At 43.6% G+C, this 72,089-nt stretch overlaps 2 protein-coding genes across 2 annotated transcripts; one reads left to right on the forward strand and one right to left on the reverse strand.

The window, feature by feature from the left end:
* Positions 1-633: 633 nt before the first annotated feature.
* On the forward strand, positions 634-55,660 carry LOC128310745 (limbic system-associated membrane protein). The gene is made up of 10 exons (XM_053047460.1): positions 634-700; positions 27,354-27,500; positions 28,997-29,197; positions 29,635-29,756; positions 31,483-31,630; positions 39,320-39,417; positions 42,964-43,085; positions 46,607-46,787; positions 49,670-49,840; positions 55,286-55,660. Exons 1-10 carry the CDS (start codon positions 634-636, stop codon positions 55,466-55,468), a joined length of 1,440 nt encoding a protein of 479 aa, XP_052903420.1. The 3' UTR covers positions 55,469-55,660.
* LOC128310746 (proton-coupled amino acid transporter-like protein pathetic) lies at positions 31,444-36,609 on the reverse strand. The gene is made up of 7 exons (XM_053047461.1): positions 36,551-36,609; positions 34,674-34,733; positions 34,424-34,574; positions 34,133-34,254; positions 33,707-34,024; positions 32,266-32,478; positions 31,444-32,116 (listed from the first exon to the last, which is right to left on the reverse strand). Exons 1-7 carry the CDS (start codon positions 36,607-36,609, stop codon positions 31,705-31,707), a joined length of 1,335 nt encoding a protein of 444 aa, XP_052903421.1. The 3' UTR covers positions 31,444-31,704.
* Positions 55,661-72,089: the final 16,429 nt, after the last annotated feature.

Here is a 72,089-nt window from a genome sequence, read left to right on the forward strand (position 1 = left end):
GAAGGTTACCCGAAACCAAAAAAAAAAAAAAAAAAAACGGTGAAGCCTGCTGGGCAAAATAAATGAAAATCTTCAAAATTGTTGCCAAATCCCTTTCGCACATGGCGTGGCGTAGGTTGAACGGAACGGAAGAAAACATTCCCTGGCGCAATCCTACGGCGTCGGTCGACAATGAAGCGAAAACAAACACCACGGCATATTACCGCCCCGGGGGCATTATTTGGCTCATTAATTAATTACGATTCCTTACATGATTACTCCGGGCGACAGCTTAGCTTCGGTTCAGGTGGTGGCCGTGTCCGTGCTCCATGTTTTCTTACGGCCACGGAAAATGGTGCCCAGTTTTGAGCGCTCTCTGCAAAGGCTTTCCCCATTTCCGTTGGTATTTAGAGGGGCTTTTCTTTGCCTTCTTTAGGTTCGCTTCTCGTTGCCCGTGTTTTGGTACACGATGTCTTATCCGATTTTCTATCTGCAGAACTGAGTGCCTGGCCGTACAACTACTGCGTCATACCGTGTCTTGCTTACTGTATGTGTATTTTTTTTTGTTTTCCTTCCCTTCAGATACACCGTGCCGTTCGCCATTGCAGGAAAAAGGTACCAGCTTGGACGCGCACGGAAGTGAAAGCCATCGCAATGGGAGACGGCGTAAGGTCGACGGCCAGCTGGACATGGATGCTTTTCGTTTTGCTTTTAAGCTGCGGTAAGTCCATTATTAAATTGATACTATTGATAATCTATCTTCTTTCCGGTCTTCGGTGTGACGGAACGCGATGAAGATGAAGAACAGGGCCCAAAGGTATATCCTTTTCGGTTTTTTGTTTTACGATGGGAAAAAATGAAACATGCAATTGAAACTGACATTTTTATTAATTATTCAACCGGGGGAGGATTGGGAAAATTAGACCGTTTCCAGTGACCAGACGTTGGAGGTTCGTGGAGCAGGACTGTTGATGATAAATCGTTTGAAATATTTAGAAGCAATAACGGATTGCACACAACAGGTTTCGAGGCTAGGGAGCTGTAATTGAAGTTCTATTGTATACCCATACAGTATGCGTCAGACGAAAGGGCCTAAATTTAGTACCGAACAACTGCTTAAGAAGGACAGCAATAACTTCAAGCCGCATGACGCAATCGGCCAGTTCAACCATATGATAGAGATGAAATATATTTTGAAGTATTATTATTGAATATTTGAGGCAAACATTTTCAAGAAAATTAATATGAGAAGTGAGATACTGAAAATAACCCTGAGATTTTGAGTTTGAATCAATCAAAGCCCTTTCATATCCATAAGAAAATTTTATCAAACACTTCAAACAAAGCTTTTGCAATTCAATAGAAAAGATGAAGAGTTTTTTTTTAATTCTATGGCATCTCCCTGTCGTCATTTCGCTCTCGTATGTTATCCCCTGTTTCTAATTAGCTATCTTCCTGCTTTCTTTTCGCTTTTTCTTTTTCTTCCCACTCTATTTACTCTGTTCTGTGAATTGTCCATTTCCTCTTCTATTTGTTTCCTTCCTTTATGTCTTTCCGGTTTAGTTGTACTCGTTTGTTCCTGCAGTTTTCTTAATTTATTCTTTCTGTTGTAGGGTTTTGTTTTGGGGCCACTTTAAATCTAAGTTCTTTTCTTTTTATTATACCATTGTACAGCCCGCGAGGCAAACGCTTTTATGGAATAAATAATAATAATAATAATAATAATAATAATAATAATAAATTAAAAATCAAGGTACCTTATCCCTTCTAATTCTGATTTAACGGAGCGTAGAACTTCAATCATCTTTTGGTGGTTTTCCACGATGACGATGAAGAAAATAATTTAATTCATATTTGATTTGTTGATGGGTACTTTCCATTCACAGCAGTCGCAACTTGTTTTGTACATACGTTGATATTAATTACATTGTTATTTGATATTTATGACACGAGTCTGCTCTACGCCGCTTGCATGATCCCATCAAGACGATGCTTAAAATCAAATTATTATTCTTGAGCTCTTCTTAGTATTGTACCAAAGTTTTCCATCAATATCGCTACGAAATTTCAAACAGGCAATTTTTGGATGACTTTGTTCTAAAATCATCAACAGCAACTCTTAACTTGAATTGCCACATTTTTGATAAGCTATGAAAATCGACGGATTTTTTGTACATAATTAGTATAATATTAACTTCGACAGCCTCGTTCTCAGCCTACGTACTCTCATTATATTAGATATACCCCATGTTTTTAGGTTTTTCTTATTTGAAGCTTTTGGATGAAGCACCCCTGTAGCTTTTTGTGCTTTCATTTCGGCAAATGCTCACCGTAATATTGTAATCGTCTCGATGTTTCAGGGTTTCAAAAATCCCCTCATGTCTGGAATGGCTAACTATTGCCAATCCTTGTAGTTGATATCCTTTCACAACGACCGTACTGGCGATTCAACAAAATCGAACAACCAAACAGTCAATTTGCTTTCATAAATTCTCGACCTTTACATCCGAGAGAGTCGATGGTCCATTATCGAACCAATTGCCGAAGGTAGTCCGTGTTCGATAAAAAAAAAGAAAACAAAACCACCTAGGGCAAAACATTTTCGCAAAACTGTCGCAAACGGTACTGCTGTATCCGGAAGGTCCATCACACGGCACTGCTGTGCCCCGTGTAGATCGGCAACACAAAACTTCAATAGCATCGAGTGGCGCAAATGGGTATCGAGACACTTCTTGATACGGCTGCCAAAAACCATCCCAAGACTATTTGAGCGATGGAGATGAAATGAGGTGGAAAAGAAGGAAAGGATAGAGAGAAAGCGATAGCACTTCGTTCCGAACCGTTCAGATGTGCAGAGACCGGGAGCTAGTGAATGGGGATCCTTCTGCTTGTCCCCAAAAGAGAAAAAGAAACAACAAACGCCTCCTGGGGCTGGCAGACATAAAATTAAATCGAATATGTTCACAGTCGTAAGGGAAAAGTGTCCGATTTGGATAAATAAAATTGTGAAATCACCCGAGTGCCTGCTTGGCAGCCCAATTGATCCGTGTGTTTTTTTTTTGCCGGAAGAGGAAAATAAACATGAGCAAAACTAAGATGTTTCTAATGTTTTTTTGCTTCCATCTTTTCCCTCTTCCTGCCGCATGTTTTGGTTTGCTATTGGGAAGGTTTGGTGTGGAAAAATCGATTTCCCATTCCATAGCCTTCCCCCGACCCGGCTTCCCGGCTGGCAATGAATGGGTAAAAGAAAGTGAAGCGTTTGGCCCCCCTTGGGAGGCATTTTAAACGATGACACACTGGCAATGGTCCGGAGCCGGTTTTGTAATGATCGCTCCTCTTGTGTATTGAAGTGGGGGTATGAACGGTTTTAAAACCCGAGAAAACCCCATCACCGAGTGGTAGCGCTTTCTTGCCGTGTAAGTAGTAGTGGTACCGTTTTAGTGTTTCTATGTTGACACTTAAACAACCCGTGCTGAGAATTCCCTTTTTCGAGGTTTCGTATCGCTGCTGAAATATTAAGCTTTCTGCCGCAGTATGATGGGTCTTGCCGGTAAAACGTTTTCCAAATGTTCAAATGTTTGCTACCCTTTTTTTGTGTAACCAAACCACACAGATATTGAGAAATGTTGCAGCTCCCCATTGCAACTGTTCCCCAATTGACGGAAATGTCACACGCAGGCATTTGTAATGTTTCGTTGCGAAAGGTTCACGGAACACTACATCATCATTAAGCGAACGATCGCTGTTGTTGTGCTTCGCTCGGCACGCTTTAAATGAGGAATAAAGAATTGATAACAGTGAACGAGGGGGTCTCCTCCCCCTCGTGGCACCTACTGCACAAATAATAATCGTAAAAATTTATTAACTATATGTAACAGACTGAAGGCTTACCTGACTGCCGTACGGTAGTCCCTTAATGCTTCAAGAAAGGGCTTCCCATCCCCTGCCCGATGGAGGGAGCCCTACACCAGCAACAGCAAGCGAACAAAAAAACATAGGGATCTAAGTAGGTTTTGCTTCTGCATTCGATACGGTACCGCGGGGAACAACGTGTTGGCATTTATGTCCTCACTTTTTAAGGAAGTGTTCGCTTTTTCCGGAGTGGTTTTTTCCTTCACCAGTCTGTTCTGTTTCCCCTGCTGTTTCAATCGTCTGCCAAGTAAATGGGTCCCCGCTTTTCATCGACGTTAACGAACGTAAATGGCATTGCGCTGCTGTGACCTGGCTCCGGTCGAATGGCATGTCTAACGAGCGGCACCCATTTTCCCGCCGCTTGCATCGCCCGTCCCCTGAAGGGTGTGCTAATATTTATGGGCAGGTGAAAAATGAGACCGCCTTCCTACGGCCTCGGCAAAAGGCAAACGAACGCGGTGACGCTGCTAATAAAAGTGATGGCCATGCCGGGAGGGGGCGGGCGTAAGAATGTGCTACCGGAATGGATATTTCTTTTCGCTGAGTGTCTTTGGGTTTTTTTTTTCTCGTCTTAAGGGGTTCGTGTTCTACGCGTTTGGTGCAGGAACTGGATTTCAATTAGCTTTATCTATTGTCACTAATTGATGGGATTGATTTGTGGCCCTTTAAATTGATTTTCTTTCCTCGACAGAAAATGCTTCGGCATGTGGGTTATTGAACGAGTCGTTTCTTTTTCGTTAATTAAAAATATCTACTGGTAGTTTGGCTATAATAATATTTTTTTGTTCGGTTCGATAAAGCTTGACGTTACGAGCAGCAAGATATTCAAAGCCCCTTATAAGAACGATATTCTCAAATAATCTCCTGACACATTTTTCCATCCATTTACCCTCATAATGACAAGATCATTTCGGTATCGTGTTTTTTTGTTTGGGTTCCTTTTCTCGAGACGGTTGTCTCGAGCGTCATTAAACCGTCAACGTCTCGAGTGCATACCGGGCACTGAATGCAGCTTCTGATCTACATCAATCATCATCAAAACCGCTTCCCTTTGTAGCATTTGGTATTTTTTTTATGTGTGTCTATTTCACCCCAAGACACATAGCATCGCATCGTGTTCGTCGTAGACGTCGTCGGTGTCTCATTTCACTGTCAAAGATTATTTCTCACTCAAAAGAACGAAAAAGGTACCCGCTTTCAACCCTTTTAAGTCATCCGTGGCGATGTTTTTCTTTGCCTTTCCGTTTTCGACTTCCTATTTCTGCGCTCGGTTCTAGCCAAGACGTGCTCCATCAGATGTTTGGACAGTTCCGAACAAGGGGTCGACGATGGATGGGGACGAAAAGGCGTTGACATAGCTGCATAAAATGGGTGCCGGCCAAACGATACGGGTGCGGAAATCACTTTCCCCGCATAGCATAAATAAACGTCAGATTGTGAAGTTGATAGTTCTGCGTGAGCCAGGACCCGGCGGGACGATCGTTCTTGGTGGACAACATTTTTCTTACTCCCCCCCACACCCCAGTTTGCAGGCTATATTCGCTGTTGTCGTTTTTATTATCATCGGCATCATCACCATCATCATCATCATGTCGCACGGATGTTTTTATTGGAACTACTTCAGGACACTAAGGATGGCTCCTTCTGCGTGGCACGCCGAAGCCACGGTCGCACGGTAAACTCGGTCCCGCGTGAAATGAACCGAACATGCCGCCCCGCTGGGCTTCGATAATGCTGGCCGGGTGAGAGGGTGACCTTCGTGGCGCCCTATTTTGGCGTGACGTTGTCCTTCCTTCGCGTAACACTTTCAGCCGACCGAATGCGCCGTAGTGTGAAAAATAACGCCAGTGAACAATTTATCAATTTCAATTTAAATGGAGTCAAATTTATCACGAACAATGCGACCATAAACTACACTCGAAATGATTTTCAGCGGAGCGCTGCTAAGTGTGGGGCGACCGATGGTTGACAGGATTTTTCTAGATATCATTTGCCGAGGGTTATGGTTTTTTTTTCATGACCGATACAGGCATAGAATGGACGGCAATGAAGATGATGGTAATTTCAAAGTGCATCCATCAATGGGCGTAATGGGGGAAAAGAGAGAGTTGTAATAAAATGAATGTGGTATTATGGATGTAAAGCGATTGTATGACTGACTCAATTGATCGTAATGAAGTAACCCCAAGGCAGGATTTTGAAATTGCGTTTGGGATTATGGCTAATATGCACTACTATTTAAGCTTATAAATCTTGTTTGGGTATTATTTTTTCACATCAAATAGAACATTACAAAAACTAAATACATCATCAATATAAAGATATGAAATATATCTAATAACCCTATTTTATTAGCTTAAGGTACTCTGAATATAATATTATATTTTTAGTTCAGAAAAATACCTCCCACATTACTTTAGAGAAGAGATTATACGTAAAGAAAGGTTAGGAGTAGGTATATTCTAATTAATTTAAAAATCTTTTTCAAAACATTTCACTTTTCAAAAAATATATTCGAAACAGTAATGAACAATTAGAACAAAAAACATTAACTTTGTTATCTTCGCTTCTTATTGGAGTTGTATTACGCTGATGTGTGTCTCTTTCGTTGTCAGTTTCGTAAAGAAGCAACTGTTTCTTTACTTTATACAGCCTTTTTTAACATAAACTGTGCCTTTATAAATTAAGGTAAACTATAAATTGTCCAATTTGTACAAAAGATCTTTAAATTTAGTTTAAAGGCTACCAGGCGCCTCCATCGAGTACCAGGCGCTTCCATCGAGTACCAGGCGCCTCCATCGAGTAAATCTCATGTGGAGAGAGTGTGAGCGTTTAGGAGAGAGAGAGAAAGAGCGTTAGCGCTGATCAGGAGAGAGAGAATATCGGAGAAGAAGCGACGCACGTTTCTTGACGAAATCAGATTGATTTTTGAACTGGTTCGAACTAATACGCCGGATTGACTCTTCTGCAATAAGTAATAATACGAGTAATACATAGCTAGCATAAAGTAATACATACAAAAGTTCTTCCAAGGAATGTGCCGTTAGAAATTTGAGTAAACTATCAATCGTCTTATTTGTCCATGTCTTTACTCTTTCCAAAGCATTTTGAATAATTTATTTACTCTTAACAGTCAACTACCAGGCGTCTCCATCGAGTAAATCTCATGTAGAGAGGGGGGATCTCATGTAGGGTTTGGGAGAGAGAGAGCGTGAGCGCCGATCAGGAGAGAGAGTATATCGGAGCAAAGCGACGCGCGCTTCTTGACGAAATCAGTTTAATTTTTGAGCTTGATGTGGTAAAAAATAAGTCAAATATTAACGATTTAAAAATACGGCTTTTTTGAGTTCAAATCTTGACCAGATACACCGGATTGGCTATTCTGCAATTGATAACACGAGTAATGCATAGCTAGCAGTCAAGTTCTTTCAAGGAATTCTATACTTTAGCGTGATAAGCGTTAACACTTATCGTATGAATGAATCAATGTGAATTAACTTTTCAATATATTTTTGACACTGAGGAAAAAAAGAGAATCTTAACATCAAATGAAGATAATTGAAATAAAAAGGAACAAGCTACATGCTCTGGGATACGATGGAGCGTTTTGCTTTAATTTTGAAGCAGAATCAGTTTGGAAAAGAAGCCAAAGCACCACAATCAAATGTGTCTTTCAGCAGACTTCAAACAATCGTTGCGTGTAGAAATATGTTTACCGTGGATAGTGAATAATAATGTCCCTTTATCCAACGACCCAATTCACTCGCAAACCATTGGCATTGGCTCTGTCAATCGTTTCCTTTGCTTGAATTTTTTTTTGCTGTCTGTCGTCAATCAGCGGCCAAGGTGCGGCAGGAATGCCACCGATAATGTAACACGGTTTATACGCAACCCCGGAGAATCCCGCGAGGGTTGAATTGTTATTTTTCTCCCTCTCTATCACTCTGTCTCAGTTCTACTTCAATGGACGGACGAAATGAATATGAAACAATGTATAAATACGCCATTTCATTATCATGATAAAAGCCTTTTCCATTATTTGTGGTGATGTCCTTCAAACGGATCCGGCTGAATGCACCCCACGCGTCGGAAGCCTCCGTGCCGAAAGAGGAAGGGACACCCCGAAGGCGTATGTGTTGAGCCCTTTCGCGTACGAGTTTGATTCTGCCTTTTTTTTTGTTTGTTTGGTTTGCCAGCCCCAATCCAGCGGGCGTCTGAGGCGTTGGATAGTTGCAACAACAACAGGCAAGCCGATATATCCACCCACCGTTCAGCACATTTCGCTGGTGCAAAACGGGAAGACAGCAACAAAAAAAACGTGAAAGGCTAAATGAAAACAGCCCCGTGAAATTTACGGTCCGACGAAACAAACACGAAAAGGGGCGAAGGCGAAAAGCGTCATTGTGAAGGAGTTTTGTGTGTTCGGTTTTGTTGGAGCGAGTTCGCTGGAACGGAAGGAAGGTAGTCAAAGGAAGACCAAAAAAAAAAAACACGACGATTGTTGTTGGCCGGTGTTGTTGTAAGAGTAAGGCAATCCACCCTCGCACGTACCGAAGTAACGAAACCGATAAGGAAAACCTCCCGGTAGTTCTCCCGCTTTGACGGTTGATTGTTTGCCGTTCCTCTTGACATTGAAACAGTGGAGGGGAAGGGGCGTGGGGCAGGCTGGGCGGGTCGGAAAAATACATTTGTTGATCGTAAAAACGCTCCTGCTACAAATCAGTAGAACTGGGGCGGTTACCACCCACCATACAAGTTGTTGTTGGGTGTGTGTGTTTTTTTTTTCTCTCCGTTGTTCATCGTTCCGATGGAACCAGAATATTTGTTGGGAAGCACTAATGGCCAACCATTTCGGTGTACACGTAAAGTCCTGCCCAGAAATGGCGCGACACGCCACAACCACGAACAGCCTGTGATCGGTGACAAAACATTACCGCTCCCGTACGGCTTCACCCCTGTTAGTGGCCGGACTGGGTGGGTGGAACCGGTCACCACCGGTCAGCTCGAAATCTCGAATCGAATCCCCGGGATGGACGGTTTTGGTAATGGTTGGAGATTTATCGGCAGCACTAGCACTATCTTATTGGAGCTTTTTTTTCGGAGCTTTCCAACTCCTTCCGGTGTGACCTCCTTGAGTAGGCAGAAGCCTGTTGTTTACTGCGTGCTCGTGACCAACTAACCGACAAAACGACGTATCGCTTTTCGGAGGGGCGAGGGCCGGATGTGCTTCGGTCAGATTCGACCTGGATGAGGGTAGGCTACGTACGGAGCGCTTCAGCAAACGCGCCAACCGGCACATCCGATGAGTGTTAAGACGGATGAAACAACAGCAAGAGGACAGAATGTTGATGTATCGTAATTGGCATGTTTTGCTGACGGGAGTAGTTTTCCTGCCGGTACCGATTCCGAAGCATGTGCTTTGCGTGAGCTTTTGAGTGGTAAATTGAATTGTGCTTGGCAAGGGAATAACAAAACTGCAGCACCAAACACATCGGATGCCGCAAAAGGTGAACAGGCAGTAAGTTAGCCTTCCGCAAAGTGCGCCATGTGAGCTGTGGTGAGTGCTATCTATGGGTGGCCATTTTTTTGGTGTTGTTGCATCTCGTTCAACTCATCTAAACTGTGAACTAAGAGAAAACTGCACCGGAATCCCTTAAGTGCAGCTACTTTGTCGGTATCGTCGGGCATCAGCGTTTGAGCAGGAAGTGAATTTTGCAAAACCGAAAACTTACCCTGCATGGGAGCTTTTGTTTTTTCTTTGTTGCTGTTGCTAAAGGTATGGCAAGGTTGGTTAGACGTGTGTTCCCCATGATTGGAGTGGGCGAGTTTGTGTATTTTTGCAGCTTTTAATTTAATCAAGCTACAGCGTGACATGACGCTTGATGAAGCTGCCTGGAAAGTGCCTGAATTTGCGTGGGGCTAGTTTGGTCTTTCCCTTTGGGTTATAATTGTATTAGTGTAAGTTTTTAGACGTGAAAGCTCAAATAACATTTTAAGTTTCGTCGTATTGCTTACGATGTTGTTATTAATGTTTTATTGCATTATTGGATTTTACGGTATGAATGCTCTCATAAATCAATACTACAACTCTGTTAAGTTTGAAAACTGTAAAATCTGCTTCTTTTTTACCACTCACATTCTGCCATTTAAAGAATTTAATATGCTGTTCAGCATTGCGAGAATAATTGACATGAGATAATTGGAACAAATTCTCCATATATTGAAATTTTCGCGTTTCGCATTTTTGCAGCAGTCGTGAAGGTATTTATTTGTCAGCTGAACCTTTTGAACCACAATCTGGTTCTTCCCAAGCGCCAACAGCTCATTTTCGGTATCAGGATAAAGCCTGCGTTTTCATTCATGTCGAGGCTCTATGAAACTGATTCTATGTGTATTTTGTACCGGTCTTAGTAGGTCAGGATTGTTTTTCAATTTCCCACTGACAAGCAAAACTTGAAATTTTCTCACCTTCGGAATGTCCGTCGAGATTGCTTTGAACAATGAATTTGTTGTTAGAGTTTGCTAAGCGCATTATGACTCAATTAACAGAACTTATAGGCTCTGAATGAAGCAACCAACGAGAAGAAGGCTGTATTTTCCCCTATTGACATCTATTGCAACAGCAAAGTTGATTAAATTTTACGAGAATTAAGAAGGTTGATGACATAATATGAAACATGGTAGTACACTTGAGTTACATGAAAATCCGCATGAAGCGTTTAGAAAAGTAAATAAATTATTCAGACTTAACTCGTGAAGTTCGGAGACTAACTCTTTAAAGGGTTTTAAAATTATAAAAAAATATAAAATATTCTGTTGAAGGGTTCTATTTACATCAAATTCCTCATTTTCACCATCACCATAGTAACCATGTGGTTACCATGTGGCTGAGTGTAACTTTGAGAGTTTTAACCAAGGTTTGTGTAGGATAGAGGTCTAGTAATATAGAGCGATTTGACAAGTAGCCAAAAGTTCGTTACACGTGATTTGACGTTTGGACGCCCTTTTCCATTCAAATGTTTTGTGTGTAGTTGTGTTGATTAATCGGGCCGGTCATAGCAACAAGATTTTGATTGTTTTAGATTTGATTGGAAATTTGTGTCGCTGTTTTTCGATTATAGTCCGGAATAAGATCTGCAGATCTTATTGGCGATTGGTGTTAGGTATGATTGTTGTTCAAGGCAGGTAAGAGGCAGAGAATTGGATTTTGTAAAGCGATCATTTGGCAACGAGGATGTGAGGCTTTTCACATATGAGGAAGAGGATGAAGCTCATCATATCTCCCGATTCACAGTACGGCGTGAAAGTCTGGTATCGTGTGATCAACTCTTGGTTCAGAACACTAATAGGTGATGAACACACACCACTTTATAAAACCATCAACAGTTTACTGTTTTAACTAAAGGCATTAAAAACGAAAAAAAACTTTAACGACCAAGCTAATTGTGAAGCATTGCGATATAGTAAACAAGTAGGCTTGACGCAAGGAAAAAGTGTCACTAATACCACGATAAGAAAGTGTGAGTGAACATATTGTGCATCTTACACGGGCGACCAAACGTCAAATGAAATCCAAAATGGCGAACCTCTGTCATGGCTTAATAGTTTTGCCCTCTATCCTATACAGACCTTGGTTTTAACGTTTTTCTTTGATGGATACTTGTCAAAGATCTGGAATATTTTTTAATATTTTGTTGGAGTTTGTACTACAGAATAGAGATGCAAAATGCATGCATGAGCTATGAACAATTTTGAGTATCCAAAAACATCAATTTGATTAAGTGTGCTAGAAGTGAAGTGTGCTAGGCGAAATGACCGACTTTAGACAGTCAGATGTTAATACGTAAAGATTCCAACTGGACTACTGAAGATAAGTGCAGGGAAATATTTCTAGGAAATTGGGAACTTAGATACTTCCATGACTTATTAGCAATACCCACACGCGATACCTCTTGTCTTCATTAAACACCAATCGCTTGGGTTATCCATTCACACTCTTCTTTTGATCACACCCATTTTGCATTCATAATGTGTCCCTTGCTTTGTGCCAGAACGTGTACAGGAAAATAATTTCCCTCTGCAGCATTTGGTGCACATCATTCGGAAAATGGAATCTTGGATCGTACGCTAACCGCTACGAACCATTCGAGTACCACTTAATTTGCAATTATAATCATTATTCAACCCGTCCACCATCGGCTGCCATCCGATTGGTAATCATTTTCCAATCACAGACACACAGTTGTTCCGCGCTGTAAGTGGAAATTGATTTCAAAACGAGGTGCCGCGCATCGTTACCCGCAGGAAGGCTGTGGCGATTGGGATAATTGAGTTGTAACGCGTCATGTTTCGTCATGGCTCTTGACCTTCGTTTCGCAGTGCTGATTAGATTCTGCTGCAACCGTACCACGGGACCGGGGACGGTGTCTATTATTAGCTGCATCAAAGGATTGTGATAAAATATTCCGCCCGCCCGTGCGACCAGGTGTTCGGTCGGTTCTTTTGTTAACAGCCCATCGTGATCGTTACGAGTCACCGATCGCCGAGTTCAATCGAATGATGCGTGGGATCAAAGCAGTTGGTCCTTGCCCGACATCAAGCACCAATAAATGGAATCACGACCGTCACGAACAGCGGCGACAATGGTGTGCGCTGTTTGCTGGATTCGATTCAAAGTGCGCCCGAAGTGCGAAGAAAAAGGAACCATTTTCGGCAAACAAGAAATCTATCGCACCAACGAATCTACAAGTGGTTGGAGAGCGTGGTTTCATCGATCGACCCATAAAAGATCCTGCGATGGGGGAGAGGCCGGGAAAGCGAACGGTAATTTCCTTACCGGCCCCAAACCGAAGCCCGTTCCCGATGTTTTTTTTTGGGGGGCAGCTGCCCCCATCGGGCGTTCGCCGGCGTTGAGCATTCAATTATGGGCCGCGCGATGCGGCAGCAAAATGGACATGAACGCCGCACCATCAAAAGGAAGTCATCATCGGTGAAAGCGGTGAGAGCGATAGCGTGCCCGAGCATAATCGCGAAATCAACGAAGTACTTTGTTGAGCGAATTAAACACTTGACTTCACTTGGCGCGGTGGTGTTCGGGCGCTACCCGGTCCACCACCATCCCGTCCCTATCTGTCACGGTGAAAAGGTCACACTGGGTCGAAGTTTTTCCCCCGCTTCCACCAAGGGTGGAGACCGAGGAGAGAACCGAAACCCGGCCGAAGCCACTTGAAGTGGTGCGCTCGTGGGAAACCATGACTTGGCAACAAAAATTATGAATTATGATCGTGGGAAATGAAGGAGAACGAACTGTTGGGGCGGTGTGTTATGGGTTGGATCCGAGGAAGGACCAGACACGGGGGACAAGGGGAAACGGGAGGGTGAAGCTGGTGGCAAGTCTTCTGCTGTTTTTTTTTGTTTGCCGGTGTGGTTTTCGGATTTTCACCATCGCGTTCGTGTGTTGCAGTGCGTTTGTTTGCTCATTTTCCATCCTCCGAATCGTAATGGTGTGTCTTCGCGAATGGTCGATGCTGACGCTAATGTAGCAAAAGTTCAGCAAAGTGTAATAAGAGCGATAAGATAACGGGGCGATTGTGGTTTTCGCTTTGCTGTGGGGTAAACACAGCCACCCATAACTTGTTGCGTGCCCTTACAGCCTTATTTACCTCGTCGGGGAAAAAAAACCATGAAATTGTTGTGTAAGGTTGAACAGTGCGTAACTTTATTAAAGGGCGACAAGTTTTAATGTTAATAATAAAAAAATGAAAAAAAAAATTAAATAAAAAAAAATAAAAAAAGCTAAAAAAATGAATTGGCTAGATAAACAACATAATTAATACTTAAAGACATCCAAAAACTTTCACATACTGTTGAACATTGTCTAAATGTCAGTTCATTAATGCAATTATGAAGATCTAAAACTGAAAATTGATGTTTGGTTTTTCTATTATCATCTTTTTCTTTTTAAACTTTATTATATTATTTATTATAATTATAATTATAATTATTATAATGTTATTATAATTATTATTATTTTATTTTTATTTATTTAATTTATATTATGACGGCAATGCCGTATTTTCATAATTATTATTATAATTATTATAATTAGTTTTTTTTTCGTTAGAACGGCCTGGCCGTATCGACTTATTTTACCACGTAGCCGGATAGTCAGTCCTTGCTACGGGGGATTGGTTAATAAAATTATTATAATAAATAATAATTAATATAATCATAATTATAATTTTATTTAATTATTTATTAAAGTGATAGCTTCTGTTTAGTGCAAATAAGATGATAAATAGGTAATATAATACCTACAAAAGGTACGGAAACATAACAAGCGTACAACAATTGCGTCGGGAAATTTGAAAATTGATTGTACAAATCTATTAGTTTCTGCCGTTTTCTTGATCCTAGAGAGTCTAGAAGATTTAAATTGTCTAGATTTGTTGAAATTTTAAAGTAATCGTTGTAAACCATTGTCCATCTATCGCTCCCGCTAGATCCGAGCAGGTCAACTGTCAAATCAAAATGGTTGTTGATATTCATCCACATCTAATGGCCATATAGTTATGTTACGCACTGTAAAACTGGCCCTATAAGTGGGACATCGTTGATTAGGGATTTAGAAAAATATTACTGATGGGATTCATGTTCGTTAAATTGTCATTTAGCTTAAAACTATTCTGTACATAGCAAAACAGTCGTTTATTAAAATCTTGAGCTTGCTTGCACTGCAAAACTTTCCCGATTGCTGTGCAGCAAAAGAAAGACAGTTTTACTTTCGTTACTCTATATTGTATGTTTATTAGCAATAAACAGGCTGTTGGTCTTTTTTAAAAAATCATAGAACGTTCAAATGAACGCCGCTGGTTTCTTCCACTCATTCCCATTTATCGGTTCCGCCAGCCAGATTCTTCAAAGCTCGCGCAGCCCGGTGAAGTAACCACTCGGCGCGAATAAAGTTGTTTTGAATTAAATTAAATCACTTGTACCTTTTGGAGAAGAAACAATCATAACCAGATCCTCGCTGGAGGGCGCAGACAGCGGGTAGTAAAGCAGGAAGAAAAAGTCCTTTTGAAATTAGATTTTCTTCCCGCCCTACTCTCCGAGACGGTGGAAAACGCACGCAGGAGGATGGAAAATTCAATCCAAACAAGAGAGAGAGCGACAGAGATGTAGCAATCGTGTCGCGAAAATGAACAAAAGTGGGAGAAAGAAAAAAACGAAAAAGATAGGGCCACCAAGGTAGAAGCTTGACGCCGAAAGCCGTCGAAAGCTAAGTACAATGAAATCCATATTTTGCCATCATCAAACCGGAAGGAAAATTGGGAAAGAAACACCATGTACTTTCGTACATTTGCCGGTGTGCGATCTGCTGGTGGGTGAATTTTTCCGTTGTACGAACGGTCGGTCGCATTTTCCCGTGCAGACGAGCGTACATAATTCTATTGCCTTTTTTAATTTTGGGCTGTCTGCCCGTTGGTTCGTACCTGGAGCGTTTTGTACCGAAAAATCCTGCCGAAGTGGATGAAGGCAAAAAACAGAATACAATGGGGGTTCCCCCCGGCAATGGCATTGTGTCGTGTGTTTCTTACGATATTTTGGTTTGGTGTTTCTTTTTGTTCCCTCTATAAACCACACTTTGCGCTCGAAGAAAATTGAAATGTAACAGTCACTCGGCGGAAAATGTGGCATCGTTTTTTTTTCGTCCGCTATTTCAGGTGTCGGGATGGAAAACCGAGCGTATTTTTTGTCGTACCGCCCCCCGGCATGTGCGGGATGAGCAATTCGTTGAATGTAGAAAAATTCGTACTAAAACCATCACCAATGGTTGCGTTCGTTTTAAGCTGATGAGCAGGAAAAAGTTCATCTAGTTTCGGCAAAATGGAACGGTTATTTTTAAGGGAATAATTTCCCGTTTTAAATCACTGCACAGTGCACGAGCTTTAAAGCATTGCAAATTGGATTCGTTTAGGAGAGCTGGAATAGAATAATACTGCACGTAATTAAGCACTTTTTCTGAATGTTTTTGGAGATTTAAAAGATTAAATGACATTGTGTTGGCACTTTAGGAAAGCAGCAAACTATGCATAAACGTTTCTGGAGTGTACATTGATTTAAATGTGTATTTCTTTGAATACAACTTAAGGTTCAATGAATTAAATACCACACAAAATCTCACACGAAAAGAAGGTAATAAACAATTCACCTTTTAAAACCAACAACCAATAAAAGGACGAGAAAGAACTGGTCTTCCAGATAGATTTGTTGAGTGAAAAAAAAAACATATTTTCATATAATTTTTTTTCGCATAAAGTTTTCTTTATTATAAGTAATGAGATATATAATTTCATTTATACGAAAAGGCTGTTTGTTGGTGGTATTGGTTGAATTTTAATAATTTTATTTGTTTATTAGAAGGAATCACACTAATTAACCGCTCTAAATCACAAGTGGTCCGGCACAGTCATCTCAATTTGGGTCTACCACCTTTCGTCGATCTGCTGGAACGACTTGAAGAGACTTTAAAGGAGAGAATCTAATTCACAATGAGCTCGCCGTAAAGCTCGTCGAGTTCGTTGTGGTAGCGGCTCCTTCATTGCTCTTCCACACAATACTGGGCCAAAGTTCCTTCTGAACATCTTCCTCTTGAACGCGACCAAGAAGGTGTCGTCAGTTTTGGCCAAAGGGCTATGTGAGTATTGGCACTATATAAGTTGTTAATAGTTGTAAATAGGGAAATATTTACGTTAACAGATGCGACTTGCAGTTATCAGACGTTAAGGATGCTGAAATATGCTTGATAGATATTTGAGTATTTAATTAAATAATTATGCCCCACTGTTTATAGGTTGTATAAAAATACTACCAGTATGAATATTACAAATATTCTCCCGCATGTGTATCCACGGCTCATTGTGGATTAAATTGCAAAAAGACAACGGTTAGCGTATTTTTAAACATCTCCACAATTTACTGCATCGTTTAAAAAGAATTAGTTGTGTATTTTACGCCGTTGTGTACGCAAATGTGTTAATTAATTTTGATATTTGCACACGGATGTTTATAACGTAATCAACACTTTACCGCCTATATACTCACAATTATGGCAATGTGTAACGAAAAAAGAAACAAAACGCGATTAATGAAGAAGCATGAAATTAACTGAACATAATAAAGTAAATGATGATTTTCCGTACTAAATTAGACCTTCACCCATTCATCCCCACGGGAAACCCTACGCACCCACATCCGTGCATGTGGGGTTGCTTTTGGGGGGGATGGGGGGTATTCATATAAAAACATGTCGCTCGTAAAAAAAGCCACCACCTTACCCATTAATCAACGTAATGCATCTGGGGCCCGTTTTTCTTGATAATTTCTTTTAATAACATTTTTGCCATCCTTTTATTCCATTTTTTGGAGAGGTGGCTAGAAGGAGGAACATAAGTCTTCGGTGGCACAGTGTGTGAACAGTAGTAAATAAAGTTCATTTTTCAATCAACCCCATCCGTCGTGGGGTTGGGCATGTAATGATCAGCAAGCGTTTGTCGTTCCATTCAAACTCATAAAAAAGTGCATTAAGCCCTTATGGACTAATATAACGCTGCGAGCAGTAGACGTGTTAGGTATCCGGGTACACGTATGCACTTTACCTTGTTCGTTTTGTTTTTTTTTGTTGTACTCTCCTCCTCGATACTGGCGAGTGGCGAGTAGTAAACAAAAAGTTTTTCGGGTGATGGGTTTTCGGTTCGTAAAGTTAAGAGTTACGGTTCGTGCGGCTGAAGCCGCTAGAGACACACCGCTGTGGTCTCCGTTTGCCGGTGAGTGATAACAGAAAATATAACTAGGAAGAGAACATAAAACGAATAAAGAAAGAAAACAAAAAACCTCCACAAGCCAATCAGCACAGAGTAAAGAAGAATCGTTCACCCGGGAGTGGAATATATTAACCGTAACATTTCACTTCCATCCCCAACAACAACAACAACAACAACAACAACAAAATCCCCCCTCCCCCACCAAAGACAGTCAACAGGGGAATACGAATCTATCGCAAATATTTGACAGGATTGGTTTGTACGGCTTGCTTCGATCGGGCTACAAATCTAGGCTCTCGCGTAGCAGGCTGGTTTTTGCTGTTGGAGCAACCTCGATAGCGCAACACACGGTGTGTGTGTGTGCTGAAGCGATGCGTAGAAAGCAAACGGAGGCCCCAAAATAAAAAAAAAAACGGCTGAAATGTCAAGGTACAGGGCGGCACATTACCGTAGGGCAAAAGCGTTAAACATCAAAACTCGGCGTAGAAGTCGTTGTACTTGTCACAAAGTAAAACAAACGTCTGATGGCGCCCCCCTCCCCTTTCTCCTCCATCGCCTACTTGATGCCCGGCGGTGACTTGGTGCCTTGTAAAAACTTGTCTATCCGACTTGTCGTTCCTGCCTAAAGCGTAAAGGCACCGGACGGGAAATGTGTGTGAGTGTGTGAGGGGGAGAAATCATAAACTGTAAAAAATACGACCATACCACCGAAGATGGAAGCGAAAGGCAGTAATCATATTCGCTGCTGCTGCTGCTGTGCGACTTTGTGCCAGGCCGAGCGGTAAGATTGGGTCCTTTAAGAGCATTTTCTGTGTGCAGTTTGTTGTATTTGTATTCTTCTTCTTCCGGGGTGTGTGTTCGTTGTCCTCTGCCTGTTTCGAGGCACCGAGCCGTGGTTCGCTTGGCCCCTGTTTGGTGACTTGTTTATCGATAAGTAGATTTTTTCGTCATGTTTTGTTAAGCGTATCTGCGTCGGTTTGATGGTAGGCTGACAGGTTCTTTATTTCTCTTGGGAGTACACCCAAGAGGGGGGAGGGGGTGGTGGGGGAAACACACACACACACACACACACACACACACACAGGTCAAATAACAAACATGAATTTCAATGTAGGAGAATAGGAAATCATGTTAGGACGCACTAGATAATACTAATAGCGATGTTTACATGGTTTCGTGCTTTATATGTTTCCAGCCACCCCGAACAAGTGACATGCGAGAAATGGAATAATAAAAAAAAAACCCACACAATTGCTTATCAGCGTGTAGAATTTATATTTTGTACGATTTGTTTGCACATAATCTTAACTGGTTTTACACCGCAAAACGGACGCGGTGTGTGTTGGTGTGGGTTTTGTGTGCCGGTGGGGAAGGTTTTTGCATGACCATTGTAAAACATTACCGAGCAGCGGAAAGGGGGAAGTCCTTAATAAGGCCAGACCCGAGTTCCACTTTACACCTTGCTTGCTCGAAATGCAAAATGCAACGATGCAAATGCTGGCTTTTACATGCACGGTACATGAGCTGCTACAATCGTCGGTTTGGGTGGTTGGTAGTGTGTTAAGAACGTCGTCAGTACCATTAGCGCCGGGGTGCTCTGGGCGCCAGTGCACAAAAAAGCACTTCCACTTCGGGTGCGCATATTAATGGTTTGCTTCCTTCTTCTAACTCCCTGCACACATGTGATGCATGTGCCGGGTGGGGGACAAGGAGGTTGGTGACTTCTATTCTAGAGGGCACACACATTGGGCTAGCGTTGCGCGTTGGGCCGGCACCCGTGGCCATTCCGTGTAAGGTGAAATTGTGAAGGACTCGCAGGCACCGGGCTTTTATTGCTTCACCGTTGTATGCCGTTTTTATTAGGTTTTTGAGTTTAATTAAAATTCATGCTACCTTGCTACCAGGTAGGTAACCTGGCCGGCCGGTACAGTACAGCAAAACGGCACTTGTGAGGGCGAGGTTTTTCCCGGGTAACTCCTAACATTACGCTCCTTCTGTTGGCCATTTGCACTGGGCACGATATTAGTTTCCAGCCCGGTGCTTTAGTGATTTTTAGTGTGCGCTAGTGTGTGAGCATCAGTGTGTGTGCGCCGTACAATGGCGTGCCTGTTCGGTTCGGTATGTTAGATTATTCAATATGAGTGAGTGAAATTGATGGAAAAATTGATTCGCATATGGCGAAACCAGGGCCGAACAAAACAAGCACGTGCAACACGTGTGATGAGCGATTTTGAAAATTATGCCTTTTTGTTATACAAATCTTGTCAAAGTTTAATATTTGTACATACTTTTAATCGTTGTTCACGGTATCGTGCGATATTGTGTTTTATTTTTCAAGAATTCAGTTAAAAATATGAATGATTGTATTCGTTTCAAATGCAGAAAATATCAATTAAACATACTATTTCTTAACATATGCTCAATGTTGCTTTCCTGATTCATTTTAGTGCCTGTGTATGATGTTTTTCTGTACGAAAAAGGGTCTCATCAACAGATTTTTCTATTAAGAAAATGTTACATTTTTCGTATCGTAAAACAAATGATGTATTTTTTCACGTTTTGCCACAATCACAGCTGGGTGAAGAGTGCTTAAATACTGTAAAACCATAAATACTCCTGATCAGCTATGCCTTTCTATAATGAATCTTGCGTTTTTTGCTAATAAAAGCAGTTTTGAAGAGGTTGGACAGTGTAATTAAATTGAGAAGTTAAAGCATAAGCTTGATTTGTTATTAAACTTAATCCGTATTAGCTCGTTAATAGTATTACTGTCGTTCGTATCACGGGAGACCGAAAGGTTTGGCTGTCACCCAAATAATGGGTGACATTGGATGACATGACAGTCAACGTGTTATTTGAGTTGATAAGTTCCTATAATAAATATCACTCATTCCCTAGCAATGTTATAAGTAGTATAATAAACCTCTTAGGGGAAAAATAAACTAACTGGAGTTCATGCATAGTAATTAGACGCACGAGCAAGTGTTTGAATAACTTGTGTTTCTGGTAGGAACTAATAATGTTGCGACTTATTGCACCATGTTCATAATTCTTTGAAAAGAAACGAAAAGTTCCTATGAGCTTTAGTATAAATTTCTCAACAATTCAATCAACCAGCTGAGGAAGTAATGCAAAAGTGTCACTCTGTGGCGAGCAGTGTATAAGAGGATCCGCGCGACTTTAATTTTAATTCCGAACGAATGTTTCTGCCATCCCGTTAATGTTCGGCAAGAATTATTAACTGACAAGCCCAATACAATGCATCATTGCTGCCTGGGAGCATCTCCAAAAAACGCCAAGTGCTAATGATGACTGTACGGAAGAATAATGGCCACCAATTCAAGAGCAGCTTTCGCGCGGCGGAATGTTCCGTGCCCCACGTGAACGGCTCGACGGCGCTGCTTCACCGATAATTGCGGCACTTTGCCACCCTACGTCGAGTTTCGTCGAGCGCCGAGCGATAAATTCAATCATTAATTCTAATCCACCACCTTGCCGGAAGTGCTCCCGGGGGAATAATTTCCAAACCCCCCCACCCCTCGGCGTAGCGGGGCCGGTTGGGTTGGACGCGCTAACCTGCTAATTTCGACCAGAGAGCAATTTATTGGTCTAATATTTACGCACTCGGTTGGCTGTGGGTGGTCGCTTTTCCTGTCCGGGTGTTTCCTTCCTTCGTGCGTGCTGCCGAACGTTTGCTGGCCGTTGTAGCGAATAAACATTTGCCAGTGGAGTGATAAAGATTTTTCGGTCTCGGTTCTCGCCACGGCCACAAACGCCAGACAGAATCCCTTTTTCGGCGAACGCGTCTGCGTCACACGGACACGCTGGAGGGGGGGGGGGGGGGGGGAAGGCGCTTCCGGAAGCGGAATTTCGTGCGAATTTGTATTCACCGATGCGTGGCGGAATCCCGTACACAATACGCACCAATAAACTTACCACGATGGGTTTTGCGAAATATGGCGGACCGGTTGGTATGGGTGACGTACCCGGCACTACACTCTGGGAGATTGGAATTGAGGGTGGGAATCGTCGTGGGTTTCGATAGTGAGATATGGTTTGTTGAAGTTGGGGTTTTACGTTGGATTAAAGCGTGTAGCGGAAGCTGGCAATTGGGTCTGGGCGAAGTGTAGTACGTTCGGCGCTAATCTTAGCACGGAAGGCTTAGCAGTTTTCGGAGCCGCCGAGAAGCACACACAGGCGAGCTTGTGCGAGACTTAATAGCATTAAACCGAGAACTAATGTACCACCAGTCCAATCCGTCTGTGTACGTGCCGACCTGAAGGACGTTCTATTTCCGAGCATTCATTCCGCATCGGTGGTTTGTGTTTTGCTTAGACTTATTTTCTTTTTCTCTTCCTCAAACCACGCCAAACGGAATGCATCTAAGTGTACGGAAAATACATCACAAATTTCCATATTTACACTGCAGATCCTTCACCGGGTGGCCGGGCGAATACGCCAAGACAAACAAGCGCTTTTCGGGGGCAGGGGTGTGTGGGTTGTGCCACACCGTTGGACACCAATAAACGCCACATTTATATACAGATAGCGTGTCATAAATAATAATTTGCTATGTTTGAGAGTATTTTGCACGCTACGCTCCCGTTAAGGGGTGGATTTTGTCCTTGTCCGAACCGGTCCGAACCGGTCCAAATACTCCGATTCGCCATGTACGCTAGTGCACGCCAACGCACGGACCAGCGCGTTCCCGTTCGAGCTGCAGCGGTCCGTGCCAGCCGGTGCCACTCTTCACGATATGAATTTAATAAATAAAAAAAAAAGCTGAAACGAAGTACACTCCAACCCGACTGCAGCCGGATGCAGTCGCTAAGCTAGTTCCGGCCCACGACTACACGGACGACCGGGCGTCTCCATCGGTTGTGCCGCACGCGGAGTTTATGGTTCGCGTGCCCCGGATCCGGACGGCAAACGCGAATGAAATAAAGATAGCATTATAATTGAAAAGGAAATAAATTCAAACCGAACTGTGAATCACATGCGAAACCGGGCGGGCGGTTAGTGCATGCACCCGCGCGGTGCATTAGGGCAGAAGTTTATGGTTGAATAATGAAGGAAGTTATCATTCGAGAGCTTTTCCGGGTTAAATAAACCCGGGATCGGGCCGACGATTCCCGGGAGGGAGGAGGAGGAGGAAAAAAGCGTTGCCACCGAGCTGGAATCGCACTTCAGGCTTTGCGTTTATGAACGTTAATGCAAAACGCGTTAATTATTTGCATTTGCTTGCGAAAAACAAATGGGAACCATCGGGGGATCGGGGTTTGGTTGGTTTGCAGTAATGCGAAGGTTGAGCAAGTTTTCTAACGAGGGATAATTAATTTAAAAGATAAATTACATAAGCTAGATTGCAGACAGGAATGAATCGAGTGGCGTTTTGATGTCAGATTTCGATACGGGTTTGGCAACACTGCCATTTGTTACCTTTAGGCTTTCTTCTCCACGACCTGATCGACGTACTTGTTGCAGTATGTACAAGATAAGTTCTTTGAGCTCTAAAAATCGCAGCTTTTGCATCGATCATTGTTAATTTGGCACAGATTATACTTCAATTATGTATTCATTGTTCTCAGTAAATGGCTTTCGTAATTGCTTTTTTAGTGGAACAATTTCTTCTGTAGAGGAAACATTTAAGAAGTATGAGTCATGGTTTTAGAGAAGTTAAAATAAGGTAGCTAAAGTTTAAAATTGACTAACACAGAAAATGTTTAATAAATATACTGTAAAAACACTAGAAGAACTCTCAGAGATATGTGAAACAATTTTCCTATGGTGAGAACCAAACATCGAATCGTTTAAATCGTTTGAAAATAGTGCCAAACGATGGAAATTATTTCAATGTGTGATTAAAACAGCAATTGCTCATAAAAAGCGATAATTTATTTATACTCCTTACATATAAAAGGCTACATAACAAAACAATTTATCGCAGTGGTAAAAAGCACTATATCATCTCAGTGGAATCAGTTTCAATAAGCACAGCAAACAAAATATGGCGATCGTGTTGAAGCGCTGCTCTATCCACAGCTTAGCTACAAATTCCCGGCCAAATCTTCCCGGTTTTCATCCTGTCACGTTTCTCCCCCCCCGATCCCCACCCACCATCCAATCTGCCACCTCCTGTTCCGGTTCCAAAAAATGTTGTCGTGTTGTTGTCGATGATCAACCGGAGCGGCCTCGCTAATGACTGACATTCGAGCTGTCTGGCAGCGGGCCATGGAAAGGCCTCATTTTTCCGATATTTATCGCCACGCGGTCGCCGTACAATAAATAATTCTACACCCGGCAAAGAAAGAAAGCAAAAAAGGAAGGACGAAAAAAACAACATAATGTGTTTCTGCCGACCAACCGACCACCACCGAGCGCTTCAGCACGATTCCATTCAGTGTGCGTTTTTTCTATTTGTTGCCCCCTATTTTTGTACGCTCCTTTCAAATAATAACTCCGTGTGGCCGTTTTGTTTTCGGGCCACCCCCGTACGCGGGTGCCACAAGATGGACCGGGAGTGATTATTTCTGGGCCCCCGTTTTATCTGAGGACGCCATCTAATAACCCCGTGTGGTGGGAATGGATACCCAGAACGCCGGGCTCGGTCGTAAATTTCGTCATTTATTAAAACGATTGGGAACGCTGGCATCAAATGGGGATGAAATTGATGATTTTCACCACCCGTGTACCCGTAAAGCGGAAACGGAAACATATAATGAGAAGGAGTGGAAAGAAAGCAAAGAAAAAAAAACCCTTTTTCGGAGGCTTCGGTTCGGCCTGTTCGGGCGAGAAAGGAAAAAAGAAAACCGGAGCACGATTTGGAGGACATTGTTTTCCAAAAGTTTTACGAACGGATGAAGCACCGGTGGACAATGCAACGGGGGGGTTACATAATCACAAATGGCCGACGGTTTGGTCTATTCTGACACCAATGGGTGTGTGTGTGTTAGCCACCATTACCACAACGTTACAATGGCCCGATTGCTTGGATGGAAAAATAATCAACCATTATATCCTGAAAATGGTGATTAATTCATACACAAATTGAATCCAATCACGCAACTAATCAATTATATTTCCATCCTCACCTGGTATATGGTGATCCGAACCCATGCCGCGCCAACTAGGGGTGCATTTTGGAATGCTTATTAGCACCCCCTAAAAGCGGTGCGCCTTTGCGTGTGTGTGTGTGTGGAGTCAACAAAAAAGCCTCTAACAATGAGCTGGCGTCGGACGTGTTGGTGCATGGTTGTGAGCCGTTTGGGGCGCTAGAAACGCTACTGCAGTCTCGAAGGTTCGATGCGTCTTGGGCATGTGCATGTGTGGAACCCCGTGGGCCTCCACTCGTGTTGATGCCGCGCTTGGTACGCTCGTTGTCCGGTTTGCGAAAAACCGGAACGCGTGCACCACGTACCAGCGTTGCGTCAAAAACTTCCACCAACAGCCGTTCAACAGCCGTTTCTTCGGCGGAAAGAAGCGTACAGGGCGGATGTACGGAACAATCATGGCTGGCACGCACCGTCATCGTGTGACGTACACGACAAAGCGTCCCTCCCCGCCCGCCCGACGTAACACCTTTCTGACAGGCTCCATGGGTGTGTGTGTGAGGGGCCATCAGCCATTGTTTGCTGTCGGAATCGTGCAAAAGTTTTATTAAACTAGTTGAAGGGTGTACGTGGATTGCAATTATAAAAAGTGTCACTTTTGGTAAAGAGTTATGCTGTGTTATGCGGCGCGATTTGTGCCGGGTTGCGAGCATGCGAAGGGTGCATGCACACGACCACTTTTGGGGGGCACTGGTTGAATGAGGGTTATGGGTCAACCCTTCCCTTTCTAATATCATTCCTGGGGCGTACAATGGCGCTACATAGTTGGTTGTTTGTGGGGTGAACTATTTTCACACTCAAACCCTTACAGGGGGGTTAAATAAACTTTTTTACTAATAAATATAAACACTAGTTCAGTCCGTACGCCTTTTTATGCGTTTTGGCATTAAAGGATTGTTTAAAAAGTTTAAAATTTGTTTTATAAAACTCAGCTGTTAATTTAAGAGTGTTTTTTTATATGGAAAATTACAATAATACAATTTTGAACTTGATAGAGTGATAAAAATGTATATTAACACTAGAACTACACACTGGTACATTTCAATAATAATTACTTCCTAAGGTTATACAATGAATGTACACATCCAAAGGAATGTAAATTTCATGTATTACAAAATAAAACGATCAGTTTAATATTGAAAATAAATTACGTAATGGGAATTTCTAGCGGGACAAGTCATTTTGACTGGTACTGTATTCGAATGATAAGCAGCGTGTTTCTGAGAAAAATACTAATAAAAAGTGTGCCTATAAAAGTGTGTTTTTCAAAAATAGCTTCGGTATCTACTTTTACTTCTTTTACTCCATAATAAGAGAAGAAATAAAAATAAGAAAGCGTCAACATGGGTTCGAGACACGCTCGCGCTCAGGTGACGATTGGAATGCTCCTTTATGGACTTTGACAGGACTGCTTCTGGAGAATCTTATATGATAAAGCATCTCTTGGAGAGTACTGGAAAGTAGTCGATCAGATCAGTTGTTTTTCAGACCATTGGCTATACGAACAGGATATCATAGAGGTTATGATACACCGGAATCCTGGATGCTGTTGTTATTTGCTAAGTAAACTATTATGCTAAATGTATAACAAATTATATTTTCATTGTGAACAATCCATGAAGTGATCGTTAATCAAAGCCTAAAACCTTACAAAACGAAAAAGTAAAACAATAGGCAGATTTTAAAAACTACTGACTATAGAATCATCAGTCATTTTAACTGGTCGTGGTTAAGTTGCAAGCGTCAAAATCGCGGAAGTTCTAGTTTTAAATAGTTCCATTATTTTCTTAGCTTATGAAATTTGACTGTGCGTTTGAAGTTTTGGTAAATATGGCCTAAATTCCTAGCTTAGCAACTAGCTTGAGGTATTGGAAAGCCTTCCATATACAATGGATAAATATGATAATCAAATCTTACCACGGAAATCGTAACACAGAAAGATTTGTTTAATATAAGTGAAGTATAATAGACTTTTCAAACATATTTTGTCCAGAACGATCAAGAAACATCAGAACGTCATCAGAATACGTAAAACGAGTTACATTACCACCTAAAGTTGAAAATCATTTTCGACTTGACGAAAAACTATGTAAAATTAAGTGCAAAAATAAGCAAAACTCAACTTTTCTGACTTTGTAGAACTCATACTTATCTACCTCAACTCAACTTTATGTTTTATTCACTCAAACTAAGTGCCCATATGATTATGGCATGCAGTGTAAAGCTTCCAGCTGGAACGCGCATTTTAATACATAAGCATCTTTCAATACAAACAAATCAGTCACTTCTTTTAATAGAAGCTTTCAAATGCATCCCCAAACAGGCCCCAAAAGAACGTTCTTCATCGCTCGCAAGAATTTATCATGTGATTAAGTTTGCTTCATATCCACTAACCGTACTTCTTGGTAAATTTTCTTTCCAACCGCTACCTCGCTCCTTTCGCAACGATATCATTCATAAATGGATACGGTGGACCGTGTCGACTCATCCCCCCGACCACGATTCTACCCCGTTTGTGGACCGATAATAGGATTAAGCCACAGCTTCCCGGAGCCATTTATTTCAACAATTGATACTGACGCACCAACCGTCGCACCGAAATTTATGACTCGAGGGCATCTCTACAAGGCTATCATCGGCGACTCGATCGAGCTGCCGTGCAAAGTAAAGGATCTGGGTAAGTATTGTGTGTTGTACGGTGCACCATCCGGGTATTCTTTCCCTCCACCATCTTCCACTTCCCTGTTCCGCTGTAAAACCCATCCAATGGGGAGTTTTGTAAACGTGTGTGCGTGTGGGTACGGGCACGTAAATAAGGTTTTGGGGCCCCTGAAGCTGAAGTCCGCTTTTTGTGTCCGCATCGGAACCACAAGCGTCTGTTTATCGGGTGCAGCACTGTTACGACCGTTGCGAGCCGGACGGCCGGACAATGTGCATCCGTTCCCAGGCGACGGCAACACTGCAGATGGACGGTGTTCCAGTGTTGCGCGGTGGTTTTGCTGGCAATTCTTGCCTGAATCTTTGCCATGGACCGTGGCACCATAATCTAGATATGCAAACAAGCACGGCAGACCATCCAGGTTGGAATGAAGCGGGTCTTATTTTAACCCTTCAATTCGTGCTTTAATTCTCTACCCAGCGCACACAGAGGTGTTGCTAGTTATTAGGACGGGAAGCTGTGAATTAGACAATGGCCGGCCATTCTTGGTGCTTTTCAGGTGAAGGCGTCTGCTGTTGGTGTATTCTTTGGTGTAATAAATGTATCAAGATTTATATTACCTAACCGAGATCTGATTTTAAAGTCGTGTATTTGTAATTGATTTCTCACAGAGAGGAATTGTTTTAAAAGATTAATTTTGATCCTTCACCAATGAATTGCGTCAAACGCAGAAGGAGGAGACATAAAATTAAAAAGCAATTAAGTTAGATCCACTTCAAGCAAAACAAAACCCCTTCCACATTAGCACAGCGCAGCCTAACGAGAACATAATCATTTAAGGGTAGTAAAGAGTGTGTGCTCCCGCAACCGATTCATCAAGCAGAAGGGTGCTGCACCGATAAGTACTCAATAGCAGACGGTACTGCCACACATCGTATCGTATCAAACCGCACACACACACTAGAACTCCCCGTTTCGAACCCCGTTGCCGAGGACGAAGCTGATGGTCTTTTGCGTATTTGCATGCGCTTAATATTTGTGCTGTACTTTGTGTTTTTAATAATCTACCTTCAATTGGCCCCACTAGACCGGAGTGCTAGACCGGACCGACTGGGGCCAGTTCGGGACACATTTCCGGGTTGCCGTACGGTACGGCCGTACGGTTGCATGCTAATGGTCCTTCGTTTGCTTCCGATTTTCCGATAGCGTTCGAGCCTCGCTGTCATTATTGTTATTATAATGCCCTCTCGCGTCATGTTCCCTTCCCGTCCTGCGACCCTATTATGTGGACCAGAGTATGCTCGGAAAACCCCCCCCGTAAGCTCTCTATTTCGTCATGCATGAAACAGGTGGTGGGTGGGAGGCGGTCATCCCCCCTGGGGGTGGTTTTGGCACTGCGGTTTTCCACGCCAGCAGATGGCCAACGAACAGCACCAACCGACCGACACCGACTCTGCGACTGCTGGTTTCGTTCATGTGCATGTCACTACTCACTCCCTTTTTTCTTCTCGCAGGCTCCTACGTGCTGCTGTGGCGCCGGGGGACGTCCGTGCTTACGGCAGCTAATTTAATGGTGACACGTGATCCAAGATTCAAGCTGGTCGAGGGCTACAACCTGCAGATAGCGAACGTGAAAATCCAGGACGCCGGTGATTATATTTGTCAGATCGGTGATAACGAAAGCCGGGATCAGGTCCACACGCTGGAAATATTGGGTAAGTAGCGTGAAATGAGCGCGCGACCCGGCTGGCAATCGATTAGCGAAAGAAGAAAAGCAATCGCTGTGCGATGCTGCGTGCGTACGAAAACAAAGCACGGCCTGCTGCTGTTGCTGTTTTACTGTCCCACCAAACCACAGCCATCTTAGTGGATGCATTTGAACGCAACAAACAAGCAAGCCCTCGAACGGCGTCACGTTCTGCACTATCGCTGACAGCTTTGTTCGCAGTCGGTATCAAATAAACCATCCAGCCAGTGTGTCATGTTTTCCTGGCAGCTGAAAGCGATACCGGTTTTGCCAACATCGTTTTGCACTGACGTTTGACAGTCGAAGCACGCCAATCATCGTCTGTCCAGTGTCCGGTTGCTGCTGCTGCTGCTGCTGCTGTTTGTTGATGCTTGAAACATACTAATCGAATAATGATATTTTCAGTACCTCCAACAATACGGGTGGTGCCACAGAATCGACAAATCACGGCCCGTAAGGGTAGCACCGTCACGCTGGAATGCAAGGCATCCGGTAACCCGGTGCCGGCCATCTACTGGCACAAGAAGGTAAGTTTACGTTCAGGTCAAGATGTTTCCTTCTAGCAAATCTTGCGGTTTATGTGTGTGTGTTCGTATGTGTGACTCGCACATGGCTTTCTCTGCTAGAACTTACTGAGGCCCCCGTAGGCGATCGAAAACAAACGAGCTGCCTGTGTAAATATTGTGCATTGGAGTATATTATCGAGATCCGGTTTTGCCCGGGCCCGGTACTGCTGTAAATTATGCTGCACACAGTCTAGTAGGTAAGGAGGCTAAAAACTTACTCCATCGCATCGCTTTTCTTATCGATATCGTATTGAGTTTCCTTCCGGCGTAACTAATGCACTGACATGAATAGATTTAGTAGGCAGCGCCTGCTTGCACACAGTGCTTCAGATGCAAATCGATACATTTAGCAATTAAATAATTAGTTGTGTCTTTTGGACTATTTTAATAGTTCAAAGATGTACCTTTGCAAATTATGAAGTCGCAGAGTTGTTTTACAGGGTTTTCGAGGATTTTTTTTCACAAGTTCAGCGAGATGTTGTTTTGTTCGAGCATATCATTGACTTTTTCGTCAAGTTATTGAATTGTGCAGAAGATGGCTTTGATGTGTGCGGTAAAACTATTGAACAATCGTCGAATGATGTTGCTGGCAACACTGCTGCACTGGCCAAGTGCACAGCGAATAGCAACGCAGCTACTATCAACTCCATAGCAACCGCGTTGCCAGCAATATCATTCTACCATCACTCAATAGTACGGTCGAACTTGTCAACGCCATCTACTGTGCATTTCAATAACTTGCCAAACAAACAAACAAACAAACAAAACAAAAACTACATCTCACTGAACTTGTCAAAATTATCCCCGAAAACCCTGTAATTCCGAAGGTTACCGAAAGATGTTTTAATATGGTTTAGATGATTGGTTTTCATTCCATGATACGATGAGAACGAAATAGTGTTGTGTTTAATGAATCTTTGGAGAGGAATCATAAAATGAAATTTAATGTAGAATCATTAAAATCAGAAATCGATTCTTAAAAGATTCATGAATCCTTCGATCCGGGGGGATTCTTTGGAAAAAGTTCTAAGAGAAAAGTTAATGTAGTAACCGATGGTGAACGAGCTCTTTGGAAGTCATTTATCTTGGATGATTCTTTGATCGATGATTCATGAATCCTTGGAATAGAGATTCAAGGATTCATTCACTCAGTTCAAGGAGTTATTCTGATTCATAAGTGGATCATTCTATGAAACAGACGATGCGAAATGTTACATTAATCTAAAAGCCCCCTAAAAATCTACTCATGGCATAGAAGCAGGATTATTATAAAATTAGCTCTAATTTTTGTAGCTAGCAATGTTTTGTAATCGTTCTACAATTCATACAATGTCAATGGTTACTACGACGAGTTATTGGATGAGCAAAAAGGTAAAGAAAATTTGTATAAAGGCAACCATAAATATTCATTCCTGAAAAGTAAAAAAATAGCTGTCGAGAACAATAACCAACAATTTAAATTTCCTGGCGGAAGAATTTGTGCTTGGTGGACTGTACACGTCCACTCTCTGTACATTGAAGCTCTATTACCTTCGTTATCTTACTGAGAGGGATTGCTATTGAAGGATATAATTGGATTAAATCCTAACAATCAAGCTAAACCATTCTACCCTAGGTGTGATAAATTTGCTCAGAATTTGCCTACGAAATAGTAAATTCGATTTTATTTGTTTCATTACACGAACAGGACACTTTCAGCGGATCGTCCCATCTCTCGGAAAGTCCTACACTGCTGCTGGAACGCGTCGATCGGCATCATGCCGGGGTGTACCAATGCACGGCGGATAATGGCGTCCGGGAGGCCGTCCACGTCGATATCGAAGTTACGGTGCTGTGTAAGTATTGCCTTTATCTGATAATTGTCAGAAGCACGCTGGTGGCCACGCTGGTAGTTGTTTGCCGTCATCGTTCACTGGTACAATTGAATAATGTTCCTTACGCTCGAAATGGTACCGGTTACGAGCAGGAACAGTCCGAAGCAGCAGAGTGCCACATTTTTCAGTAGACGCCACCGTAGCCGGCCGAAATCGTTCGGCCAACGGTACACCGTATCGACAATTATCGGTATCCAGAGGGCCAGAATGGGATTCAGCACTGCCCCGAGCAGTCCCATGAACGTACCGAGGTGGGGGATACCGCATGCGGCGGCAATGTTCACCAGCAGCATCGCAAGCCGTAGGCCACTCTGGGCGAGTCCGGTCCACTGCTTCGGCACTTTCGTGTGCAATTTCTTCCAGGCAATCTCCGTGGGCACGTAAAAAATCAACCCAATGGAAAACAGGACCGCAACAGCGGAAAGCACTTGTATGCACGAAACGAGCCTGTTGGGTGAATATGGAAACAAACGGTAAAGTAGGGAAGATATTATCCGAGAGCAAAGCGAGGGAAAGAAATGAAAAACCGAGCCGTGGTGATAAGACGGCGATCAAATGCAGACACCAGTTTTCCCCTGGGGCCGGGAGTTGCTTACACGTTTTCGGTGGGAAAGTTGAGTATGATGGAGCTTTCGACGTCATCGCCGTACCGGATGTAGCCCACGGCACCGAAGAAGCTGTACAGGATGGCCAGACAGATGTAGTTCAGGTTGACGATGCCGGGACAGCCGAGGTAGTGCTGCGGGTGACGCATCTGATTTTCCAATGGAAATATGAGACACGTTGCGTCCAGCGCGAAGTAGACAATGCTGAAATTTTGGGCAATCAAAAACAGACCACGGTTAGGGCTCATTCAATTATTACGTAACGCTGATGAGGGTAGTGGAGGGGGGGGTTAAACTTTTTGTTACGTAACATACAATAAGATTACACTTAGTTTCCCGTTTCATGGTCTATGTATGAAAAATTAACTTATTTAAGGGATTTTTATACAAATTCCATATTAACTATGACTGTTGATTGTTTAAAGGTCAAGTTTCTTGATTTCTTCTGCTACCCACTCATTGAGAACTTCTGGTGTCCACTTAGATGGTGATTTTTAATTTCGAAGTGTAGTAGTGGATCCAGTTTAGATCGTCGACTCATAAAACTTACAATTAACTTGAGCTCTAACCAGTCTCAAAATGATGCATCGAAGTAATCCACTATCTTAAAGAACTTCACGCAATCATTAATTATGCATCAACATCATTTAGTGCTAGTACGCTTATTCACGGTACAATGATCAACTGTCAACTAACTGTCACTAGAATGATAAACACAATTAGAACGTGTGGCATCGTGATCGGTGTGGTTGCCGTGTTTGAAGTCAGCATACCAGCTAAAAATAGTTGATTTTAATGGTGCTGATTTTTAAGAAGCTTATCGATTCAATTTAACCGTTTTTTTCCCAACCAAATGCCAACCACCATAACTTAATGCCTAACCATATAACAATTATTGACATTTTAAATTTCTGATGTTCTATTGGGTGTTAAGCTAGAGCTATATAAGTTATGCATCATCACCAAGTTAATATGTAATGTAAACTTCCAAATGAGCTTCTTAAGCTTTTTTCAGTGGACGATTAGCGAATGAATCCTTCGTTTGGGATCTGTGGTGTTGAAGACTTGTACACGAAGCGTCTTCCGGAAATTGATATCTTTTTCCAGAACCTATCTAACCTTGTCATTTGTCGAAATACGTTGAAATTACTTAGATAATTTAAGAAAATTTCATATTTTTTTAAACAAGGGGGGGGGGGGGGTCAACAAAATGTTACGTAATTGATGGAGGGTGGTTGCGTCCAGTGTTACGTTTTGCTAAAAATAGGGGCGAAAGGTCGAAGACAGACAATTTTTGCGTTACGTAATAATTGGATGATCCCTCAGTAGGGCTGCACGTTTTTATTCTCCAACTCCCCCTCAGCAGAAAAAAAACAGGGGACTCCTTCTGCTTTGGACAGATGTTGTCTTAACGCGCAGGTTGTTACTTTACCCCATGTATGGTGCGACCGTTGCGGCGGTCGGGAACATGCGTCGGTTTTCCAGCGACAGCGGCTCTTGAAAGATGAAGATCAGCGAGATGACGATGTTGGCGAGGATAAGAAAGCCGGCGATGGCCGAAAACGGTACCAGATACTTGATCTCGCGTATCTGCGTGATGAACAGGATCGGTACGCCGACGAGCAGTATGTACGTGCGTTCGCTCCAGTCCCAGCCGGTCCGGTAGTTGACCACCTCCCGGAGCGTGGTGCCAACGAACACGATGAACACGACGACCGTTGTCAGCATCAGATACCAATCGATGATGTTCCTTTGCAAAAGTAAAAAATACCAAGCGAGCGTGAACATGTACGTGAACTATCGAGCAAACAAATCGCCAACGCCAACGGCGGACGACTGCTGCCGTAGAGCTACTGACCGTAGGGCTGTGCCGAGCGCGCGTACACTTGCCGAACCGTTGGCGCACGCTTTTTCCACCGTTTCGGCAAATCCGAGCACCGGTATGCGGTCCTTTTTGCAAATCTTGTACGACGTGCTGACCTGAAACACAGGAACAAACGGAGAGATTGCAGGAATTTGGCGCTTGCCTGTGGTGTGATTCGTGTTTTTCCCTCGCTTATATTGGCATTGTGTTTGGTGAGTGTTCAATTATACTGCCACTGCCATGGTGAGGCACGCGGCAAGGGTAAGGAGCGTTGTATCAACATACCAGAATGTGCGCACTGTGTGAGCAGAGCATCGCGAAGAAGAACGCACCGAACACGCCAAACACGAGACCACCGTTCCGGAACGCGTACGGCACCGAAAGGATGCCGATGCCGAGGGCCGACTTCATGACGTGCACGAACGTGCCCAGCGTGCTGCGGGTTCGAAAAGGGAATGATGTGATCGCTTGAGCAAGGGCGCGCGAAAAACGACCGTGAAGGTGTGATGAAGTGTGTGAAGAAAGCTTTACTTACGAGGTTGGATTCGGTACATCTCTGTGCTTGTGGGGATCGTACGCGGAGGGTGCGATTGGACTGCAATGGAGGAATGAACGGATTGAAATTAGGTTGGCTGGCGAGATGGACTTGTTTGTTCGCAATGCATCCGGGCGTAAAAATGCTTATGAAAAGCTAATTCAAGCTCCCATGTAGCGGAGTGTTTTATTGAATGTTTAACAGGGGTTCTGTATTACAAGGAATCCGCTGGATTAATCTTGAAATCCACTGTAATATCACTAGAACAATGATTAAATCTTCGATATTTCACGTTTTTTCTGTGTAAGTAAAGGTCTCATTACTTGAACTTTCAGAAATGGAGGAATTTAATTATATTGCTCAAGGCGTGCGTTAATATAACTTTAATAGCAACTCTCTGGAATAGGAGGATATCTGGAGTAGAATGAATCTTAATAGAGGTGGAATACTTTCCTAATACTTTCTGAAATACTTTTGAAAAAAGAATATTTTCGAAGCATTCTCTGCTCTGATTAGAAAACAACTCAAATCCGCTTTAAAAAATTTTATTAGTATAGGCAGTGCCCGAGATACGCGGTTCCTCATATACGCGGATTCTGAGATACGTGGGTTTTGGAAATTTGAAAACTGAGTTAGTTTAAAGCACAAAATCTATTTCGAAAGGTTACAAATTACCTTTTTTACCTTTTTCGACTTATGAAACATTTGTTTTTAACTTATTTTAATGTAATCTTTCAAAAAATCGACTAAATTGCAGAATAAATTATGTGAAAAAAAGGAAGTCGACTCTGTGACGTTGAAGTATAAACGACATCGCACCAGGATTCGACTTACGTGGATTTTTCTCGGATAATAGCGGGTTTGGGGACTACCTGTAACGCTGATATTGATAACGATTCCGGAGTCTCATATCGAAAGTCCGTTCGTCTTATACAGTCTAGTGGTCAGTTAACTTCTGACCGAGCAAGGATCTCATAGCAAATAAATAATAAAAATACACATAAAATGATTTAAAAAGTGCCAAAACGTCAAATTTGGTACATAAATGTTAATTTTCTGCAGCAAACATTACAGCAGTACATTGTATGCAATAATGTTCACTTAATTTGTTTTCTAATCTACAAGTCCTCTTTGTTCGTTGGGGTCCCATTGGAGTTAGGAAAATGTAGAGCAATGTCTCTAAATTATGCGAATATTCTCGCGAATCATTCTTAAAGCTAAAATGCAGCTACATTTCTTGTGTGATCTTTTAGAGATCCTTGGATAGGATGAGTCATTTCGCATCGAAGAGCCACAGTGAAAATCTGTACACGAGTCGTATTTGGTTTAGTATATTGTTGATCGTAGTGTGGATCTCATTTAACATGGTCTGAACCTTAGTTATTTTTCTTCAATTCGTCTGTTTACTCACTGACATTTAAATAGAAATTCAGTTTTACAGCAAAATATCCGAATTCTAGTGAGAAATTTGGAACTATTTCTAGACACTTTTCAAGTTGAAAAGTTCAAGGTAAAAGTTAATTATTTGTTTCTATTTCGAGCTGTTGCAGACTGACAACGACACCATTATTTTTCTTCTAAAATTTGCACTTTTTGCAAAAATTGTCGGTTTTTTTTAGTCGTGAAAGATTTGAATTAGTTTCAAATTGAACAATATTCTAAAAATGGGATAACTTTTATATTGCAAACTTGAACTCGATCCTTGTAAACGAAAAGCATGGCCTACTAGGTAGTTCGAGAAAGTAGAGGAAAAAAACATCTTGCCCTTCAAAAGTTTGTTGTAGACATTCATTTATATTTAATCTCTCTTCGCACTCCAAACTTGCTGTTGACACTTAATTTATGTTGAAGGAACTTTTCGCTTCAAATTGGTTTACCTTCCGTCCAATTTCACCGGCAACAGCTCAACACCTTCCGGGACTGGTTCTTTCTCCATGTTTTTCGTTGTAACGCAGCTTTTCACAGCTTTTCACGTTCTTCACGTTCAAACACCACGTTCGGCTCACCTTGAAACAACACTTGAAAGAAAGCCACTGAAGGGAGAACTCCACGCACACACACACACTGCCAATTTTGGAATTCGGAAAATAACACCAAGAATAGAGCTCCAGAACGTTGAAGCTTCAACGTCGCACTTCAACGCACTTCGAGCGATGGAATCAGATTTAGCTCAATTGATGTTCTGTTCGCCAGCACTAATTGATTTGACGTTCGCCCGTGGCCCGTGGTACGCGCGACATAAACAACGGCAACAGTCACACAGCTCAGCAAAACAACGCCCTTTAGCGTCACGGTTGCTTCGCCACCTTTAATTGCTCCCCCCCGATTTTTTGTTTTGTTTTGTGTTTTGGGAAACTGTGGTTTTTGCTAGCACGCACTCGACATTTTGCGGCACGGGTCAAGGTGAGTCGCTGAGAGTGTCACCTATACGCTACGGTGCACCTGGCATGCGTCCATCACCACGTCAACCTTGAAACATGGTCACAAAAATGGGAGACAAAACGAAACAAAACGAAGAGCTCCCCGAGAAACCCCGAACTTTGGGCCACCAAAGCTGGCAAACGACTGGACCGATTCGCGATCGCACCGTAACTGATCGGCGTTAAGGGATGTCTCTGGACGGTGCCGCGAAGCTTCCCTTTCCGATTCCGAATGGGGGATTGAACTTGAAAGCGGTTCGAACAGGTTCCGAACATGGGCGCGCTAAACAAATAAACACACGCGAAAAAAAAATCGAGAAGCTCGTGCGATCGGCCGTGCTGCGTGTCTTATGCAATGAAAACAATAAGATTCATCATGCACGGCAAGATCGTTCTTTAGCAGTTGATGTGTTTTTTTTCTTCTTCTCTTCAGTGAAGGGGTAAAAAGATTGTTAACGCCCCGGTTTTGTTGCCAGCTTTTTTCCGTTTCTCCAAGCGGCTTCCGCCTCGTTCCTACTTTGACTTATTGCGGAATTTTAAATCATTTCTACCAGCGCACACGTTTATGATCGGTTGGTCTGTAGCAATTACAGCTCCGGACCGTGGGTCTCTGGAGCAGCTTCATTCGGGTCAAGGTTGATGGCAAATGCTTCGCAAAGAGGTTCGCTAATTATGAAGCACTGTTCGTATGTGAGATGTGGAGTATGAATGAAGTATGAATTAAAGATTGGACGGAAAAGAATGTTGCCCACTTGTCGTCACCCCGTGATCATGCTGTCCGACCATTGTCGTATTGAGTTTGATTCATCGGCGATCATTATGGATGATGTGCTACTGGGCTGCCACGAGGGACAGATAGCGCATTCTCTCGGTGTTAAATATTCACATACCAATTTAAGATGAACTCGCACCGGCAAGATGCTCGCCCGTTGATTGGAACAACTTTAAATCGTATCAATAATGCCACGAGAGTGGCATGCGCACCATTGAATCGGTCTAATTGGATATTGATTTCTTCTGACCAAGCAATGCCATCAAGCAGGTTTGATTTCTCTTACACGTGGTATCGTGCTGTTTGCTGTGTGCAAGTTATTTGATTTCAATGCATCATGCAAAAGAGGATCATTATGCGATCGAACCATTCTCCAACCCGTACATATTGCACCGTGGGTTTAAGGTTTCCGGGGGCGTTAAATTCCTTTCCTGCCCGAAACCGATGCGAACCGATGCCCTCGATTGTGCAGCGAATTTGGAAAATGATAAATTTTCCATATTGTTATTTGCTATAAAGCGGCCAAAATTGAATGCACAAGCGAGCATTGCGAGATGCGCCGGCCGATGAATAAGGAAAACGGGAAGACATGCTTACCCGGCAAAGAACCGGAACCGGTACCCCGTGATCGCACCGATGCCAATAATATTTGACTCCCCGTTCGGGTGTACCATTTGCCCGAAAAAAGCGGAATACGAGGCGTCTACCGTCGAAGTCACAGGGGGAAAAGTGTTTACCTTTATTCAAATTTCAATGCATTGCCGCATTCCTCAATTTGTTGCATAGAAAACTGTGTGACGGAGATGCGCGCGGTTGCATCCCGGGGTGCGGGGGGCAGAGCTAACGACGGACTCATTCGGCAAATCTTGCTACGTGCCTTTGCACGTGCACGTGTTTCCACGAAGGGCGCCCGTAACGAGCCTGATCGTTTCGAAAAAAAAACCCACCCACGGAGACTCAAACGGTTGGATGTTTAGCGCAAAGAATGGGATCACGAAAATTGCATAAACACTTAGCCCGTGCATGTTTTGTATGGATTCCTTTTTTTATTGCCTTCAAAAGCAGTGGAAAGCCGGCAGGGTTGGCAAGGAAATCCCCAAGAATAAATATGCATTTCTGTTCAAGCATTCGTACGGTTTTTTTAAAAATGTTTTATTTGTGGGAAATTTCGCATTTCGCGAAGAATGTGTCTTTCGTGGGGTTGGATCAGCGGTGAAAAGCGTCTTCCAACAATGGCCCACTTTGTGGGATGTATGCAAGTATGCAAAAGCATTGAATACAGTATGCGGACAACTTCAGCTCACAATACACATTCTGTGCGAGTTCTTTCAAAGATATAAAACACCTCCAATTATTTGCTTTACTTATACTTTTGATAATACTGTACAGCATCTTCTAATTGATTACATCTACTAAACCACCCTCATTATGCTCTGCGTCTTCTTCTTCCACAGCACCGCCCGATATAACCGTCGAGAAGACATGGGTTCATGCCAGCGAGGGCTTCGACATCGATCTCGTATGCATCGTGCACGGTGACGTGAACTCGGAGGTAAGCGCACTCATTAAAACTTCCCAACATCCCGGGCACACCGTTTTACACCTGCACCTGCCCGTGCACAGTGCGAAACTTCGCAAGCTTCGCTGGTGGCAAAGTGAAAAGTAAACTCGGAAAAATGTTTCCACTAATTGTTAGGATTTCTGACAGTGTTCGCAAAGACATGGACAAACTTTGTCGTGTCGGGGTTTTCTGATTGCACCGTTGCAGCCATTCCCCGTGAGTGAAATATGCTGCAAAACCTCCCCCGTGAAGCGCAACATAAGTTTTAACCGTCGCGGGACGATGATTCCATCCGAATGTAAAGTCAAAATAATGCGAACCGAATCAACATTGCAGTGCTGCGCTTTGAAATTGCCCTCCACCGGGATGGATCACGTTACAGCAGCCGTTTAAAATGCAGCACCCATCGAGGAACTCGCCACCCTCCCTGGCGAAGGGGCGGCCAAAATGGGAAGGAGTCACCGGAGCAACTGCTCGTGCTGTCGGTGCTATTTGCGCAACAATTTCTTTCTTGGTCGCTCGGGACAAGACATTTTACCGACGGCGTACATGTGATACTTTCCGGTTTTAACTCTCTTTAGACCCCCCTCCCCCACCCAGACCAGGTGGGCACCAGGTCGGTCGGCACATTGCCGAAAACTGGTGCGCCACAAATAGTGGCTGGAATGGCGCGTTGCACGCAGTGACAACTTTTCCGTCAAACTTTGTAATTCATTTGCGATCAACTTTTGGCACCGTACCCGGGGCACGATGTAAATCAACGTCCGAAGTTGTTTAAGTGGAATGCTAACGATTTATTTACATTGCAATGGAAACGTTAATTGTAAACGATGGTTTTGTTTTGTTCTTGCTGTTGTCGTTGTTTGCTGCAAATTTTGTGTTTTAAAACTCGCAAACTGGTTGATTCGTTGATGGAACGTTTTAAAAATAGTTATGATAGAGTGGTGGAATAGTTTGATTGAATTTAGTTTGAATGAAATTTAACCAGCGCGTTTTTTTTGTTCGGTGTTTTTCTTTATTCTTAATGATTTTGTAGCAAATTGTAGTTGGTTTTGAACAAAATAAATGAATTAAATTGCTACAGGGTTTTCGAGGATTTCATTGAAATGTTCAGCGAGATGTTGGTGTAGTTCGAGTAGATCGAGATTGTTCGATCAAGTAGCCGGTGTTGACATATTGAACAATGCTGCTAAGCTACGGCCGAATGTTGTTGCTGGCAACACTGCAACTAGCATACAGTCGTTGCCGCTAAATTTTGTGTCGTAGTCATAATTTTTTGACAAAGAGCATCAAGTTTTGACTTGATCAAGCATAGTCATGATTTTAATGTTATGTTTAATGGCAGTTTAATTTAATGATAAGAAATTGTGAATAAAAATGATAAATTTATTGTGAATAACGTATAAAATTTTATGAATCTATGTAAAAACAGTGAGTTTATTGGTAATTTTGCGATTGTGAATAAGCCTTTCAATCATTTGTTTTTCAATTTAGCAAGTGAGAATCAATTTAAAATTAAAATGAATTTATTTATGCTGAATTAAACATAAAATTAACGGTAATTGATTTTATATGTTTTGTTTATATATTTTTTATTTTACCTAATTCCATCAAACTTTCTTCCTTCGTGGAGTACTTCACAATTTGAGACAACTACGACATTTGGGAACTACGGAACAAAAATATATGCCCACTGTCAAAAATTGGTGATCACGAGACAAAAATTGATACCTTCTGTCGTATAATTGGTGAATACGAGACAAAAAATCATGCGTTAGCGACGAAATTAAGCGGCAACGAATGTAAAGTACAGCGACGTTACTTCTGTCCACACATAGCAACCGCGTTGGTAGCAACAATTTTTGACAGTTGCTTATTAGTTCTGTTGAACAAGTCTGTACAATTCATTCGTGAAACACTCAATTGTATGCACGAACAAAACAAACACTCGGAGAACATGTTAATATAATGCTCGAAAACCCTGTAATCGCTTCATAAAAATAAATTTAAAATTTTTATTCTCATCTAGCAAAGTGCCTGTAAAGCTTCCTTCCACGAGTGAAGCACTACCGCTGCAAAGTCTTATCTAGTTAATTAACAAACTATAACCCCTGAAATCCCTTTAACTCATTTTCACATCGATAAATTAATTTCACATTAGCTTCTTCGCTCTTTTCGGTGCTCCATCTTTGGCGCCCTTATAAAGCAAGGCATCAAGCAAAAATCGATTTTTTTTGCGAACCTGTTCTTTCACGCTAACACTAATGAACAATTTTGCATGGTGGCAGAGTCAAATGAAAAAAAAAAAAACAACCCAACCAAAGTCAAAAGAAAAGCGTTGAAAAGCGGTTCTTTTGCACTTCGTGCCGCTTGGTTTGAGGATAGTTGCAAGGGAAATATCCAATGGAGAGAAAGATGGCAACAAGAAAAAAAGGATTCTAAAATAGATCAGTCTCAGCTTGAGAGCTTCGCTTTTAATTGTCTTTTAATCCTTCCGTTTTTCGCGGAGTGTGAGTACAATGAGAGAAAGGAAAAAAGAATCACACACACACAAAATGGCGAAAGACATCTTGTCGTTTTTTTTGCGCCATCTTCTTCTTTGAACCACAAAACTAGCCAAGCCGATGACAGGTCGGAGTGTAGAAGCTTTCCACCACCATCTTCTTTGCATCTTTGCATTGAGCAGGAATGGAAAATGGCCGGATAAGGGATAGAAAAAAAAACCCGGAAGCTCTCCTGCGTTGCTGGAGATAGTATTAGTTCTTAAAATAATGCTACCCCCTTTGAAACAAAGCGCACCGGGTGCTGGTTGATGGAATGGCACCTAGAGGGAACGCAGCAAAAGAATGGAAGTAAAACTGAGAATGGAAGTAGAAAGGAAGAGGGATCAGGAATGAATGGGAAGAACAAAAAAAAAAACAAACGGGCTACACCTCGCTTATCCTAACGCACGATAAGCGAGCGCACCGAGTCTTGAAGCAGTCCGGAAGCACTCGGGAACAGGAAATACCGGCAGTGTATTCCCGTGCTGTGCCGTATTAGTTTGAAACTTTCATAGATTAATTAAAACTTTCAGCCAGGCAGTTCATTTTTTTCTTCTGCCCGCTAACCCCCCTCCTCCCCAACCCTTGCAATGGTGCGGAAAGACTCCTTCCCCTAACGGATGGATGGGGTATTATGATGACAATGTTCATCGGTCCCATGCGCCAGCGCCACCCTTGCAGGAGGTGTGCGATAAAGTTCCACACTGCGCTTGGTGTTGTTTTTGCTTCGCTCGTTGCAGTTTAAAATTAAACGTGAAGTAGTATGTGGAAGCCCGGAAAGTATCGCGTTGATTGTTGGAATAAAATTAATAACAAGTAATGAATATGTTATCTCTCTGCGGGGTTTAAATTAATGCAACCCGTTCGGGAAGCTCTTGGGGGCGCGCGCCCTTAGAAATGAACGATTCATTCGAGATTGCAGATGGTTTTTGCTACAGTTTGGTGTGTTTAATGCGTAACATTCTTTTTCTACCTTTCCTCGACTCAATTCCAGATGCTTTGGTACCAGAACTCCTTCCTGCTCGATCCGACCGATCGCCGCTCGATGTACTCCCGGGGTGACAAGTACACGCTGAACATTAGAAACTTTCAGCAATCCGATTTCGGCAACTACAGGTAAGGCATCTTCCATTCCAAGGCACCCGTATGTAACTGTCCCAATCCCACCGGGCACCCTGGAAACATTTTAAATGCCGTTACGTTAAAAACCCCGTCCCGATGCTGCTGGAAATGCGGCGAACGTTTGCCCATGAAACCAAATTATGTACCGATTAGCTATCGAAAAAGACGGGTGGAAAGTTTTCACATTTCGCCCGGAAAATAATCACGCAAAAACCACTCCGCCAAAAGCATTCCGAAGCGTGCGAACTGAACCGTGAAAAGGCTCCCGGTACAGACGCTCGTTAACAATTAACCGAATGACTTCATCTTTCATCTGTTGCCGCAGCGTTGGTTGGTCGATAAGACATCAAACACAAAGTCCTTCAAGTGAACAGGACGGAGGGAGAATGGCCCGAGTTGTTGTGGATGTGATTTGGGTGAAAGTTTTGTGGCGGGTGCTCCACGGTGATCGTTATCCTGTCAACCGGGCGAACCAACCGTCAAACCCCCGCTGGTTTGAGCTTCAGCCTCACGGGACGTTTTTCTGGGCGGACGGGGAAGGACAGGGACGCACTAATTTCCCCCCAAAGTATCCCCAGCATGCAAACAGTTCTTGCCCTCCCCTTCCCTCCCACATACCCTCAAAAACCGCAAAACCTTCGTCGTACCGCTCAGCAAATAATCAAAGTTTTAAGCTTTTATGCCTATTCCCGGGCAGTTTGCCGACCGAAAACCACGTCCATAAATGACTTTTGGCCCCCGGTTTTGGTAGCCAGATGATCCATTCGGTTGGAAAAACGGGGCACCGCTCCGCACGCAACCACCAACGGCGCGGAAAAACCTTCCGTACCCGTGAAGGTTGCACAACCTTTTCACCTTCCGAGGCCATAAAGAGCGTTTAAAAATTCAAATCTAAATCATTTTAATCATCCTTCACATCGGTTGAGTTCGGTAAAGCTTGGCTGCGCTGCTGCCGTTTGGACATCACTATGTCAGAGTGGCTAACTTTCTGTGCCGATGGCTTTGCCTCCCTCTGGCCCACGCTGCTTTCTTCGTGAAGTTAAACCATTTTCCAAACTTTGCCAACGATTTTGCCTCGTCCTCGTCCTTCTCGGAACACCGAACCGACCAACCTTGAGGTTCGTCTATTTACGCGCGCAAAGATGCGGATGCGGTTGAAGTAAGTTTCGGCCCGGTCCGGCATGTGTTTTCGGGCGTTGTGGATGGGGACGGGAGGGACAACATTCATTTTGAATTTCCGCTTTTGAACGATGGGCCATAACGATAATACTAATGTCTTTTAAGGCATTCGGTTGCGTGTTTCTGGATCTGGTTGAAGCAGCTGGATTTATTATGTGGTGATGTGCCGTGGAACGCAAAGATTGATGCAAAGCGCTTGATTGAATGATCCGATTGGCGCTGATGAATCGTTTGGGAGATTGAAGGTGATGCACTATTGTTGACATAAGCCTCCTTCCCAGCCTGTTATATCGTTATATCTTAATGTGTATCATATTTTATATGGGAGAACCGTCAAGAACTACATTAAAACGAATTGAGTAATGATTCCGAAACTCCCTTCCCTAATGGGGACACATGCAATGTTGTTGACTCTTTGGATTACAGTGGAACTTTGAGTTGATCCCGCCTTTATCGCTGAGTATGTTTTATGTAAAGCAATTATGGCAAAGTAGAGGACCAAACAAGCGGTCCTATAGATACAGTTTTTGTACTTCGGATTCTTCGGAAAGATCTTTGCTGCTGAGACGCTCGCTCGCTTAATGATGATCTCTTAAAATGTCGATAAAATCCATTATGAAGTTGGACCCCTCCGGGACTGCTCCCACTAGAGAACCTTTTCCCCCAAAACCATCTTCTTCCGACAGGGCTAGCTATATTAACAAACAATTTCGGAACAACTCCACCAAACCATTCCGACGACCTTTTCTGATGTACTTTCAATTTCGTCCCAAGCAAAACAAAACCCACACACCGCTGGAACATGACACGTTTCATCGTACGATTTAACAGCAACCGATACAGCAACCGTTATTGCAGTCGAGATTTTTGGGGTAGAACGTTATCTCGGGTTCGTATAAGCCGGTCAGAGAGAGAGTGAGAGATAGAAGAAAAAATCCCTCACCCCCCCTGCTTGAAAACCCAATTTCCGTGCCGTGGCGAAAATTGTGCATGACCGCTCCGGTGTGAGCCTTTCGGGTTTTTGAGCCCGTTTTAGGAAATGAGCAAGGCCATTTATTCTCGGGACGGCCCCTGTTCGATGCGGCCAGCAAGACGAAGCTGGTTCGGTTGCGTCTTTTCGAAATCGAAACTAATTTCCTCCCTGCCCGCTAAGCACTGGCAGCGACTGGCACCACCTGGGCCGTACACGCCGTGTACGCGTCCCGATGCGCACAGACGGATGTGAAAAATTGCACTCCTCTCCCAGGCAGGAGGTCGGGAAAACTAATTGAACCGAGTATAGCCTCAAATTGTGAGCAATCCGGTTCGGTTGTATTGTGAAGCGAAAGAACAAAAAAGTGTCCTTTTTTTGTGTGTTGTTGTGGGGGACTGAACTTGCAAAAAGCAATTGGGATCTGACTCTTATAATAGGATTAATTAGGCTCGAAAATTGGTTCGTGACAAATTCATACCTCCCCTTTCCCATTTGGACGATTCTGTCCTCGGCGTTCTGGTTTTCTCACCCGACCTGGGTGTTTCCGGGGGCTTAATGTCACGGCTCGGAACGGTGGATAAGCTATCCGCGGAAGCGGAACAAAAAACTCATCTGAAAACAATGAAAATTTGATTTAGTGCCTTACCCGGAATATTGGAAGGTTATAACTTTGGAGTCCTTAATACCAAACTCCCGGTGGGTTAAGACATTCGATCCCACCGAAATATGATGCCAATACTGGTGGATATAAGTAAAAGAGTAAGGAAAAATGCCAAAATCGCATAAGAAAACCGCTAAAAATTTGGCAAAATTATTCTCACCCACCTCTACGCCTACTCGCGTGCCGATTTCAGCTCCTAAATCTGGTACCGGGCATCCGGATGAGTCCCGTTTACACCCTACGACAGACAGTTACACCAGCTCGTAGATAATAAATCTCGTCTTAATTTTATGATTTACGGTCATGAAAATTGCAGGAAGTCTTCAGACGAGTTTCACTCGGTCGGGCGCGTCGTCCGCGAAGTGGGTTGCCGTGCCATGCCTGGTATCACTAAAAAAGTGTGTGGGGGTGGAGGATTGGAATTAAAGACACCCACAAACGCCCCACGAAACCTCGGGTTGCGTACAAACCGCAACAACTCGTGGCTCGTGTTAATGACGCCTTCAGGGTTTTAGGTACACGAGCACTCCTCCCTTGTGCGCCCCCCTTTTTCTCTTATTCCCCCACCCATTTCGAGCCTTTATCCATCCTTAACTCCACCGACGGGTAAAGTTGCGCAAAAGTTACTCATCGCTGATGATCGTTCCGTTTTTTTATTCGTCTCTTTACCATTTTTTTCCTCCCTCTTTTCTACTTTTGCAGCTGCGTTGCCGACAATGCCTTGGGCAGGACGAAAAAGTACATCGAAGTTTCCGGCCGACCCGGCCCGGCTGCGTTCCTGTCGCCGGCGTACAGCAACTATCTGGACCGGTACAATCTCACCTACACGATAGAGTCTATCCCACCGCTGGACGAGATCAAGCTACTTTATCGAAAGTTGATGGTGGGTAACGGTGGTGCCATTTGAGTTGCTTTTCTCTTTGTTCGCTGATGCACATTAACACTCGTTTTTTTTGTTTTTATTGCTATTAATTATTGTTTGTGGAGGTATAAATTGAGCAGGAAGAATGCACTTTGTCAGACTACTTATGGGGTGCGGATCCATCCATTAACCGTACCTGAGAATTTGCAAGTCCGTTTTGGAATATCATTTCAACTCTTGAGATTCTTCATCTAAATAACGTTTTTTTATCTATGAATCAGTTGGGTAATTCGGATTCAGATTCATGAATCTGAATGAATCTTTGAATTGAATGAATATGAATCTGAATCTTTATTTCGGAGATTCATGAATCCTCGAGAGGTATGAATCCTCAGATGTTCATAAATCCTCAAAATTTCGGCGTGAGAATCTACTCTTGATTTGAAACACTCCTCGTTAAAGATTCATATGATTGACTCTTCAAAAAAGATTCATTAAGCACAACACACAGAAAGCTTACTAAAACCTAATAAAAATACTTCGTAGGCAGATCAAATTAATATAAATTTGACAATATCTTCCGGAGAGTATTTCCAACGATGACAACCATGTTCGATATAAGAAGTAGCAGTCATTACATCCGTTTACGCCCTAAGTAGTAGTCGTTAATAAATGTTGGTCTTTTCCGAGATTATTAGCACTTCCAGGGCACTGATGTGCATCAGTTGTGGTAAGATGCCACATATTTTGAGTACGAAATCCTGAAGATCTTGATCTCGTCACACGAGAAACTCGTCTACTCATCAATTATTTGGTTGCGATCGCAATAAAAAGCCACACTATTTGACTAACAGCAGTATTCCTGGGAAGCTTAAGAAATGAACTGTGTGGAATTCGGACTAGTATCTCTGGTATCTTTGGATTTCGCCCGGAGATTTTTTAATAATGATTTTCTAATAATAATATCTAAAAACTAGTTTGATCAATTGGCATCGACTGCACATGTTCCTATTGTTGAACGTCTCTACTTGAGGAACGAACGTAAGAACTATTAGTACGAAGTGGCAGGACTCTCCTTTTTGAGGTATTATGGGAAGATTCACCGCCTTCATTCATATATCACCGCCTAGTATTCGAGTATTTCCAATGCGAACAGCTTGATCTTTATAATATGCCATGTAAATTATATTTGTCTATTTGGAAGTACGATAACACATAGTTACAATCTGCACATACTCTAGTGCAACGTAAAGAAAATAAGTATCCTTGCAAAGATGATCTAGGAAGGGCGACTTAGAGTCTTTCGGTGAACTAAATATTGATGGATGCAAACAGGGTTTACAACTTCGCTAGAATTATATATTTTCTCTTGAAACGTCACACAACTATTGTCCAATACCTCAAAAATAAAAACAACAATCAAACCCAATACGAATTAGTAGCTCCACACACAAAACCATATTTGTGATCCTCAATTTTTGTCTAAGTTTTACTCTATCCGGTGATAACATTCCAATTCCAAACTCCATCTACAAATCGGCTTATTTTGTTCGATACAGGAGCAGCCCTGCCTAGGCGGCTTCGTAGTAAATTCTATTCCACCTAGTTCCCATAGTCGCCTAGTGGTAGCTGATTGTCATGGCGGGCAGCCCTTCCGAAGCTTAAAACGACAGACGAACATAATCGCATTGCCGTTGATTACGCTAAAGCTTTCTCTGTTCGTGTGCATGTGTGGAAGGGTTTTAGTGTGTTGGGACCGTCCAGTAGAAACGAAAAGATACATTAGTTTATCAATTTTTAACGATTTTCATCCCTCACAGTTGTGTACTGGCGAGGAAGGGTAGTAGTGTTTCCACTTCAATTCGTCACCATCGTTGCGGGGCTCGATGAAAGCCGCACCACGACACAACACTACTACTGCATGGCTATACATTTTTAATGCAAGTGACATTTTAAAAGCTGCCCTTTCCCTGCAAGTGCAAAATATGTGAACGATAAGTGTTTATTATTGATTCAAATTGAAAGGTCTTTAAGTTTGTGAGCAATGTTTTAATGATTCTTTTTCGCCACTTTTGGAGCAACACGCTGTTTTGAATTTAATAATCTTTTGTAAACAATTATCATTTGTTTGCAAAAAATAAATCTCTCTTCCTCACATGAAGCTTTATCGCTTATAATAAATATAAAATTATCGTTATATGTTTACATATACAAACATAATACACCTGCTGGCATATTTATGTCCAGCATTATGTTGATCTGCGTCAGTACTCAGAGCAACAACGAAAAAAAAAGGCACTGAAATTAAATTTCCCACTTCCATTATCACATCTTACACACACACACGACGGGGGGGGCTTTTTGCCACACGCTTAACGGTGTCTCGTTTTCTTGTTCCATTTGCACTTCAATTTTCACTCCATGCTCCATGGATGCTGTCCGACCAAACCATCACGGGCCATCATTTATCATCGGTCAACACAAACGGGCCACGGTTGCGGAACTCGCAACCTCGCCGGACAATGTTTGGACGGATCATCACGCAAATCTCAACCGCTGCTGCCTCGCTCCGTGAAACCACCGCAACGACCGTCATCCTTTCGTGGCTCGGTTTGGGGGGAACGTGATGTGGAACCTGTGGCCTGTGTTTTTTGTCTTATTTGGACCTGCCGTTCATTTACTCGGTGGTGTTGATGCTCGAATGATGATCATGATGTGACGACTACCGACTCTGGCGTCAATGATGATGGTACGCGCGCGCACGGGACATACTGATGACATGTGTGTGCTTTTTATGTGGCAACAATGCACGTACAACACCGCTAACAAACGACTGCATCCCGAAAAAAATCGCCCTCCTCACAACTCTGTCTGCCCCTGGCTCTGGGTACGCGGTGCTGCAGATGAACGAAACATATCAACATCCGGGCAGCTGGGAGGACACCATTTTAGTGCCAACATTAACCAGATCCGATCCTACACATTTTATTATGTCGCATGTGATAAGGGGGCTTTCGCCGAACTCCGTCTACGAGGTAATGATCCAGGCGCGGAACGTGCACGGCTGGAACGAGGTAAGTGTTTCGCTTTTGTCAATGTAAAATGTTTCGTGTCCTTTTTACGTTCTCGTTTTTGGGGGGCAGGGTGTGTTTTTCCCCCTTTCTCGCTTTGATCCGTTATTTCAAACCATTACAAACTGGCGCGTTGCCAGTCGCGCTGTGGCACTGCACGTGAAAACGCAACCACCCGAACAGTGATGGCACTCTTCCTGAGCGCGGCCTGTTGTTGTTCGTCCGCTTCCTACATATAGGTGTAGCTACAATACTTTTTTCATTCATTCTCTCTGTCTCTCTGCTCCGTTTCGTCCTTTCGTCCGGAATCTCGGTTTGCGATTTACGACTCGAGCTGAAAGCCTCATCCTTCCGGTTGGTTTTGATGAATTGTTTCATTACACGTTCCCTTCCATCCAGGTCCTTGCCGTTGGGTACCGCTTCCGACCACCGGCTTACAGATATGTCACATTCTGCTCCATAATCTTCATGTTGACTGTAGGAAGATAAAACAGCTTCACGGGTGGTGTTGGTGGTGGGATATAAATACTGGGTAGCGCAACGCCACAAAAGACAGGAAAGCATCTCCGCTCGTGCGGTGGAAGAGTGTGTGAGTGGGTGGTTAAATTAAGGCATTGAAGTCTGAAGGCTAAAAAGCTTTTCTGTGGTTTCTAATAGTTGAGGTAGCTTCCTGTTTGGAAGCTGAGTAATATCCTTTTTCTTTCTGCTGGAACTTCATCAACCTGGGAAGTAAATTGTTACACTCCGGCGCCGTGCAAGCAACTAACATGTGCCAGAAATGTGTTTGATTGCACGAGCATGAGCAACCGCTGTCTCGACACTCTCGGTGGAAGCTTTAAAGATTTTAATTTAAAACACTATGTGTCGAAGAATTCCATCAAAGTATCGCTAAAACCAGCAGTCATGGGCGGTTCTGCGTCAAATAGGACGAGTACAGAAAGATCTGTCGTACCTGTCCGGCATTGATCAGGGAAAATAATTCGAATACTTTGTATAGTACATCGAGTTATTCTTTGAATGATGCTATATGACTTATAAATGATAGCATGAAACACTGCAAATAGTCTAACTTCAGGCGCAACGTGTATCGTTTCGATTGTCTAACTTTAGGCGCAAAGATCGTACAACGTAATGAACGGCCCAAATAGTTACTATGTTCAGTAATGTATTTTTCATAAAACTAAATAGAAGTTTCAGGGCGGTCCGGTCGCAGGCCTTAACACGAGCGGACCGGACCAATCCTCTGTAGCAAGAATTCACTATCCTGCTACGTGGTAAAGTAAGTCAATATGGCCAGGCCGTTCTAACGAATCAAAATAGAAGTTTCGGGGCTGGGCTGGTGGCGAATTGATTCCGGCAGGACCGGACCGAAAATCCCATCCGGACCAACCCCCTGTACGCAGGACTGACGATCTCACTACCGGTAAATAAAATCTAAAGAAAACCAGAAATGGCAAATCTAGACCTTTTGAGGTTGTTAGATCGGTAGGGAAGAAAGTAGAAGTTTCCCTCAGTTCTAAGATTTCAGTTGTACAAGGCATGTCCTATTTATAATAGAGAACTAATGCAACAGTGCAATGGGACTCTACTGGGAAATTTCTCATCAATATTATTACATCGCTCGTCTCGTCTTGGTTAATGAACTAACCTAAAGTCCATACGTTCATAACCATTTCTTCAAATTGATAGAATTAGACAAGAGTAAAAAGTAGGTTAGGGAAACAAAGCGACATCCCCAGGATCGAAAAAGTGAGCCATTGGCTGTACTTAAAAATCGAAGTTTTTCCAAGATATATGAACGAATGTAATTCGATCATGACTTTCCAAAATAAATAAAAAATGTAAAGTGAGGTGCTTGATATCAACTCTCTTCCTCACGAAAATTATATTAGTTATTGGCAGGAATTTAGGCAATTGCCAGAAATTGTGATCTTGGACGAGAGCATTTGTTGTGATCAATTGCTATATCGACAAAACGATTCTGGGTACTTAATTGCATAGTTCCCACAATGTACTTAGTACATCATTGTCATCTTTTGTGAAGATCTAACCTATCGTAACCATTTTTGGGTGCTTTAGAAAGGTGATTTCGAACCTTGAAGTTAGTTGATGTTTAAATTAAAGATGGATGTCTGTGGAACCTTGAAGTTATAGCCACTAAGCACTGAGATATCTGAATGTATTTTAGAAAATTACCAAATCTAGAGAACGTTGACACTTCATCAGTTCTCAAGACAATGCCTTTCCCATTACTCAACGTAAGTAATAAAAGTCGAGGCTCACCGGTGTAACGCTTGCATTGCATTCCTTTTTCCCAGTACTCTGCCCCAGCTACCTCAGTGTCTCAGATCAGGGGTGGTGATGCATTTGGCAAATTAGTTTTTAATGCACATCAAATCAAACGCACCCCAGCCCGCGCCTTATATTTCATTCATCAGCCGGCTTCATTTGTCAGCAGCCATTATACAAAGCGGGACAGCAGTAAAGTCAGTGCCGGACTCGGCGCAAGATATAAATTATATTCCTGCCAGTGCTGGCGGGCACGAGCGAAATGGGGCCAGTAATTCCGCACGGTCATTTGTTGCTCATTTCTCTGCCGCAGGAGCGAATTTTGCGACCAGTTTCTTCCACAGATTTGTAGCGAGCGAGGTGGCCGGCCGGCCGGCCGGCGTGATTTATAAGAATGATTTTCACAATTCTTTCCCCCCGTGATGGTCGATAAATCTTGCACGCGGTACGATTATCCTTTTACTTGTTATCGGTATCAGCAAACGGACTGTTGCTGTGTCTGTGTTGATTTGCCACATTCGCTCGGTGTGATCCGTTCGGTAGAAATTGAATCGAAATTACGTTTGTCTGGTGTCATTCAAACATAAATGGATTACATTAATGAATTTTACCCCCAAAAAGTATAAAAAAAGAAGCCCGGCAAGCCGGTTCGACACGAAGGAGCTTGTTTATTGGAATACAAATAATTTAAGCATCCGTAAGGATGCCGCCCATCGGAACAGCTTGTTTTCACATCACTTCAATCGAAGAAAGGGACACGAAATGTGAACCGAGGGAGGGACACGGTCAGCGTAGCTGCTGGCTGCTAATGCTTATTATCATAATAAACATTCCCTTCGATTGATACAACCACAAGCACCATCGCCAACCCGGTGTGGACGGTGTCAAAGTTCGGAAACAACCCTCCCTCAGCCAGGGCTTAAGAAGTTCCGCCCGGCCGCCCAACAAGTTTTCGCGCGCGCATGGCCCGAAACAACACAAAAACAATCCCATTTTGCGAACGGTCGAATGCGTTGTGCGTTGTCCGCCAACAGCAAGTTTCATTAATTTTCACTGTTACACACAAAATTCAAATTTCGCATTCCCCGGTTTTTCGGCATCGACATCGACAGCGCGCCCCAGTTAGACGTCGATGAAGCGCAGCTGAGCGGAATACCAAAACAGCGCCGAAACCATTCGGAGCATTTGCCGGCATAATGCTGTACGTGTCTGGGCATGGGGAAAAACGGGACGAAATATAAATAAAAACAAGATATTTCCATCTAAATATAGCTTCAGTAATGTGCAGAATAATGAACAGGACAACATTTTCAGCGCTCCCTTGTGCGCCTAGTGTGGGCCTGCGCTGGTTGGGATAGAGATTCCCAACCTAATGGATTAATGCGTCAATGCAGGAATGGCGCTCCGGGGCAACAAAAGGCATGACAATTTAAGTTTTGTCAGTCATTGAATAAAGTCTCGCAACTCGCAAGGCTTTGGAAAGCTAATTATAGAGCGGTTTGCTGCTGTTGCTGCCACTACTGCTTCAAAGCAGCCCGATAATCTTTAGCGTTATGAATGAAATATAAGATAAGCAAGCATATATGCTATCCCCCCACCCGGACGGGGTGGGTCCCCTTGAAAGCTTCTTGATCTTGAGCTTTCCGCGTAAGCATCGCCCAATAATAGATAATCCATAATGCATTTTCACCCGCAAACTATATACGCAAAGTTTTACGCACGTTTCGCACAATGGGTAAAACTCTGCGCCCTTATCGCAAGACACCATTTTGCCCCGGTGGGCCCGACAATGGACTCAATTTTGCGGGGCCTGATCATTAATTTCAACTTGTTCCATCATCACAATAGATTAAATCGTATTGTTCACTGCTAAACAACTATTAAACCGATTATCATTAGGCCGGGGCCCGATTCGACCAACCTTTTGTCGGCGCGAGTTGCGAGCACAAAATTCGGGCACAGGGTACGCCGTTTGCCGTTCCGGACCGAAACTTCCAAAACGAACCGCCCGCCGATGTGGCCGTTGATGCCGCGGGGCCAGAAGCAACCGGGCCGGAATGTTGGAAATAGTATCCTCTTGAATTAATTATTTCTGTTCATCACCATCGGAGTAGGCCATGGCTGGCATTAATCCAAAGCGTGATGGTGCAGTGGGGAGGGGGTGGGCGCAAACGGGGGATCCCTTCCGGCAGGCGAGAACACGCCGGCCTCCACGACGGCGGCACAGTGCCGATGATGCTCGTGGGAAGAAGCGTAATGGTTTCTCAGACAGGCGTGAAATATCTATTATAAACGATATGTATATTGGATTGATTAATTCGATTCCGCCTCCGACGTGCCACTAGAGCGAGCGACAATCGGATTTGCAGTGCGGTGCTTCCCCACGTGCCGGGCATGCGTGGGATCCGGGCCGGGCGTTAGTGATCCACTTCGCGCTTAATCGAATCTTTAACTCGTTGATTCATTGGCCATCGTTTGGGCCCCATTAGTCGCTTGATTACGTATGACTTTAACGGATGAGCGTGCAGGGGTAAGCGTATGTCGCATTTTGTCGTGCCACTGGTGTGTTCCTCCATTTATGTGCATCAGTCAATAAGATGCGTTTAAGACTTGCCGACTTCTAGCTCATTTGTCATCCTTTTAGGTTTCGTTTTAATTAAATCTCATATCGAAGCGGTTGTCATTGGAAACCGTCCACTATACGGACGCGATTTTGATTGCATAAATCTAGGGGTATAAATTGTGTTAGGGTTCGCAATCGCCATTGATACAATTTCCTGTGAAAGGCCGTTCCACTTCTTTAGTTTTGAGTTTGTTATTACTTTTAGACTTTGGTCAGAATTTTTTCATTATTTAAAATCGATATTTTTAGAAACTATTTATATTTGATATTTAACATTTATTTTATTCCGTAAACCTTTTAAATTATACTGAATATTGTTTAAGATTGATACATGTTTTTTTTTATTACATAAGGTCTTTCTTTTAACAATCAATTGAATATTGTGAAAAGAGCAACAAAACTGATTAAAATCCGGTTTGAAACTACGGTTAAACCTTGGCACATATTATGCGCCTGCATGTATGCAATTTCATTATTAAGCGGTTTCATTTAATACTAATCAATGGCAACACTTTAAACCCATTTCTTTCTTTCAGATTAGTGACATTCATCAGTTCTACACGCGTAACTTTGAGCTCACTCCGAACGAGCTGGAGTTCGTCATGAGCTCGATCTCCAACAGCGGCCACCGGAAACCATTCTCCCGGGCTTCAAGTTTCCAGATGCTGCTCGCTTGTCTTACGTTTGGGCTGCTCAGTCTGCCGGCGGTAAGATGGTAAGCTGGTTGGTGCGCGGGTAGCAATATAAAACGAAACAAGAAAGAAAAAAAAACCAAATGCTTAGCAATTTATAATAATTTCCCATTCCCGTAAGCTTCACAACAAGTGTAAAATAGATTTCAACGTAAGTGTGTAAAGAATGTGTCACTAGCGCCACAGGTTAGAATTCGATTGCCATTTTGAGTAAAAAGGGAAAACTCTCCAAATGTGAGCTAATGTTTCAGCTATCATTGGAAAACTGTCGTTCGAGGAAGGAATAAAGAGAAAGAGGGAGAGAAAAAAACACAAGGTGATATAGTCGATAGGAAGCTATAGTATCAGTGGTTTAAGTTGGTTGTTTTTTGGAAATCCCTCACCCGCCAGCTAGTGAATAATGATCCCGAGTAAATGGCTTACATTGGTAACCTTCATATAAATATTACTCGCCCAGAAGTAGGATGAACTGTATACAATGGTAAGAATCGTGTTTTATGTGCGTAAATGTGACAGAGAGTGTCGTGCTGCGGTGGTTCAGCAACCGGTGGCACCGAAACCGAAAACCGAATTCCTTTCCCGAATTGAATAATTAACGTAATCCTTAGGCAAACAAGCAAACCAAAAAAAACCGTCTTTGTGAATTAATATACTAAGCGAATGTCTATAGCAAGTGAGGAAGTGGTGTTTTTTTTTGTTTCAAAACAAAATACAAAGGTGATCCTTAGCACTTAGCACAGAACTGGAGGTAGTGCGTGAGCAGAATGAAGTGTTTCCGTAGCTGTACATATAGAACTCATTTCACCGTGTCCCCGTCTCTCAATCCTGCAACTCCCGTCTCCTTCCGTAATTTAGAAGTTCCGCGATCGTGGACCGTAAATGTATCGCTCCAATGTAAAGCGATAGAATTAGCAGCAAATAATCGCGATAGATATTGCGGGGTGAGCATCAGTGGCCTGCCCCACTGCTGGTTCCATTAGTGGTTCTGCTATTACGCCTTTGCCTTTTGTCCGGGCACGAAAACACCCGGTCCCGCAGCGTCCATGACTTTCCCGGACTTTTCTTAATGGACTTTGATGGATAGGAGTCACGGAGCCCGTGCGGTAGCCAGCGTGCATCCTCCAACCAGTGCCCGTAATGGATCGTTGCCAAGGTGTCCCCGAGGTGTAGGTAAATTTTTAATTCATCATGAAAATCCCAACCGGAAGCTTTTATTACGGTGGACGGTGCCTGTAACCCTTCACGTTCGCCGGCTTCAAGTTGACGTACGGTAGGGCACTAGCAGGGCAGGAGATGCCAACCCCCAACAAAAAAAACAAAACGAAAACCACCCAAAACTCTCCCACAAACCCCGAAAACAAAAGTTCCACAAAACCGACCGGGTCGGGTCGAAGATGTTCAATACCATTCCGGTGATGGGACCGGGGTGTGGTTGATCATCAGGTGCGTGGGTTCCTGGGAGGTTCGTGAGCGCACAATCCGAGTGAAACTTCTTCTCGCAAACCGGATGATGGATTTCCCCGTTTTTCACCTGGCCCGGGCCGGTAAGACATTGTGCAGAAAAGTGAAAGACGGGACCGGAAATACCCGACCCGATGCTCGGTGAACGGCTTTTTCGGGGAAAGTTTTTCGCTTTGGAAGGCTTTTAAAAATGAGGCTACCCAACCGTAGAGGGGTTCGATCGAGGTTTTTTGCAGGCTGACTTCGAGCACCGGAACCCGGTTGCTTGGATGTGGTTTAGGGGGCATTAAAGGAAAATGGCAGAATTGTAAGACCGCGATCTAGTAAGAGAGGGATAAGTGAATGGGTGTTAATGTTCGCTAAAGTGTTAGAACACCCGTACCCAACCCTGCTCCATCGTGCGAGACCCATGTGGCCTCACGTCAAATCTTAAAATCCATCCAAGTTTTTTTTTTCTTTGGCTTTGCTCCGTTCTGTTTTCCACCCGCAAGCAAGAAGAAGTGGAAAAGCAAAGGAAGACTCCCGTGGGCCAATCCGCTTGCTCGGCCGGCACCAAACCGGAGACAAAAGTTTATTTCTCGGAGAAAATGATGAATCTTTGATTAAAAAACACTAAAGTGCCTTATCTACGAATAGACCGAGAATGCTTTTGTCGCCCACCCCCCGAAAACGGGGGGGGGGGGGGATTGCGTGCGGGAACTCATGTGGAGAACTTGATGGAGAAAGTGTTTTTTTTATGGTGAAGATAAAAATCATTTTTCACGGCTTGGGTGTTAGTGACTGGGATGCTTTCGAGCACTTTAGCTTTCGTGCTTTGTTGTTTTTAGTTACTTAAAACAGCTATTTTAAAACGATAGCAACACAATAAAATGCTTGCTGATTGGTTTGATAATGCCCGCTCCCGCTTCAACGACCATCAGGCAGTTTGTATCGTTTTAGTGCTGCGCAAAGGAACCCACATTTTCCGACCCATTTATCAACCATAAGCTAGTAGACTCATCCGGGCGTCATAAGCCGTAAATCAAACATTTGGCTGCATTTGCTAGTGCGGAACTCATCTCCTCGCCCCCACTCCAAAAAAAAAAACCCCACCCTCCCCGAGTCCAGCTGGCCACGATTCATCGATAGGAAACAGTGGACAACATTTAATTGCGTCAACATTTGAACACATTTGTGTCCGGTAGACTCGCTCTGTACATAGGAAAACGAACAAATATCGTAAAACTGTCCCCATTCTTCATCGTTCACAAGTACGTAAGGCACCAGCAGGTTTTTTGTCCACCCGAATCGGAGGTCCCCATTTCAGCACACTAGGAAACATACGCCGTAAGTAGCCGTCTCTCGTAGCCGTAGCGTATTGCAACCGTGATCCATCCCGATCGAATGGTGGTAGATTGTAAATATTGATTGTAGCGCTAGGCGCCATTGAGAACGTTCGATGGGGAGCAAGAGCGCAAAAGAAAAAAAAAACAGAAACTGAAGCAGATAGATCATGCAAAGTAGAAGTGGAAGAAGAGAACGAAACAAAACAAAAAAAAAACACATGCAAATCGAATCTTAACTAAGCGAAATTGCAAGGAGATAAAAGTCTTATACATAGTGCGAAGGAACGCCCCGTCTAGCCGGTGTAAACGTAAACTTGTGTAAAATGTAACAGCCAATAGAAATAAATGAAGATACTAACGATTGGGTTTTGTGATGTACGGGATGATGGTGACACAGCACTGACGAGAATATCACTTCCTCCGTGGGGAAAGAGAGTTGGTAAGTGTGTTAAATGATTAAGTCTCTCTCTCTTCTTGGCGTAACGATCTACTATGTAACACAGGGTGTTCGGGATTTTATATTGACAAGTTGACTTGTTTGACATGTTATTGAAATGCACAGTAGAAGGCGTTGACAAGTTCGGCAGAACTGTTGAGTGACGGTAGAATGTTGTTGCTGGCAACGCGGTTGCTATGGATTTGACAGTAGCTGCGTTGCTATTCGCTGTGCACTTTGCCAGCGCAGCAGTGTTGCCAGCAACATCATTCGACGATTGCTCAAAAGTTCTACCGCACATGCCAACACCATCTTCTGCACAATTCAATAACTTCACGAACAAGTCAATGATATACTCGAACAAAACAAAATCTCGCTGAACTCGTTATTATAATCCCCGAAAACCCTGTAGTGCCTACCATTTCTGGCTTACTAGATTTAATTTTACCACGTAGCCGAATAGTCAGTGGGGATTGGTTCGGCCTTTATGCCACCGGACCGCCCCAAATGATGAAGTGAGTGTGTTAATTTTACATTTGAGAAACATCAGATGATTAATCTTAATTTCTAATGCATATGACAGAACATGCCAAACATATTTGTTCTCATGCGTTTTACTTAAAAATTAGTTTGTTAATTAGTTTTTTAACATTTAAATGCTTTTAACAATTATATTAGTTTTAATACGCCGGAAGAGTTGTTTTTGAGATATTCGGTAACTAGTAACTAGTCTGTTTACTAGTTTTAGAGAAAAAAAACTTCTATTGTACATTTATAAAGTTTTGATTTATTTGAATAATAATAGCTATTCAATACTAACCTACATTATGTGACTCAAACATCGAGAGTTGTACCAGAATTGAGGACCTTCAAAAATATTTTCCCCCGGAGTCCTTTATAGACGAATGTTTGGTTCCTTTGCCTCCTTTGCCGCCTAATTATACTCATACATATTGCATACTTTTAGGCGTGTGCGCATGTATAATAATGCTCGTTTAGTTATGCGTTTGGGAGTAATTTTACATTTTACGGTTTAATTAATGAATTATTTAAAAGAATCATTTAATGATTTGCTATATTGTCTATTAAATTCATACGTCGAAAGTTTGTGTCAAAAATTTATATTTTGCACCGACCCGAAACCGCTCCCCAATGCATAAATAATTACTCCCGCAAGGAGCGGAAAACATATTTAACTTCATATTCTAGAACGTGAGCAGATTTTCCATCCGATCACCATGTTTTACCATTTTTATTACGATCTTACCGCCGCGAATTTGCCTCCGATGAAATAAAACGCGGGTTTGACACGGGAAAAAAAGAGTTCCTTTTTTTTTTTTGGTGTGTGATGTACCGCGTAAGGTTTCCACGGTGGAGCAATACGGTCATCATCTATCGACACGTTCTGTGCCGGGTGCCGGTCTGCCATCGATCGAAAGTGCTCCGATTACGAGCGTCGGTGCGCTGTGCGGTGGGCTTTTCGAAAAACTTCCTAATGACATTCATTTCGTGTGTCGGGAAAACGAGGCACCATGGCCCATAAAATGGGATGTATCTATTAAATCCTCTCGGTGCCCGTATCCAGTCGGGGCCATTCATCGGCTTCGGGGGCTATGACGATGATGGAGGTAATTTTGATGCCGTTCTGCCCACCCACGTTCCGCCCACCCGTGCAAATCGTACAGCTCTAGTGCTGGTTCCGGGGTTGGGTTGATTAGCCCATTGGCTAACCGGTCAACCGCGCACGATGGCGAAGGATCTGCATGGCAAATAAACCCCTCCAGACCACCCGATACTGGGGAGCAAAAACAAAAAAAACGAGAAAAACCCATGCAGATTATCCTGCAGCCTATAATTTATGGTTTGCAAATTACGTCCCGTGTAATTAAAGCTCTGGGCCGTGGGCAGGCGCTACCGGTGCCACCGTTGCACACGCTAATAGGTATGGAAAATGAGGCAAATAAAGCACAGCTTCTAACACCTCGAAACCTGGTGATTTGCCTGTTTTTTTTTTATTTAAACGAGTTTTGGGTTGGGTTTTGTGGGGTACACGGCGAGAACCTAAACGGTTGAGATGAGATTTTTGATGGCGTGCTCAACGGTACGCTAGGAGAAAGCAACCCCAGATGCATCATCTAAGGTTTTTGGGCAATGTTCCATTATTTCCTGCTTCCGGGTGGGAGAACCGGCCAGCAAAACGGGAGGCAGAACATCACCGCAGCTTGTCGGGGCAAGGCAGCGGCAGCGAGCAAGTGCAATGATTGTACTTGGTTTTATTCACATAATAAAACCAACTCCACGGGCACAGCCGGTGGTCCGGTATGCAGGGAAGCGTAAGATTACCGGTGATAAAATGAATTTTATGTACGCTAATAACTGTAAATAAATACTTCTCCCCCCGCACCGAGCGGAACACTGGAGCTCACGATGCGCCGGAACACGGCCGGAGGAACCGACCGGTGTGTTCCTGTAAAATTTTACATAAAATTGCATCAACAGTAAAAAAAAAAACCCCGCCACATCGATGGTCGTGATCGCGCACCTGATCGTGGTACTGGCACGGAAGTAGTACCGATACCGCGCACTCAGTAGCTCAGTGTTCAATAATTAGATAAATTATGCCAATAAAAATTAATAATTGATTGTCCGTTGCGAGTGGCGACAACAGTGGCCCCCCGAAAAAAAAAACGGTAGCAACAATTTATGCAACCGGATATCGGGCAATCCCCGAAAACAACCGAACAACCAATCCAATGCCTACTGCGCCCCCTTATACACTGCGTTCCCCGTTTCATCTCAGCAGGCACAAAGGCCGATTGCTTTTGGTTAATCAGAAATAATTTCAATTGATGTAATGGCAATAATTAAAGAACGAGCTTTTGCCGTTTTCGCCGTGGATTTGCTGTGTTTGCTTGTACCTTTTAACCTCCATTGACCCCTTTTCCCGGCCCGGTGGGGCCTTTTCGGTGTGCGATTTCATATTATCGAAACGTTTGTATCGCTCGTTGTTTGTTGTGTTTTCGTGCAACACATTTACCCGCCTGTTGTTTGTGACCGGTTTGGTGAGGGGGAGGAATTGTGTTGTAAATATTTGATGCACATTTCAGCGACCACATTATCGCTTTTTGATCCTTGTGAGCCGCCGAGGGGATTTTTCCCCATTCCCCAAAATGAATTAACAATTATTGCCAATGATCGATAAAATCGACTGCCGAAACGACTGTTTTGTAGCAAAGTTGCACAACCTACAATGGATTGGCGTATTTTCGGTGTAAGTGATTACGCGTTCGCAGTGTTTCGAGTGGCTAAATAATCGATACGAATGTTTTCATTTCAATAGTTTGTGTGTGAAAAATTGCCCATCAATCAATTAATTCATGCGAATAAAAAGCTATTCTTTTTAATATTTCATCGAAAACTCTCTTGTTGAACCGCTTTTGGAAACGACCGTATGTTGCAGGAAGCAGTTAACCGATTATCCTGAAACCATATATTCCACATTAATCTCTCACTGGTCGACACCAGCATATATGGTTGCATATCTCAATGGCAGCTTCGGCTTTATGGATTGTGTTTATCATCTCTGGTTATTGAGGCTTAAATGAATTTGACGTAGTTAATCACTCAGTATCTTTTTTATCACAACACATGAACATGCTTTAAAGGTTCACGATGGGGTCATACATCTGCAAATACAAATTCGGACATCTTCAAGTATCAAAGTTGCCGTATTATTGAACTCGGCCCGTATTTTTTTTCAGTTCATATGGTATAATAAACTGATATGGATATTTTTTATTAAAGTGGATTATTCAAACCGATCCTTCATTAGGTCAAGTGACAAAATCAGCTTGTCATCTGCGAAAAACCACTTTACCGTTGCCGCGCACACAATTGTACTCTTGACAAAGTTAATTTATAAGAATATTTACATGATCGAAGCAGCTTTCGACAGTTCTTACCAAAAAAAACTTAATTCATATTTTAATCTTTTGTGTAAATTTTAGGAGATTTGAGGAATAATGATAAAATATAAGTTATAGTTCACTCAAAAATCAAGCTTATATACTTTTCATGCAAAATAAAATATAATTTTCTGATAAAAAAAATAATATTTACATAATGTCTTAATTAGCAAGCTGTACAAAATTTTGTTAGCATTTTGCCAGCATTTTATTAACTTTTTGTTGTGGATTTTCTACAAAGTGAAGTTTGACAAAAGCTCACAAATAATGACAAAAGCTCGGTTTTGCCAAATTTGTCAGCATTTTGTCAGATGAAGCGCAGTGTAATCACAATTGATTTTGTGTTTCGATCAAACATTGTGAGGATCAACATAAATTTAAGAAAATTTTTATACTTCTAATTACAAAAATGTCAGGATTGAGTAAGGAGTGCGAAGAGTCAGTAAAATTACAATGTGCATTCCATTATTTACGAGAAGCATAGTACAGGCAGTCTGCGAGATATTTGTTTTATGTGGATTCGAAGACATATGGTCTTTAATGTGACAGAAGATTAACAAAGATAAGCACAAGCATAAAGAGCTTAAGCTCAAGATCAAATTATGCTTAACCTTTTCATGATTATAGTGATCCGCTAAATCAGTATTTCCGAGGACAGCCAGTACGAAAGATTATCGCGTTGCTTTAACTATCGCGTATTTAAATGTTTAGAAATTGTACAACGCTATATTGAATGGTAAAAATACTAGCAGAATCCTCCAAATCTCTTTCTCTTTCCTTCTCTTAATAAAAGAGAAAATCACAAACCATAAGTTTGATGTCGTTCGTATGGTTTCCATTTGGTCAAATGGTTGGAAAATTCTTAAAACATGCTGCTGATTAGAAGTGTTCGGTTTTCGTTGTTTTTCAACAGGCGTTAAAACACACTAATAATTGACACATCAAAATGTGGACAGTGTAAATAATACATCACAACAAAACATATTTAGTACAAATGATGATAATGAACACATGGATGATTTCAGTTTATTAGTTGCCACTCAATAATCTTCATTCAAGACTCGTCAATTTCAGGATACCCTAGGATAGCGTTTGCTGTTTCAGTTTCTAAGACATGTATGACAATTAATGTTCTAGAAATTTAATTAAGTTCAACACACATTTTGTTCTGCATTTCCACACAATACTCTTGTGATTGTTTGTCAGTACGATATCAGTACGATTTCATTTGCTATCGGTGTTCTGTGTTTTACGTTTCACAAGAAATTCACATAAATTCTTTCATGACAGGGAAAATGCATGGCATCAAGCTTACCAGAAGTACCTAATTCATTCCGGATGTTCATCGGACGAGCTTCACCCATGAACCGGGCCGGTTCCGGAAAAGGCCGCTACGACACACGGTTGCTTATCGCTGAGAGTCACGGGAATGCACGCAATCGCTCAGGAAACCCGGCAGGGGTTTGATAAACCAAACCGAATCCCTCGAATTCCCCGTGGACACTCCCAAAGAAACGGAACCACGCGGCTGAAATGATTGTTTTATGAAATTTTACGATGTTTATCTTCCGTACCATCCGTTACCGTGTCCCGCTGGCCAGGTCCAAAATTCCACCGAAGTTACGCGAGGCTTTCTCCAACCGTTCCGCTGGACGGTTTCACCTTTTCCGCCCCCTGTTGCTTTCCTCTCCCAGCAGACCGCCGGAGGGCAAAAGGATGATGGGCGGCGGTGTCGGCGGGTCCCCAGTTTTAACCTTTCTAACCGTTGTAAAAGTCAACGGAAAATCAACGGAAAACAAGCGGGTCGTCGCCTTGTAACGCTTCAGCGGAAACTCAATTTTTCCGACCTACGAGCGGAATAACAAGCGGACCAAGCCATAAAACAACAAACCGAACCCTATGGTGCGCCCAGCAAAACACCAATATCCGTCGTAAGGCTTTCGAGCTTCAAGATGGGCGCTTATCGGCGGGCATGATACGGCTAGCCGACGGAGCTGGCGAGCGAAGGAAAGAGAGAGAGAGCGAGCGAGAGAAGGTGAGTGGGCGAAAGCATTTTCTCCAATGGGAATCGAAAAGGATGGTGGCGTTCTGGGTGTATGTTATGTACTCCATCCAGTCTTTAAGTATGGGAAATGGTTTTTCGTGCTTCACGGACGCCTTCGGTGGGTATGGGTGAAAAATTTTACCACCCATAAATCATACCGGGTCCCCCGTTTATGAAGTCGTGTAGGATGACAGCGGGAAAAGTTGAGCACCTTTATCATCATCCCGATCGTAGCAAGCGTGTACCGGTACCTCAATCACATCGCCTACTCTTTCGGTGGAGCACCAGCCGACCCATTATTCAAATTCTGCTGTTTTATTGAAGGACATCTTTGAAAGACACAGTTCCTTTACGTATTGTGTTGAAAGATTTGTATAAAAAATGTGCACGAATAAATGGTCCAAATGTGGTCCAAATTTTGAAAAAAAAACAATCGGAACAACAGGCAGGGCAATTAAAAAATGGTAGAAAATGCATAACGAAAGCTTGACAGTCAGGATGACTAGCGCAATCATGTGCTCATCAGCTTAGGTCAAACATTTTGAGCTGAGCAAATCCTTCAGCTATCAATCCGTTTGTATTAGCCTCAGACAGCAGCAAAGCAAAACAACAACCCGTCCACGTCTAAGCCAGTGCATAAACAAATCATGAGTTGATTAATTTATTTTCGATACGCTGAAAAATCCTATCAACGATTCTGAATCGCTTTTCGCATTAACACTACCCACACCGTTTGCAGCGACCTGCGAACCACGCGGGCACGAACCCCGGAGCCGGATTTAAGCGTACGCGTGCGAGTGCGTTAAAAAAGAGTAAAGAAACACCGCGCAACATAACCTTGTCACAACGGGCCTTTTATTTTGCCCGTGTCGGTGCATAATTCAGCTCGCGTGCCCGTATCAAATATTTAAGTTCAATCATACACCAACTACTTCCGGGTTTTCACATCCACGGCACCACATCGCGTAAGTGCTGCAATATGTTTCGAGCGGGAAATAATTTATGGAAACGATTTGTTTGTTGTTGTTTTTTTTTGCAGTAAAAAAGAGAATTCTGTTTGTTGGTACGACTGCTGCACCGTGCTTACAGTTTCCGGAGTTTGTAAGGTAAGTAAAACAGTCATTTTGCTGGCTGGAAAGGAGTATACAACTTTGAGTGGGAATTTAGTCAGTAATTGAAAGAAAGCTAGTTAAAATATTAGAAATTCACTTGCATAGATTTAGGCGTCTAAATTGTGTCAGGCCCCTGTGTACTTCAATTTGAACTATTCATTATTTAGTAAAACAGTTTTGCAATTTGTTTTGTGATATCTCATATAAACTCTACAGCAATGTTTAATTATTCTTTATAGAATCTTTGCATTGAAATATCAAAATAATGGCATGCATTTTTTTAATTATTGCAACGATATATTTTCTTGTAACTAATGTTTATTAAACAAGATAATGTGCTCTACAGAAAAGAGTATATAATTTTTTTTAAGTTAGTTAAGTATTTAAAATAATTCGGTTTTATAATTTTTTCAACATCTTTTGTAAATTTAATTTTATACAGGGTTGCACAATCCAATTTAACATGTATGCATGAGCCTTCTAGATGCAGTTTATATAAATGGATTGAATGATAGTGATTTACTATGTGTTACCCTGTAATTGAAATTAATTTGATATCATTTTATTCAAATCAAACAATGGTTGTTTTCACTCAGTTCAAATAGCTATGTGTACATTTTACCACCCCTGGCGCAATTCATGCATTCTAATGTTTTACCGAGAGCTTTAATTCATTCCTTCAAGAAAATCCACAATCGAGATTGATTTTAAAAAAACAGCCAAATTTGTCTTCAATTTGTTTAGCAGAAGATGAAAACACAATTTCCAACGTCTCGCCTGAGCGGCAGTATGACGAAAGTTTGATTGATTTTTGTTTGTGCATGTCAATTGAAATAAATACACCTCAGATGCGACCATTTAATCCCCAATTAATCGAACTCCTCGAAACAATAATTGTTATTGCCCCTACCTACGGCAGGCAGAGCAAACATTCTTCAGCTGTATGTACACGAGAATCACATCAAATCGCACACTGTGCATGTGAAATCGATAATTTGTGATTTAATATTTAAAAGTCTTTTTATTTTGTCGACTTATGCCGACTTTTTTGACTTGTGTGCTTTATCATTTAAAATAACTATGTTAAATACTTTGGGTTTGCCGGGCATTTTCTCACACTTTGGAGTGTGGAGCATTCGTTTTATTATTATTATTATTTTTTTTTTTTTGGCAAGTCCATTTATTCAGGAATTTAGAAAACGTAAGCTTAAATAATTCCGCAGCGCAATAGATTTGCATGAACACTTTCTCCACTTGCGCTTTTTTTGCAGATATGAAGTGAAGTGTCTTGGGCAAACGCACGGTAGAACCAACCGGAAAAGTGACCAACATTCGAAATCACCTTAGCGAACCGTGGTCTGTTGCTGCGGTATGACCGGATACCACCTTCCCAGCACACACCTTCACAAGAAACCCGGCGGGTTTCCTTCCCATTCCGAACCGGCGAACCGGCCCGTCACGTTCGCAACAACCGGAACCGAGCAATAAATGTCACTACAAATACAGACACCAATATGTGACTGCGGAAGCAACCGAGGTGTAAGGAAGACGCACTGAAGCAACTTTCGCCCATCGAGCGGAAGGAAACGACGATTAAGGCGACCGGCCTCGTCGAAGGCGCATAAGCCGATGGCAAATAAAATCGTTTTCTGATATATGACGCCATTATTCATTTTTATGAGGTCGTCCGAGCCCGCGCACCGCACGACATCCGGGGCACGGGATGGGATTCTTGGACTTGGCTGCTGTTGCCCGGTCACATTGTGCCGGAACGCACAACCGCACTACTCCGGTTGCGAATGCTGAAGCAGCAGTCTTGAGCATGTGGGGTTTTCTTCGCGCATCCCTGTGCCCCGCCCCGGGTACAGTCAGTGGTTTTGTCACGATTCCGTGCCGAAACCACCCGTTGGCGTTGTGGCGAAAGTCACTCCACGCGCGGGTGAAACCGTGCAACCAGTCGTCGTCGTCGTTGTCGCCGTGGATGGGGTTTTTGCGATGCATCGGTGCCGTACCTGTGCTGTGGTACGTGATTCGATGCAGGCCACAAATTGAGTGGTGTAAGATTACCTGTGCGCATACGCTCACCTCATTTCGTCATTTCGGCATCGGGTTCAGATCATTTACATTCCGACCAGGTGTGTTTCGAAGCAGACACTTGGGATTGTATCTGCATCCGAAACGGTGCTTTGGAGTTGTGTAGTAAACATGCGAATTGTACCGATTTCAATGGCGTGAGATTTTATTGCAAGTGCTACTTGAAAGAGGTGCTCCATTGAAGAGGTGCTTGACTTTTACACACAGAAACATCATGCTTTAAAAAAATGTTCAAATAACGTAGCGATGTTTCAAAAATCGTTAAAAATTTAAATTTTGAATATCATGCACATTTCCTGAAAAACATTTTTGTACGGTTCTTGCTAGAGGGGGCCCCGAAGGGTACCACAAGACGCCACTGGCAACATTTGACCGCCAACTGGCGATTTGCCGAACCAATCGCGAACGATGCACGAGCGTCACGTGTTATGGTGTTTCCAACGAAAATTTGCATAAAGCGATTAATTAAATACAGCGAAGAATATCGACTATGTGCATTGTAAGTAAAAACGAAATCGCACAAGAATGTCCGAATGTAAAGTATCAGGAGCGCATCCACGGAAGAGGTAGCCCCTAGTACAGAAATTTGGCGCGAAAACCACCGCAAAATCGCTTCAAAAGCTACCAGTTTCCAACTGTAAAGTACCAGAAGAGCATCCACAGAAGAGGTAGCACCTGGTACAGCAATTTGGCTCGAAAACCACCGAAAAACTGCTTCAAAAACTACCAGTTTCCGAATGTAAAGTACCATCATTTTGTATCGCCATCTTGTCCGCCATCTTGGCCGCCATCCTGTCCGCCATCTTGGTTCGCCATCTTGTCCGCCATCTTGGTTCGCCATCTTGGCCGCCATCTTGGCCACCATCTTATCCGCCATCTTGGCCGCCATCTTGTCCGCCATCTTGTCCGCCATCTTGGCCGCCATCTTGTCCGCCATCTTGTCCGCCATCTTGTCCGCCATCTTGTCCGCCATCTTGTCCGCCATCTTGTGTCCGCCATCTTGTGTCCGCCATCTTGTCCGCCATATTGTCCGCCATCTTGTGTCCGCCATCTTGTCCGCCATCTTGTTCGCCATCTAGTTTCCGCCATCTTGTCTGCCATCTTGTCCGCCATTTTGGCCGCCATCTTGTGTCCGCCATCTTGTCCGCCATCTTGGCCGCCATCTTGTCCGCCATCTTGTCCGCCATCTTGTCCGCCATCTTGTCCGCCATCTTGTCCACCATCTTGTCCGCCATCTTGTCCGCCATCTTGTCCGCCATCTTGTCCACCATCTTGTCCGCCATTTGGTCCGCCATCTTGTCCGCCATCTTGTCCGCCACCTTGGCCGCCATCTTGGCCGCCATCTTGTGTCCGCCATCTTGGCCGCCATCTTGTCCGCCATCTTGGCCGCCATCTTGGCCGCCATCTTGGCCGCCATCTTGGCCGCCATCTTGGCCGCCATCTTGGCCGCCATCTTGTCCGCCATCTTGTCCACCATCTTGTCCGCCATCTTGGCCGATATCTTGTGTCCACCATGTTGTCCGCCATCTTGCCGGCCTTCTTGGCCACCATCTTGTCCGCCATCTTGTCCGCCATCTTGTGTCCGCCATCTTGGCCGCCATCTTGTCCGCCACTTTGTCCGCCATCTTGTCCGCCATCTTGTCCGCCATCTTGTCCGCCATCCTGGCCGCCATCTTGTCCGCCATCTTGTGTCCGCCATCTTGTCCGCCATCTCGTCCGCCATCTTGTCCGCCATCTTGTGTCCGCCATCTTGTCCGCCATCTTGTCCGCCATCTTGTGTCCGCCATCTTGGCCGCCATCTTGTCCGCCATTTTGTTCGCCATCTTGTCCGCCATCTTGTCCGCCATCTTGTCCGCCATCCTGGCCGCCATCTTGTCCGCCATCTTGTGTCCGCCATCTTGTGTCCGCCATCTTGTCCGCCATCTTGTCCGCCATATTGTCCGCCATCTTGTGTCCGCCATCTTGTCCGCCATCTTGTCCGCCATCTTGTTCGCCATCTTGTTTTCGCCATCTTGTCTGCCATCTTGTCCGCCATCTTGGCCGCCATCTTGTGTCCGCCATCTTGGCCGCCATCTTGGCCGCCATCTTGGCCGCCAACTTGTCCGCCATCTTGTCCGCCATCTTGGCCGCCATCTTGGCCGCCATCTTGTCCGCCATCTTGTCCGCCATTTTGTCCACCATCTTGTCCGCCATTTTGTCCGCCATGTTGTCCGCCATCTTGTCCGCCATCTTGGCCGCCATCTTGTCCGCCATCTTGTCCGCCATCTTGTCCGCCATCTTGTGTCCGCCATCTTGTCCGCCATCTTGTGTCCGCCATCTTGTTCGCCATCATGTTTCCGCCATCTTGTCTGCCATCTTGTCCGCCATCTTGTGTCCGCCATCTTGTCCGCCATCTTGTCCGCCATCTTGTCCGCCATCTTGTCCGCCATCTTGTCCGCCATCTTGGCCGCCATCTTGTGTCCACCATCTTGGCCGCCATCTTGTCCGCCATCTTGTCCGCCATCTTGTCCGCCATATTGTCCGCCATCTTGTGTCCGCCATCTTGTCCGCCATCTTGTCCGCCATCTTGTCCGCCATCTTGTCCGCCATCTTGTTCGCCTTCTTGTCCGCCATCTTGTCTGCCATCTTGTCCGCCATCTTGGCCGCCATCTTGTGTCCGCCATCTTGTGTCCGCCATCTTGTCCGCCATCTTGTCCGCCATCTTGTCCGCCATCTTGTCCGCCATCTTGGCCGCCATCTTGTGTCCGCCATCTTGGCCGCCATCTTGTCCGCCATCTTGTGTCCGCCATCTTGTCCGCCATCTTGTCCGCCATCTTGTCCGAAATCTTGTCCGCCATCTTGTCCGCCATCTTGTGTCCGCCATCTTGTCCGCCATCTTGTCCGCCATCTTGGCCGCCATTTTGTGTCCGCCATCTTGTCCGCCATCTTGGCCGCCTTCTCTTCCGCCATCTTGTCCGCCATCTTGTCCGCCATGTTGTCCGCCATCTTGTCCGCCATCTTGTCCGCCATTTTGTCCGCCATGTTGTCCGCCATCTTGTCCGCCATCTTGTCCGCCATCTTGGCCGCCATCTTGTGTCCACCATCTTGGCCGCCATCTTGTCCGCCATCTTGTCCGCCATCTTGTCCGCCATATTGTCCGCCATCTTGTGTCCGCCATCTTGTCCGCCATCTTGTCCGCCATCTTGTCCGCCATCTTGTCCGCCATATTGTTCGCCATCTTGTCCGCCATCTTGTCTGCCATCTTGTCCGCCATCTTGGCCGCCATCTTGTGTCCGCCATCTTGTGTCCGCCATCTTGTCCGCCATCTTGTCCGCCATCTTGTCCGCCATCTTGTCCGCCATCTTGGCCGCCATCTTGTGTCCGCCATCTTGGCCGCCATCTTGTCCGCCATCTTGTGTCCGCCATCTTGTCCGCCATCTTGTCCGCCATCTTGTCCGAAATCTTGTCCGCCATCTTGGCCACCATCTTGTCCGCCATCTTGTCCGCCATCTTGGCCGCCATTTTGTGTCCGCCATCTTGTCCGCCATCTTGGCCGCCATCTTGGCCGCCTTCTCTTCCGCCATCTTGTCCGCCATCTTGTCCGCCATGTTGTCCGCCATCTTGTCCGCCATCTTGTCCGCCATTTTGTCCGCCATGTTGTCCGCCATCTTGTCCGCCATCTTGTCCGCCATCTTGGCCGCCATCTTGTGTCCACCATCTTGGCCGCCATCTTGTCCGCCATCTTGTCCGCCATCTTGTGTCCGCCATCTTGTCCGCCATCTTGTGTCCGCCATCTTGGCCGCCATCTTGTCCGCCATCTTGGCCGCCATCTTGTGTCCGCCATCTTGGCTGCCATCTTGGCCACCATCTTGTGTCCGCCATCTTGGCCGCCATCTTGTCCGCCATCTTGTCCGCCATCTTGTTCGCCATCTTGTCCGCCATCTTGGCCACCATCTTGTCCGCCATCTTGGCCGCCATCTTGTGTCCGCCATCCTGTGTCCGCCATCTTGTCCGCCATCTTGTCCGCCATCTTGTCCGCTATCTTGGCCGCCATCTTGTCCGCCATCTTGTCCGCCATCTTGTGTCCGCCATCTTGTCCGCCATCTTGTCCGCCATCTTGTCCGCCATCTTGTCCGCCATCTTGTCCGCTATCTTGGCCGCCATCTTGTCCGCCATCTTGTCCGCCATCTTGGCCGGCATCTTGTCCGCCATTTTGTGTCCGCCATCTTGTC

Source organism: Anopheles moucheti, chromosome 2 (genome assembly GCF_943734755.1).
Source record: "Anopheles moucheti chromosome 2, idAnoMoucSN_F20_07, whole genome shotgun sequence".
NCBI lineage: Eukaryota > Metazoa > Arthropoda > Insecta > Diptera > Culicidae > Anopheles > Anopheles moucheti.

Excerpts from the sequence above, each read along its gene's own strand:
- LOC128310745 (XM_053047460.1), top strand. The coding sequence starts at position 634 with ATGGGAGACGGCGTAAGGTCGACGGCCAGCTGGACATGGATGCTTTTC. Across the intron at positions 29,198-29,634 it reads CCACACGCTGGAAATATTGG|TACCTCCAACAATACGGGTG; the intron begins GTAAGTAGCGTG and ends TGATATTTTCAG. Across the intron at positions 43,086-46,606 it reads TCCGATTTCGGCAACTACAG|CTGCGTTGCCGACAATGCCT; the intron begins GTAAGGCATCTT and ends CTACTTTTGCAG.
- LOC128310746 (XM_053047461.1), bottom strand. The coding sequence starts at position 36,609 with ATGGAGAAAGAACCAGTCCCGGAAGGTGTTGAGCTGTTGCCGGTGAAA. Across the intron at positions 34,734-36,550 it reads CCGGTGAAATTGGACGGAAG|TCCAATCGCACCCTCCGCGT; the intron begins GTAAACCAATTT and ends CCTCCATTGCAG. Across the intron at positions 32,117-32,265 it reads AACTTTCCCACCGAAAACGT|GCTCGTTTCGTGCATACAAG; the intron begins GTAAGCAACTCC and ends TTCACCCAACAG.